The sequence below is a fragment of the Moschus berezovskii genome, chromosome 16 (assembly GCF_049115385.1).
Source record: "Moschus berezovskii isolate FMDL1 chromosome 16, NW_MosBer_1.0, whole genome shotgun sequence".
Taxonomy (NCBI): Eukaryota; Metazoa; Chordata; class Mammalia; order Artiodactyla; family Moschidae; genus Moschus; species Moschus berezovskii.
In genome coordinates, this window is record NC_142475.1 from 82,437,033 (window position 1) to 82,490,124 (window position 53,092).

The window sequence follows — 53,092 nt, forward strand, 5'->3', positions numbered from 1 at the left end:
CATCATATCCCTTTCTGTGACCTGTGACCCCATCACACCTCATCAACCCACTCTCCTGTGGGTGGGCATTTGGGCTGCTCCAGGATTTCTGCTCCTGTGAACGGTGTAATCATACACACCCTCCTGGTACAGACACTGACATTTCACTGCATGATGTGCCAGAAGGAAATGGCTTGGCTGTGATAGGCAGAATATTCAGCTCCAAGAATATAACAGGCTGTGTTCCGCAGTGGCCATTCCGGAGTGTCTCAAACCTGCGAGGTACGAGAGGCCCAGGTGGTGTACGTGGGCTTCCTTGGGGCATTGTCAGACTGAGAGTCTGTTAATCTGAGGTTAGGACTCCGCATCTGAGACTCAAATCTGCCTGGCAACGGTGGAAGTGGGACCTCTGCCTGTATGTAGGCGCCTTGACACCAGTGCGTGTCTTTGGAGGTCTCAGGACTCGCCTTGGCTTGGCAAACCTCTGCAAAGTAGACACGGAACACTCGACTTGAGCAGGAGGGCTCTGCAAAAAGACTCTGGGGATTTGAGGCATGGTAACCATGGTGACCACTGCAGGGAACACTGGGGGACATTCACCAAACAACCACTTGATTTCTGATTAGCTAATCTCATTCTCCTTCCCAGCTGTGCTCTCTCAGATGGACCAGCCCTCCCTCTGGAGCCTCCCCTGGATCAAGACCCCATATCACCTCAGGAAGGCAATGTCTTTCTGTCCATCTTAAAGTCTGTCTGTCTTGTTGCCCAGCTGGGCCACATGCCGCCCAGGGCCCTGTGCTCTGGGGGGAGGGAGCAGGGAGCCCCAGGCTTTCCTCTCAGCCCAGGGAGATCCAGGCAGTGGGCTGGTGGGCATGCTGACCCTGTGCTGCAGCCCAAGGAGGACTCACTCCACCAGGTACGGCTGCTCCCCAGCACGTTCAAGCAGCCCTCTTCTCATCATCCATGATTCTTAACGTATCTGACCACTACTCTTCATCCCTCACTCACTCATTTTTATTTTACTCATTCATTCAGCAAAATCGTGCGTGCTTGCATGCTAAGTTGCTTCAGTCGTGTCCAACTCTTCACAATCCTATGGACTGTAGCCCACCAGGCTCCTCTGTCCCTGGCTGGCTCTCAAAGTCAGTCCCAGCTGGTGGTGAGGAAGATCCAGACCTGCTCTGCGGCCCTCACCGCCCCCCTCCTCCCTTGGCAGTTCATTGTGGCAGCTCCTCTCTGCATGTCTTAGGGACAAATGCATAAACCAACAGGGAGAATGGATGAGCGAAGGGCTCTCTGAACATATGAACTCTGCCACTGACTTCAGAGCTCGGCTGGTGTGAGTTGGGTTGGCTTCATCCTTCAGGCAGGAGGAACAACCACACTTGTCAGTGACAAAGGCCCAGGAAGGCCAGCCCTGGGGCTGGTTCCCCAGAGACACTGGTGACGTATCGAGGCACTGGGACAAGAGCGCACGGAGGTACAGCCTCTGCCTGCCTGAGCTGAGGCCCAGGGCAAGCTGGGGGCTAGGTGCAGTGCACCATGGGAAGGAACAGAGGCCCCGCCCCACCGGGGGCTGGGCGCAGTGCACCATGGGAAGGAACAGAAGCCCCTCCCCACTGGAGATACCTGCCTGGCTGCTCCTCAGGGTGACACACGAGAGGTGTGAAAACGCAGGGAGAAGAGGGCCCTGGTTTTGCATAAAGACACCTTGGGGATTTCCCTGGTGGCTCAATGGTCGAGGACCTGCACTTTCAATGCAGGGGACATGGAATCAATCCCTGGTGGAGGAAATAAGATCCCACACGTCTCGGGGCAATTGAGCCCTCACAGGGCAACTACCGAGCCTGCGCTCTAGCGCCCGCATACCCATGCACCACAGCAAGCCCACGCGCCTGAATGAAGACCCGGCACAGTCCAAAAAAGGCACCTTGGGTGGACCCAGAGGAGCACGGGGCAGACAATTCTCGCCTGTGTCATTGACCGAATATATTAGCTATGGAGGAGCCCCTCACCTAATTCTCAGGACTTCAGCCCCTGTGCCCCTCCCTGTCCCATGCTGCCCCTCTGGGAAGGGTAAGGAAGCCCCTGGCACCCTCCGCAGGGGCAGGGCCTGGACTGTCTCACCTGTCTTACTCCCAGCTCAATCCCTGAGGCCTACAGCGCAAAACCTGGTTCCCAAAAAGTAGTGTAATGAATAAATAAGCACATGAAACTTCAACTTGCCCTCCAAGCTCCTCTGGTGGGCACCCACAGCTTATCATGGGGCGACAGTGATGCAGATTCCTGGGACACTTGACATCAGGATTTCTGGGCACAGGGCCTGGGCTTCCGCGTTGGAACCCTCACCTGAAGGAATCCTACTGGAGTGTCGGAACTGGTGCATGGAGCACCAGGGGAGGCTTCTCGCATCCCTTGCTTCCTTACCTGCCTTGGCGGTGGGGCTGGAGGCGAGGGGGCGGACACTGCTGTCCTCCCACCAGGAGAAGCAGGAAGAGCTGGGGGCTCTGTGCAGCTCAGCTCTATTCACCGATGCTTACCAACACCTGGCGCCAGCTGTCCCGTGGGGCCCCAGGAGGGAGGAGGAGACAGGGGCACCCAGGTGGGGGTGTTGGCAGGCTTGGGGAGAAACAAGATTCAGACGGGATCAGAGGCTCCTCAGGGGGCTGGGAGCACAGGTCAGGAGGGAGGCTGTGCCAGGAAGTACACTTTGCCTGAGAGCCTGAAGTCTGGAAGGGGCTTGGACGGAAGAGGGGAGGGATCAGTTCTGCCAGCAGGGGCAGAAGGGCCCGGGAGCCTGACTTCTAGGCTCAGCCCCTCCTCCACGTACAACTCTCCAGCGAGCTGAGTGTGTCCCCATCTCACAGACACAGAAACTGACTCAGAGTGGAAATGGACCTTGGCCAAAATCACACAGCAAGGAGATATCAGAAGAGACCCCTGGGTCCAGGCATTTCCTGCAGATTCGGTGACATCAGCATCTTACCTCTTCCAGGTCTGCTTCCTGGGTGTCAAGTGGGCATAGGAAGACCTATACTTGGGCCGTTATCAAGCTTGAGTGGGGAGGAGATGGACAGATGCTCTGAGAGACAGACCCAGCAGGCAGGGAGTGGGAGGGTGGCTCAGAGCACCGGCCAACCTGCAGCTCCCCTGGGCCAGTGCCAAAGACCACCCCCCGCCCCACCAAGAGGGCACTGGGAAAATGGACCCCCAGGAGCAGACTGCTCCGGAGCACGGGTGGTGAGGAATTGCCCGTCTGTTCCACGAGGCTGCCAAAATACTGAGCTCACCTCTGACAAAGGTATCCCAAGGCAAAGTAGTCACCAGTCTCAATCACGACTCCAGTGCAACCGTCACATGACTCAACTGCTCGTGGTCTGAAGCCAGCAGAGGTTTAAAAGAACACTATGCCGTGACCACCAGGATTTGTTTGTGCCACGCGCTCCATCATGACATGGAACGAGAGAACCTGCTGTATTAACTACCAATTAAATGAGGGAACACAAGGTGACAATAATAGATGGTGAAGGGTATTTCTTGTCAACTCATCAGACATTCCTAATAAAGAAATATAATTGAAGTATGAATAAATAAATGGTCTAAGCTGAATAAAGACTGATTATCAAATTCAAAAGCAAACATCAACTCAGGGTGCAACAGGGAAGATCTTCCATTAACACAGAGACCCTGGATCACTGCCACTATTCAACTATGCTTTGCAGATCCCAGTTAATGCAATAGAAACCAAAATTAAATAAGCAATGAAAATATTGGGAAAACACAGTCAAATGGTCTTCATTTGCAGATTATCTGATTGTATGTATGTATCATGCCTTGAAAATTTAAGAGATTCTGATAAGAATAGAATTTAGGGAGATACACATTGGAAAGTAAGCCTCTTTCCCTTCCTCTGGTTGCCCAACACCCTTTGCACCAACTTGATAGTCCCTGTGTTGTGATCCCCACTTGTCTGGGTCCAGAAGCCTCATTCTGCAGCCCCCAGCCCCTCAGGAGTCACTGCGTGACCTTGGTTCTGCTGGGGGATGCCTCCAGACAACACCCGCAGACAGCTCCACCGGGGCAAGGGGCAGTGCCCAGCCCGCCCACTCTGCCACCGAGAGAGGCTCCCTGTGTCCCCCTAGCAGAGTCCCTGCTGAGGCCCCTCCAACCCAGGAGGGCTCTGGCTGATACACTAGAGGGTGTGAGCACAGCACAGCCTCAGGAGAATGAGGGGCAAACTTGAATCTGTAATGATTACTCTCTTGAGACCCATCTTACCAGGTGCTGGAAACCTGCCTGTCGTGGCCCACCTTCTTTCCGTGGGCTGTGCCAGGTCGGGGTGGTGGACACATCGTCTACAGTGCCCCTCAGCCCGATCCAGACTCACACACCCTCCAAGGCGCTTGGGCTGCGGGCCTTGCCTCCTGAACTCGCCCAGCTGGCAGGCACGAGCTTGTGTGTGGCCGCCTGCTGCCCCTCACCCGCCCATCTGCTCCAAGCCCCGCCCTTCAGGAGCTTCTCTCTGCAACCCAGACCACCCTCCACTCCTTCCAAGCCCCTCCACCCAGGGGCACCACTGCCTCACCTTCAAGAGTTTCCCCCAGCGCCGAGTCTGGAAGTGTTTTGAGGGGTTTCTCCCTAGACTCCCTCTGTCTTGACATCTCTCTCTGAGAGGCCCGTGGCGTGGTGGGTGGAGGATTTGGGAAACACGGAGGCCAGCCTTCTGAGGGCTCCTGCGGATCCCTCGACCCCTTCCCTCGTCGTCCTGCTGGAGTGGGGGCCTGGTGGGGGCTGAGTACTTCTGGAATAAACACCATGAAGAAAATCGAAAACATCACCTCACTACACAAAAAATGACCTTAAAGGAAAATGGAGGGAATCAAATCCCACTTCCAACACCACAAAAACTACAAATTATTCAGCAGCAAATATATCAGAGAAGACACAAGAGCCACATGAAGAAAATGATGCACTTGTATGGAGGGACTAAATACACGGTAAGATACATGGAGTTTCTGAGTGACAGGACTTCCAACAGTGAAGAACGCTTCCTTCCCCAGCTTCAAACCGAAATGAGTGAAAGTCCAGTCAAAACCCCCTGAGGAGGGTGTGGAACTAGACAAGTGGGTTGTAACACTCATCTGTAAGAATAAACTGTAAGAAGTGGCAAGAGTCTTTTAAAAAGAAGAGAAGGCAGGCTCTTGCCTCACCAATTATTGAAACTAGGGTGGAGTCAAGCAGCTTGAGTCCTCTCAAAGTGGGAGGAGGCCCCCAGGCGGGGAGGGGGTTCCCTGCCATTTGGTGCAGGCCCGAAACACACACATATGTAGAAATGCACCCTGTTATCCATGTGGTGCTTAAGTCACCAGGGAAAGACAGCTTATTCAAAAAATGGCACTGAACAAAACGACACATGTTTGGGGGAAGTCCCTGCCTCCTGTCACACTCTAAACTCCAGGACTGGATATCCGAATGTGGTGGCCACATCTGTAACAATATTGGAAGACAACGCAGAGATTATTTTCCTCAGGAAAGGGTAGAGGACGTGTTCGTAAGACCTGAAACCCAGAAACCATAAAACAGCAATTAGATTCAGCCACACGAAACTTGAGATACATACATACAATGAAGACATCAGAAACAAAGATGCAAGGAAATATTTGGAAAACACACACCATGGGAAAGACTGTTTCCTTGACACACACACGAGTCTGACAAGTCACAGGAAAAGACAAAGTCACAATAGTAGGAGGGGCAGAATCACGGAGGAGACACAGGGGCTGACAAACGCTTAGGACATCCAACTCACTAGTAACTTCTTTTCAATATTTACTTACTTGGCTGCACCCAGTCTTAGCTGTGGCAGGTGGAATCTTTTTAGTTGTGGCGTGCCAGCTCTTAATGTGCAATCTAACTCCCTGACCAGGGGTCAGAACCAGCCACTGGCAGCATGGAGTCTTAGCCACTGGACCACCAGGGAAGCCCCACTAATGACTCCTTAAGTGGTGCTCAGAGTAAGGGTCTTAAAAGTCCTACAGTTGAATAACGCCTCTGTGAGGGATGCGGATGGAGTTGGTGTGACTGTGACTTAACGTGGCCCTTTCTGAGGCACCTATTTCATTGTCCTCTCCAGCTCAGCTGTCCTCGTCTCGGAACCCATGTGACAGAAATAATCACCTGACCCCTAAGGATACGGGGACTAGCACAGTCACAGCAGTGCGTACATGCTCAGTCACTTCAGTCGTGTCCAACTCTTTGCAACCCTTTGGACACTAGCCCACCAGGCTCCTCTGTCCATGGGATTCTCCAGGCAAGAATCCTGGAGTGGGTTGCCACGCCCTCCTTCAGGGGATCTTCCCAACCCAGGGATCAAACCAGCATCTCCTGCACTGAAAGTGGATTTTTTACCCACTGAGCCACCAGAGAACCCCGGTCACTGCAGCACTGCTAGTAAAAACCACTGAGGGGACCCTGCGCCCTCCAACAAGGGGAGGCTCAGTGAGTCCTGGCTTATTGGTCTAGGGGATACGCAGCTGCTAACACTGAAAGAAAAAGGTCCGTCTAGACCTCCTGACCCGGGAAGGTGTCCTTGATGAACTGTCCAGAAGAGGAGTCCATGGCACCCTGGTGAGAGACTCAATTCCTAGATAGGTCGATAAGAAGTCCAGGGTCCCTGAGGAGGAGAAGAGAGTCTGGAGCCCTCGAGGAGAAAGGGCTCTGAGGCTCTCAAGGAGAAAGGGAGAACCTTTTTTTTGGGGGGGGAGGGGGCTTTGTTTAGTCAATATAACAAAGTATCTTGCTCAAGGACATGTTTCTCCTTAACAAGAACCTTCTGACTAACCCTGCAATCTTAAGACTTATATTGTAGGAGTGGGTAAGTGGTAAGTCTGTTAAGACCTTTCTATTGTTCATTCTAATCTTATTAATTTGTTTGTTGTGGGAGTGGGTCTGGAAAAAGTATATAGTGTGTTAGTCGCTCAGTTATGTGACCCCACGGACTGTAGCCTGCCAGGTTCATTGGTCCATGGATTTCTCCAGACAGTAGTACTGGAGTGGGTTGCTATTTCCTTCTCCTAAAGTATATGAGGCCTTGATAAGACGAGTGAGTTTGGGTGATCTCCGTCCCCCTTCTGATGTCTATGTCAGAAGCTTTGTCTGTCCCTTTTTAAGCTTTAATAAAACTCTGCTACACAAAAGCTCTTCAGTGATCAAGCCTGGTCTCTGGTCCTGAAGCTAAATCTTCCTTGGAAATCACAAATCCGACATCATTCACCATAAGCTATCACTGGCTGATCAACACGTGTGTGCGTGCCCCAGGGCCAAGCCGGGACACCAGCTGCGGTCTTCGATCCTTCCCAGAGCTCACAAAGGTGGGGGCTACTGAGAAGCCCTCAGAGGCTGGGGCACAACTCAGGCCCGGTTGCGTGGAAACAGGAGCTGAAGTGTCGAGGCCAGGTTGTCTGGGCCGCAGTGCCCTCCCTCTAAGCCTCCTATCCACTCGGAATCGCACATCTTTATTAAAAGACCTGGGAGAACTTCATGCCTTTTTGTGTTTGAAACACTTCCCTCAAATAACAAATTCAGCGAAGACTAGGTAGGTGGAGGTTGGTTTGAACCCCATGCCCCTTGGGTGGTCAGTCCACATCCTCCCAACACCTCCAGGCGTCCCATTGCTCCAGATCACCTGGCTCCAGCTCCCAGCCTCCCCCAAATCCCCAAGGTTCTCTGGCTGCTTCCCCTGAGCCAGCCACGTCTTCCGGGTCACCCGCCAGCAGCACCGAGTCCCGAGGGTCCCAAAAGCAGCAGATGCGCTCAGTGCGTAGCACACTTCACTGAGGTTTGGGGGAGGGGTACATCGCAGAGCAGCAGAGCAAACTTAAAATGGAGTGGGACACACCCTCCGACAAGCCCCTCGGCCGTCTCCACCAGCGGGAAGTTGACACCGACCAGTATCCACCAACCCTACTCTCCCCCAGTTCACTCCCCCGGGACCTCCAGACCCCTCTCCATCATGCTTGCAGAGAAGCCCAGGGAGGAAGGCCAGGGCCAGCCCTGGGGAGAGATCATTCCTTCATCACTATCATTCATTCCAGGCAGTGCAGGACCCAGAAGTGATCACGGGCTGAGTCAGCCACAGAGGGATGAAGAGGAACTGGCCAAGGACCAAACCCAAGAGAAAGCCTGGAGTGGCTGCGGAGCCTCATGTGGTGAGCCTGGGCCACAAAATGACTCACATGGCCAAGGGGTGCAGAGGCTGGCTGGACTTAGGGGTGCAGGGATAAACAGAGGGCCCACTGCTGGAGCAGAAAAGGCCAGGAGAAGCCACACTCTCGGGTCAACCTCCAGGGGCCCTCCCTGCCTCCTCCCACCCAAAGCACCCAGTCCCTCTGTGCCATCCCGCAGACCCTGGTCAGGGGACTGGCCTTCCAGACCCTACCCATTGGTGACACCTGACTCAGGGTGGGGATGTGAGTGTGCCTGGTTCTGTGGCAGACTCCTGGCACATGAGCCTGAAACGGCCCTGACAGCTCTTGGGGAGCGGACCACCCCCAGCGGGAGAGGGCACATGGACACCTGCACACAGGGCTGGGTCTGTGTGTTCTCATCTGCACACACACCTGGACCTGTGCGGTTTGCCTGTGCTGGGGCACACTGATTCAGGAGCTGCTGTGCCGCAAATGTGTCCATGTGGGAGTGTGTAGGGGGCATGCGCGTGGTGTGGTGGGGAGTGTGTCCTCAGTGGGCATGGGTGTGAGTCTGGTGTGTCCATCTCCCTAGTGTGTGCATACACGGTTGCAAGGCCTCACCCTCAGGCCCACCCTGTGACCTTGCTCAGCCCAACATTCACCGCCTCTTAGGCTGTTCCCAAACCTTTCCAGGCCCACAGTCCCCTGGCAACCCCCAGAGGACCCACGCCACCCTCCCTGAGCCCACTCACCTGCACTTTCTCTGCCAGGAACCCCTCCCTCCCAAAAATCCCCACCCAGGCTCAGACCTGGGTCTCCAGGCTCAGAAGTGATTTTATTTCCCCGTAGATATCCTCACAGCCAGGCTGTTGGGCTGGGCCCGGCTTCCCCTCAGGGACCCAGGGGCCTAGCCTCCTGCCGGATGCCTGGTCCCTGGAGATGTCCTGTGGCTGCAACTTGCAGCTGGTGGGTAGGCAGGGAGGTCTCACAGCTGGGGCAGGCGGGAGAAACAGGCCACGCAGCAGAGGAACGGCTGGCCCCAGTGCCAGCCAGGCCAGGCTGGGGAGGGGGCAGCCACGGGCTCAGGTGTGGAGGGACAAGCTCGGAAGCCCTGCGGTGGGGAGGGGGCCTCAGGGTCCAGCCCAGAGGAGGGCGGGCCCCAGGCTGAGCAGGAGCCCCCCGGCCAGGGCCCAGGGACTGCGCCCTGCCTGTGCCACCCCATTGCACAAATCCTTCTCGCAGCAGTCCACGTCCACTTTCAAGATCCCAGAGTTAATGAAGCCCATCAGATAGTCTGAGAAAAAGTGCCGCTTCACAAAGTCACAGGACGAGGCACACATCTTGTTCACGGAATGATCCTTCCTGCCTGGGGATGAAGACGGGGAGCCTGGGATTGGAGCCCCACCAGCCTCTCGGCCTCATATCCAGGACCCAGCCCAGGGACCCTCCAGGTCAGCTCAGGACCCCAGAACAAGACAACTGAGGCTTCAACCCACCCATGCTGTCCCCCAGCTCCACGGAAAGGGTCAGAGAGAGTCAGGTATCTGCTGACTGTCACACAGCAGGATAGGGTTGTGCCCCCAGACACACGCCATTGTCCGAGGCCAGAGGGACTCTGATGACACCACCGACCCACACCCCCCAGCCTGGAGCCTGACTTACTGCTGTTGGGATCTGTGATCCAGACAGTGGCACACACCGTGTCCGACGGATGGCACTGCTTCGGGGTGCAGTGGCTGGAGTTGGTGGTCAGTGTGCAGTCCTGGCACCACAGGCCATGAGCTGGGCAGGGCACGGGGAGGAGAATGACTAGAGGAACCGGGGTTCAGGCCAGCCAGCCCCCTGCATCCTCCCCACCTGCCTCATCGCAGGTCATAGGAGAGCCGCGTGGCTGTAGGATGCCAGGCACCTTCTGACCAGGAGTGACCAGGCCAAACTGGCACCTGGAGGACAGGCTAGGAAAACCTGTGTGCCTCTGGGCAGGTTGGGGTGAGGGTGCTGTCGCTGGGACTCCGGAAGCCCCTCTGCACCCCCAGGCCCCACACATATGCACAGTGCACACCCACAGAGTCACAGGCATCACACCTGTGGTGCCCTCCTGCGCACTCCTCCCCCTGGCTCACATCCCCCAGAATCCAGTTGGTTCCATCGAGGAAGGTCAGACAGAACTTGATGGGGGGCCAGAGGGGCTCTGAGAAGAGCGTGGAGGGGAATGCCGTCACCAAGCCAAGGCCGCTGGATCAAGACCCAGGAGGAAGAGCACCCCTGCCCTGGGAGCCAGAAGAGACCCACGTGGCTGCAGCTGGGCAGCCCGAGCAGGGGGTCACACGACGAGCAGGGGGTCACACGACGAGGGCTGGGCTGGGGTCTCAGAGGTGTGGGAGGGGGTGTAGGCTTGATGGGCATCACAGGAGAATGGCCGCCCCACACCTGGTTCTCTCAGGAGCTGTGCTGCACAGACTCTCAGGTGACCCGGATTCCCCACCCCCCCGCCAGCGGCCCCCAGACTTACCGGGGGCAGAGCACAGCAGAGCGGCCAGCAGCACCAGGCCGAGGCCCTTCATGGCTGCAGGCAACATGCTCCAGGCGGGCCTCTGGAAGGCGCGGGGGGGCTGCGGGCGGGGGTCGTCTCGGGCACGGGCCTGGCAGGGAGAAGCCTCGATCAGGAGGGAGACCAAGCGCACGGCCCAGCTAGAAAGGCCCTCCCCTTTTCTGGCATCCTAAGGCAACCTGCCCCCCCAGCACCCCCCCCAATCCAGAGCCTGGGGTCGCCGGGGAGCTCCAAAGCCCCGCCACCAGGCCATCCGCGAGAGCATCCACCATCGCTGCACCCTCTCAAGGGAGAAGTAGCCTGCCCTCTCGCTGGGGCGGGGGTGGGGGGGTGGTGGACAGCCCGAAATGCCCCCTTCTGGCGCTCCGCACCTGCGGGATGAGGGGTGGGGAGGTGGGGGTGGTCAGGAGGCGCGTCTTGACCCTGGCGAGCCGTAGGTGCGTCTGGAGAGGAAAGGGCTGGACGAGGTGCGAGGGGACAGTACCTGCCGGCGGGGAGGGGCGCGCGCTACCCCACCCCCACCTCTGGTCCGGGGCCGGAACCGGCGCTGAGCCTGCTCCCCGGTCTGCTCACGCGAGCCTTGGCTCTCACCGCGAGGCAAGGCGTGGAGCGCGGGCCTCGGGTCGGGGGCGCACTCACATCCCTGGGGTGCGGCGACTCCAGGGCTCCGCGCGGCGGGGGCGGCGCGGGGAGCAGTGCCCTTCGGTCTCCCTGCGGACGGGAACCCGGGTGCAGCCGTGTCTTTCGGGGAACACAGCCGCAGACACCGACCCCGCGCGAGGGGCGGGGCGGAGCCGGGGCGGGGGCCGCGCGGGGGGCGGGGGCGGCTGGAGTCGAGCGGATGGGGCGCCTGGGACTCAGGGCTCCGCAGGGCCACCGCCCCGGGCCGTCCTGGACCCCCTGACCGGCAGGCACCCCGCTCCGCCGCCCTCGCGCGCCCTCTTCACCCGCGCGGCCCCCCACCCAGGCGCGGGCTGGTCCCTTCCCCCTCAGCTTGGCTGAGATCCCCTTGGAATTTCTCGGAAGAACGTTTACTGCGAAAGGAAGCGAAATGCACAAAGACACAGGGAGGGAGGGACGGAGCAGCGCAGGTACGAGCCCAGGCTCCTGTTCGAGGCCCTTGGGCCCTCCGTTCCCCGGCCCCATCACGACCCCGATGGTTCAAGATTATTCTCCTCGCCCCCCCACGACGACCCCACGAGCAGCCGCAGACCCAGGGACTGCTGCCTCCAACCACACCCACACTCAGAGGGCAAGTCCCACACCCTGGTCTTGGCATTCAAGGCCCTCTGCTGCCTGCTCTGGTCAGCTTCTCAGCTTTGTCTTTTGCCTTCTGCTCCCATCACGCCTGTCGTGCTGTGCTTTGCACCTGCTGTCCCTCCTGCCTCAGACCGGTCTCTGCTGGGCATTGCTGTCCGCTGGACGAGGAGCAAGTGCTAAAGTCGTTCCTTCAGTCCCACCCTCATCTATCTGACAAATATTTATGCAGACAGCCTGGGACCACACTCAGGTGTGTGACTGCAGGCACACTGCCTGCCCCCTGAGCCTCAGGTCCTTATCTATAAAATGTAACCACGAAAGCGTGTGAGGGCTGCACCAAATCCACAAAGAGAGAGATCACTGGCCACCTGGCCCAGGGCAAATGCCAGAGAGGGCAGGCAAGCAGGGGACAACTGGGCAAATTGACAGGGGCTACTGGGTGGGATGAGCAGTAAAGAGAGAGGCCTGGGGTGTGGACAAGGCCTCTTTGATGGAGCCGGTGATCCTGCAGGAGGAGGGTTTGCAAGCTCCAAGACAGAGAGCGCGGGAGTGTCTGGGGGAAGGCTGGGGGGGTGGCTCAGGCCACAATATGGAAAAGGGTTAGATTTTGTCCCAAAACCTATGCGGCTGGGCAAAGGCTTGAGTCCAGATCCAACCATCCTTGTGAGAATTAACACATGCATTGCAGATTGAACACAAGGCCTTCCCCAAGGGGCTGGGGGCAGGGCAGATATCCTGGGTGCCCTCCCACAAGACCGGCCTCTACACCTTTTGGTCAGTTGGATACTGACTCTGTCCAGGTATGGGGTGACTGTGGGATGGCACTTGGTGGCAGTCCCTGCTGATCACAGCCAACCTGCTCCTGACTTGGGACTCTCTGCCAAAGTTCTGTCAGAGACTTGGTAGATCCCTGCCAGACCTAAGGCAAGGCAACCCACCCCCAACACCTGGGACTGGTAGTGTGGGAGGCAGGCTCTCAGAGCCCCCAGTGACCCTGGGGTATTCTTGCCCTGGCGTATCTCCTTCCTTTTTTTTTTTTGCCATCCCATTTAGCTTGTGGGATCTTAGCTTCCCAACCAGGGATCAAACCTAGGCCCTTGGCAGTCAGAGTGAGAGTCTTAACCACTGTACGTCCAGGGCGTCATCCCCTCCCCACTGAGCATGGCTGGACTCACTTCTAGTGAAGAGGGGGCGAGACCAGTGGGATGTTACTTCTGAGATCAGATTATTGAGACCATCACTTCTGATGTGGGACTGCCTCCCGTCCGCTCTCAGATTGCTCATCCTGCTGGCAGCCCTGTGCAGAGGCACCGAAGGCTGCCAACAACCACCCAAGGGACCACGGAAGTGGACCCCCCACAACCAGTGGAGCCCTGAGATGAGACCACAGCCCAAGCCAACAAGAGCTTCATGAGAGAATGTGAGCCCGAGGTCCAGCACTTGAGTTCCTAACCCTTGGACACTTCAAGAGCATGAACGGTGTTGTTTTAAGCGCCTACATTTGGGGGTAGTTTGTTATGCAGCAAAAGAAAGATAGCAGGTGAGTAGGTTCTGGATTGGGCATGATAGGGGCAGATGCCAGATACCCAAAGAGTAATGCCCAAGGAGTCTGGGGCCCCCCCTAGGGAATGCAGCTCCAGGCCTGTTCCTCGGAGAGCAAAGACCCTGCTCCCCCCATGCTGGGCTTGGTTGCCAAGGAGACAGATATTCCTAACCCGGTTTCCAAGCTACTCTGCCTTCCTCCCAATACACATGGGATGGTGTCACCCTATCAGGATTTTTGCAAACAAGAATAAAAATCAGTCATGATGGGCAGAAGAAAGGGCAGAGTGTCCATGTGTGGCCCTGGCCCCTGCGGTCTGGACAGCCCCTGCATGGAGCTGTCCTTGACCTCCCTCCTCCCCCCACCTGATCTGGCCCAGATGCCTAGATGCTGGTGCTGGGACCTGGCCCTGCCCGGAGACACACTGACAAGTACCCACAGCCTGTGGGGTGACCGTGTGGCAGTTGCCCAAGCCTCATGGTCTACTGATGGTCGGGATGATTGGTGGCCAGCTGCCCCCACAGCAGAGCCACCTCGGGTGGTCAGAACCATGGACAGAGTCAGAGGCGGGCGGGGATCGCCGCTGGCTGCCTTGCCTCTAGAGTCTGGAAGCCAACAGAAGCAGAGTAGTGGCCTCTGGGTCAGGCCCTGGCAGGAGAGGGCCCTGCGCTGTGCTGCAGGGTTTCCTGCCTTGCATTTTGGGCTGACACCATCAGAATCCTTCCCAGCTGTCCAAGGTCGTGGGTCTGACCATGGTCCCACCACCCTGCCTCACGGAGAGGGCCAGCAAAGGGTGGACAGGGACATTTATTCACACAGTGAACACTTTAAGAAAGGCTGCTGAGCTCAAGGAGAAAGTCCTTGATCCTCAGGATCCCCAGAATAGTGGGGAACGGTCAACAAGGTGAGTGCTGGGCTGAATGGTGGCCCCCCAAATGATTCCCAGAATCTGTGAAGGTGATCCTGATTGGAAAATGGGACTTTAAGGATGAGATCAAGTTAAGGATCTCGAGATGCGGTCATCCTAGATTTGAGAGACAGGGGCCAGATCCAGTGTCTGGTGTCCTTATAAGGTAGAGAGGCCACATAATGGAGGCAGAGACCTCAGGGACACAGCCACATCCAGGGATGCCTGGAGCCCCCAGAGACTGGAAGGGGCAGGAAGGGTCCTCCCCTGGAGCCTGTTGGTTGTTTCAAGCCACAGGTTGAAGCAGCAGCAGGAAAGAGTACAGAGTGCAAGTATGGAGCTGGAGAGAGGAATGTGCCCGTCCCCCAGCCCCAGCCGGCGACCCACCTGGAAAAGCTGGAAGGGCCTTCTGTGTCCTGAGGCCATGGGGACACCACAGCCCCCCAGCCCCAACCCAAGCTCCTCAGGCAGTGTGCAGGGCCCTGAACCATGGCTGCACAGCCTGCCTCAATGCCACCCCCTCCCCCAAGCTCAGGACTTGGGCCAGTCCTCCCAACCCTGAGTCTCAAATTCCTCATCCACACGTGGGGAGAGGCACACCCATCCCCAGAGAAGTGAGAGAGCTGGCCCCTCCCTCTCATGCCCTAGACTCTGGGTCCCAAGAGGACAACAGGTACAAGCCATCCAAGGTGGTCATTTCTTACCTGGGGTGATCACAGTCACGTAGACTCTGGGCAGGCTTGGAGAAGAAGCAGAGCTAGGGCTTGGCCTAGGACCACCTGCCACATTCCACCCTGACACCATGGGCTCCCCTAGGCCCTCCTCCCTACTTCCCCAGAGGTCTAACCTCGCCCCTCTCCCACCACGTCCTTCCCCATCAAAACTGCTGGCAAAAACCTTGTACCTAAAGTTCTGCCACACAGCTGCCGGGAGTGCAGGTGGGACTTCCACGGACGGGACGCGGGTCCCACTGCTCCTGCTGTATGCCAGAAGCAACCCCCGAAGTCCCTCCCCACATGACCCTGGGACGGGCAGCTGCTCGGCCTGGGCCACTTCCAGGTTTCTCGCTGAGGCATGGCCCTGCCACCAAGTTTGACGTAAGTGATCCTATGAAAGTTCAGACCCCTCATCCCAAGCTCATCAGCGTCTTCCCTTTCTTCCCTGAGCCTTAGTCCCAAGCTTGCGCGGCAGGTGGGGAGGCGCGGTCCTGTGCAGACTTGAGGTTTTGCAGTGTCAAGCCCCCTCCCAGCGCCCCTTCCCAATCCCCCCTCTTGCACACAGCCCTTGCCTCATCCATGTAACCTCTCCAGGGTTCAGGACACAAAGAGTTTCTTCATTCCTTTCTGCAGCTACAGAGAGTGAGTGAGTGAAAGTCGCTCAGTCGTGTCCGACTCTTTGCGACCCCGTAGACTCTACAGTCCATGGAATTCTCCAGGCCAGTCTCCCGCATTACAGGCAGATTCTTTACCAGCTGAGCTATCAGGAAAGCCCGCAGCTACAGAGAATCCCTGCATAATTACTTTCAGAGTTAATAAGTCACTGCGAGGGAGACGGCTCCCTGCTGCGACGGAATTAAATGCCCTGCAGAAAGCGCCCCTCAAGGGTGCGTTATCCCAAGGGGGCGCCAGCAGCAAGGCCTGCAGCCTCCGGCGGGGTGGGCGGGGCCAGCTCAGCCTCCGCCCAGGTCCGGGTGCCAGCGCGAAGAGAATCAGGGATCAGCAGAGGTGTTAGAGGTCTCAGTTTCTAGCACGTGGAGCTGTCCCCACGGCGCCCTCCGAGAGCTGCACAAGGAAGGAGATGCGAGAAAGTTTGGGTGGGGAATTAAGGCAAAGGGGTGTTTTCAGAGGCTTTTTATGTTCTTAATGAGAGACGCCTGAGTGTGTTTACCTGCAGGAGGAGAGGAACCAGTCCGAAAATTAAACATGGTTTCACCGCACAATCCAGAAATCATGCTTCTGGGCACAGACCCCAAGGAATTGGGAGCAAGGACTGAGAAAAATGTCAGCACACCCGTGGCCACTGCAGCATTATTCACAGTGCCGAAAACACGTTGGCACCCCAGGTGCCCTCGGAAGATGAAGTCTAATCATGATGCGGTCTATACATACACCAGAATAGCATTCAGCTCTACAAGGTAGGGAAATTCTGATGCACACTACCACATGGGTGAAACGTGAGGACATTAGGCAGGGGAGAGGGAAGGGGAGTGAGTGTTTAATGGAAGCAGAGTTTCGCTTTTGCAGAGGGAGGGTGGTGCCAGCTATACAACAGTGTGAATGTCCTTTATGGCACTGAGTTGTACATTTTAAAATGGTCACATGGCAGTTTTTTTAAGTATTTATTTTTATTTATTTATTCACTGATTTGACTGCATCAGGTCTCAGTTGTGGCAGGCTGGATCTTTGATCTTCATTGCGGTGTGCAGGATTGCCAGTTACGGGCATGCAGGATCTTTTTTTTTCTTCAGTTGTGGCACACAGGTTCTTAGTTGCAGCATGCAAACTCTCAGCTGTGGCATGTGACATCTAGTTTTCAGAACAAGAACCAAACCCAGGCCCCCTGCATGGGGAGCACGGAGTCTTAGCCACTAGGCAACCAGTGGCTGAGTCAGTGGAAATGGCTACCAGTGGATGTCCCAACATGGCAAATTTTACATTATGTGAATTTTCAGTTCACTTCAGTTCAGTCACTCAGTCGTGTCCAACTCTTTGAGACCCCATGAAACACAGCACACTAGGCCTCCCTGTCCATCACCAACTCCCGGAGTTCACTCAAACTCATGTCCACAGAGTCGGTGATGCCATCCAGCCATCTCATTCCCTGTCGTCCCCGTCTCCTCCTGCCCCCAATCCCTCCCAGCATCAGAGTCTTTTCCAGTGAGTCAACTCTTCGCATGAGGTGGCCAAAGTATTGGAGCTTCAGCTTTAGCATCAGTCCTTCCAATGAACACCCAGGACTGATCTCCTTTAGAATGGACTGGTTGGATCTCCTTGCAGTCCAAGGGACTCTCAAGAGTCTTCTCCAGCACCACAGTTCAAAAGCATCAATTCTTCGGTGATCAGTTTTCTTCACAGTCCAACTCTCACATCCATACATGACCACTGGAAAAACCATAGCCTTGACTAGACGGACCTTGGTTGGCAAAGTAATGTCTCTGCTTTTTAATATGCTATCTACTTTGGTCATAACTTTCCTTCCAAGGAGTAAGCGCCTTTTAATTTCATGGCTGCAATCAGCATCCGCAGTGAGTTTGGAGCCCAAAAAATAAAGTCTGACACTGTTTCCCCATCTATTTTCCATGAAGTGATGGGACCAGATGCCATGATCTTAGTTTTCTGAATGTTGAGCTTCAAGCCAACTTTTTCACTCTCCTCTTTCACTTTCATCAAGAGGCTTTTTAGTTCCTCTTCACTTTCTGCCATAAGGGTGATGTCATCTGCATATCTGAGGTTAATGTGTATTTTACCAATTAAAAATATGAAGGATGACCCACCTCCCAGAGTAATGGAAATAAAAGCAAAAATAAACAAATTGGACCTAATTAAACTTGAAAGCCTTTGAACAATGAAGGAAACTATAAGCAAGGTGAAAAGACAGCCTTCAGAATGGGAGAAAATAACAGCAAATGAAGCAACTGACAAATAATTAATCTCAAAAATATATAAGCAGCTCATGCAGCTCAATTCCAGAAAATTAAATGACCCAATCAAAAAATGGGCCATAGAACTAAACAGACATTTCTCCAAAGAAGACATACAGATGGCTAACAAACCCATGAAAAGATGCTCAACATCACTCATTATCAGAGAAATGCAAATCAAAACCACATTGAGGTAACATCTCACGCCAGTCAGAATGGCTGCTGTCAAAAAGTCTACAAACAATAAATGCTGGAGAGGGTGAGGAGAAAACGGAACCCTCTTACTCTGTTGGTGGGAATGTAAACTAGTACAGCCACTATGGAGAATAGTGTGGAGATTCCTTAAAAAACTGGAAATAGAACTGCCATACGACCCAGCAATCGCACTCCTGGGCATACACACCGAGGAAACCAGAATTGAAAGAGACACGTGTACTCCAATGTTCATTGCAGCACAGTTTATAATAGCCAGGACATGGAAGCAACCTAGATGTCCATCTGCAGACAAGTGGATAAGAAAGCTGTGGTACATATACATAATGGAATATTACTCAGCTATTAAAAAGAACGAATTTGAGTCAGTTCTAATGAGGTGGATGAAACTGGAGTCTATTATACAGAGTGAAGTAAGCCAGAAAGAAAAACATGAATATAGTATACTAATGCATATATATGGAATTTAGAAAGATGGTAACGATGACCCTATATACGAGACAGCAAAAGAGACACAGATGTAAAGAACAGTCTTTTGGACTCTGTGGGAGACAGTGAGGGTGGGATGATTTGGGAGAATGGCATTGAAACATGTATATTATCATATGTGAAACAGATCACCAGTCCAGGTCCAATGCATGAGACAAGGTGATCAGGGCCAGTGCACTGGGATGACCCTGAGAGATGGGATGGGGAGGGAGGTGGGAGGGGGGTTCAGGATGGGGAACACATGTACACCAGTGGCGGATTCAAGTCAATGTATGGCAGAAACCACTACAATATTGTAAAGTAATTAGCCTCTAATTAAAATAATTAACTTACCAAAAAAAATGAGGGAAAATAAAGGAAGAACGAAGAGACAGAAGAGAGGGGAGCTGGAAGCACAGGAGAGCAGAAGAAATGGGTGGGGAGGCTGGAGTGCCGGGGAGGCCACAGCAGAGGAGGGGGCATCCAGAGGGTGGGTGACACTGGGCAGAGGGTGGGCAGGGTGCCAGTCTGGATGTGGCAGTCTCGTGGCCCTTGCCCTGAGAGGCCTGGCTTCTCATAGCAATGTGAGGTGGGGAATCTGAAGGGGCAGGGGCAGGGGCGCCGACAAGCACTGTGGGTGTGGGGTCCACCACAGGCAGCCCTGAAGCAGGTGCTGCACACTAGGGATCCCTGATGGGGCTAGGCGGGGGGCAGTGGGAGGTGAGACTCTCCGGGGTCAATGTGGATGGGCTGAGAGTGTCCAAGCGTTAGAGAAAATTGACCTGGGGTGTGGACGTGTGGAGGCGGGAGGGGGCAGGATAAACAGATGGAGGGTGGGCGCCTGCAGTCCACCCCAGTGCATCTCCTCACACGGCCCTGGGGTACGGGCAAGTGGGTCCCCTAAGACCGCCGGAGCCTACTCCCTCTGACCAGCCCACCCCTGCCCGCCTGTTTCTTGATAATGGATTTCAGGAGAGAGAGAGGCTTGGCCCCATCAGCAACCCTGGGAGCTGCCTCATTGGCCAGTCACTGTGGGACCATCGGAAGCAGAGAGAGAATCCATAAGAGCCCTCTCGTGGCCCCTGCCCACCTGGGAGAAGGGTCTGGACTCTGATCTAAGAAGGAAGGCAGTCTCTCTGCTCCCAGAGAGCGTGGGAAGGAGCCCAGAGCAGGGAGTGGGGCATGAGGGCCAGCGTATCTGCAGCCACGTTTGCCCTAAAGGCCCCCCTCCCCCATGGCTGTGTGCTGCCAGCAGGGCAGATGCCTTTCCTGCCTCCAGGACGTCAGACCTCAGCCCCTCAATTAGAAACACTGAACATCTTTTCCATGGTCTGGGTCCGATTCACGTTGGTGACCCCAGAGGCCTGGGGTAGGGCCTCATAGCCCAGGACAGGGCCACACAGCTCCCCAAAGAGAGCAAGGCCCATGCGCGCCCCCTCCAGCTCCCCTCTCCCAGGACAGGAGGGCTGTGGATGGCCAGTGTGCCCTGTTCACAACTGGCACCCAGGTCTGACTCACTTGGCCAGAGGGAGGCCAGGCCTGGCTGGGAGGGGACCCAGACCAGCAGCGCCCACGGGGCCATTCTTGGGAGCCAGCCCGGCTGAGCAGCGCAGAGCTGGCAAGGCCAGGCCCACGTCAGGCATGGGTCTTTGGGCTGGAAGCTGGGCCCCAGGCTGCCTAGGAACAGCGCCTGTGCGTGTGGGCAAGGCTGAGGGAGAAAGCACTGACGTCCAAGGGCAGATGCTCTAAAGTGTGCCTCAGGTGCCCACGGGGCCTCCAGCCCTCAGCATTGGCCCTGGGAGTTTGAGGGAGGCATGTCTCCACCCCGGGGGTCTTCAGGGAGGCCCTTGTCCCTGAAGCCTGGGGTCATAGAGTGCCAGGAGGGGTCGACTTTGTGGCCAGAATGCTTGAAGACAGCTGGGTGGGGATGGAGCCAGCATATACTCACTTGGACCCAAGGACTAGGGACCTTGACCACTCCTGTGGGGCCCCAGCCCTGGCCAGGCCTGGCCTTGTGACTGCGTCTGCGTGGGCAGGGTGAGCCCCCATTGCTTCTCCTGGGATGGGACGAGGGAGCAGGGCAGGGCTGGGGGGGAGGAGGGGTGAGAGGCACCCTGGGGTGGGGAGGGGTGAGAAGAGGGCAGAGTCCAGCCCCGGCAGTAATTCCTTGTCAGTAAAGTAGCAATGGTAACGCTACACACCCCTAGAGTTGTTGAGGACCAATAAAATGGTATTTAATTTTAACTTGTGGATTAAATGATGTTATTTATTATTTGTTATTTATTATTGCATCTGGGCCAAGGAGGAGCTGGGCTTGTCTGGGGGCTCAGGCGGCAGGTGGAGACCCCCTGCTCCCTAACACTTTCTGGGAAACCCCCTGGGGCCCTGCCTGGGAGCAGCTCCTGGGAGCCCAGGTCAGAGACCTGCAGGAGGAAGGCAGTGTGCAGGGCCAGCATGCGGGGCGACCGTGGACACAGCCCTGAGGATGCAGAGGGCAGGTCCCGGGCCATGAGCATGGAGGATGGCCCTGGCTGGAGAGAGATTTTGGCCTCCAGATCGGGGCGGGCTGGGGACAACTGACAATCAGAGACCAGAGGCCAGGCAGCTCCCCGCAGAAGCCGAGGCTGTTCAAGCAGCCCAGTGCCCACGGGGAGAAGACAGCACACTGGTTCAGAGGAACGGGGCGGGAGGACGATGCTTGGTGGCTGAGGTTTCAGAGGAATGCCATCTCAGCCAGTCCTGGGGGGCACTGCCAGGCACCATCCTACATGCCAGCAGGCCCTGGCTCTTGACGGCCATGGCCGCTTCAAGAGCACGGAAGTCCACAGTCAGGGAACAGAGGCCTGCGCTCAGGCTCAGGTGGTTTCGCCCAAGAGCCAGCTCTCAGTCTCTGCTCCAGGTGCCCCTGAGGGTGTCCCACCCACGGGGAGACTCAGGCTGGGCAAGTTCAGGGAAGAGCCCCGGTGAACAATGGGGGCGGGCTCGCAGCCCTGACTCCAGGTCTCAGCCTAGCCTTCTGCCCTACCCCACCTTTCGTTGGCCTCCAGGAAGGGGCTTCTCAGCGCCCGCCCTGCAGCCCACAGACGAGGAAGTGGGCAGCCCCTCCCACAGTGCAGCACTGGCAGGAAAAGGCAGGCTCCCAGCAGTCCCGAAAGCCAGATCCAGAGGGCAGGGGGCCAACATGAGGGACAGAGAGAGGAGGTGTTGGTGGCGCAAGACCTCTCTGAGAGCATGACACATGCAGGTGGGACTGTGGGGTAGTTAGACATTAGCCACAGGGAGTGACAGAGGTGAAAAAACAAGAGGCGGTGGATCAAGCTAAGCCCCAACCATCTGAGGACCACCCCTCCGACCTCACCCAGAATGGGCAAAACTATGGTCTGGCGGTGGGCAGCTTACCCTGGTGGAGAGACAGCACAGTGACACCAAAGAACGCCCAAGGCTGCCCGCGCCCAGACTAGACAGGCGTACAACCTCTAGTAAACCCAACTCATTCAGTTCAGTTCAGTTCAGTTCAGTCGCTCAGTCGTGTCCGACTCTCCGCGACCCCATGAATCACAGCACGCCAGGCCTCCCTGTCCATCACCAACTCCCGGAGTACACTCAAACCCACGTCCACAGAGTCAGTGATGCCATCCAGCCATCTCATTCTCGGTTGTCCCCTTCTCCTCCCGCCCCCAACCTTTCCCAGCATCAGAGTCTTTTCCAGTGAGTCAACTCGTCGCATGAGGTGGCCAAAGTATTGCAGTTTCAGCTTTAGCATCAGTCCCTCCAATGAACATCCAGGATTGATCTCCTTTAGAATAGACTGGTTGAATCTCCTTGCAGTATAAGGGACTCTCAAGAGTCTTCTCCAACACCACAGTTCAAAAGCATCGATTCTTTGGCGATCAGCTTTCTTCACAGTCCAACTCATTATACCAACATTAATAAAGTCCACAGGTGGTTTCGTGCTCCACTGGGTGGGCTGTTCTTAGCAAATCAAGGGTAAGGGCATGTGCAATAATGAACTTGTTAGAGAACTTGCAACAGGCACGCAGAGAGCCAGCGGGTCACTCACCCACGATCCCACGGCCTCCTCCCCCATCACTCCCTAACCCTAACGCCCGCCTCCTCAGCCAGCAACTCCATATCAACACCCTGAAGCCAGTGCAGCGGGGGCTGGCTTCACCTCACAGAGACAGACGGCCCTTCCTCTGAGAGTATTGATCAATCCTTTATCTTCCTGTACTGAAGCAGGAAGTGGTAGTTTGCAAATCTGTGCTTGCAGTCACAAGGACTCAGCTGTTTGGTCCGGTCTCCCGCTGACCTCCTCAGTTGAAGCTCTCTGCCTGACACAGGGCATGCCACCCCGGGACAGGGTGGCCTCAGGGAGGTCAGCGGGCCTCGTTCTGGGGAGAGGAGACAGTGGGCGGAGGCCCTGAGGCGGCCCGCGCAGTGCTGGGGTCGGGGGGGAGGCCTAGCAGGAGGACCACAGCTGCGTTTCACTCTGAAATGCTCTTAGCAAGGCCCTGGGCGATGACACAGTTGACGGTGCGGCTCAGCAGTCTGCAGCTGCAGGGTCCATGAGGCCAGGCTCCCACGGCTGTGGCCCGGACCTGGTCTCAGGTCGAGACACGGGGCAGGGCTGGCCAGCCCGCACTGCAGGGCTGAGGCCGCAAGGCCAGGGCGGAGCCGCTCAGGTGGACAGGATGCCCCACCGCCGCCACAGTGACTTCCCTCTCCCACCACTGGAGCCAGGGAGGGAAATGACCATCCCTGGCCCGGTGCCTGGCCTGGGGGCCGGCGTGAGGCCCATTGTTTGAGGCTGGAGCTGGGGGGCCCGGGGCCTTGGGAAGCCCCTGGGAAGGCCCTTTGTCCCACTTCCCACAGGCCCAGAGGCGCGGCGAGGCCCTGGCGAGCAGACGCGGCAGAGGTGGCAGCCCGCAGGATGAAGGCGCTGGCAGCTGTCCTGCTGGCCCTGCTGTGGTGCGGGGAGCAAGGTGCGTGGGGTGAGGGCCGGCCCTGCAGCGAAAGGGATGCCCGATCCAGGCCGCAGACCCTCAGGGTCACCCAGCCCGGGGGCAAGACGTGGCTTGGGGAGGAGGATGGGGAGCACCTGCAGGCCAAGGCCAGAGGGAGGCAGGTGGGCCATGCTGAGTCCCCACAGGTCCCCAAACCTCCAGCCCCGGCCCCAGCCAGACGCCGGGGCACGGGCGACCCTCCCCACCCAACCCCACCCAGTCTCAGCCTCTCAGGCTTGGGGGTGCCCACCATCTGGGGACTGGAGTTGGGGGCTGTGAAGGGCCAGCGCCCAACCCCTAGTGTTGCTGGCAAGGAAGCCACCAGGCAGGAGGCGGGGCGTGGCTCAGAGACCCAGGCAGCGACCTCACCAGCTTGGGAGGGGCAGGGAGGTCAGAGGGACTGGGAAGGGGGTGCCGGAGCGAGTGGAGGGCGCGCGGCACTGGGCCCCGAGCCTGTGTCCTCTGTGCCCGGGGAGTGGAGGCTTACAGGCATCCCTGCGCGGCCAGGGAGAGGGCGGGCGCAGGACGAGGATGATGACCCGGACGCTGGGCACGAAGGCTATGACGACGAGGAGGACGAGGAGGACGACGAGGCCGACGCGCCTGCGGGCAGCAGGGGCTCAGGTACCTGCGCATCCTGCCCCACTCGCGTGGGTGCCTCGAGGCTGACAGTGAGGAACCCACAGGCAGAGGCCTCCGCTGCAAGTGTCCCCACCCTCAGGGCGGGGGGAGGGGGAGGAGGGGCCCCTGACACTCAGCACACCCTCAATTCTCACCCTGGCAGGGACCCCCAACTGCCATCCAGAGGAGGGGGCTAAAGAAGGGGCCAGTCCTGGGAGGGGCAATGGTGCTGGGGCAGAGAGGTTAAATAGGAGTTCACCAAGCAGACAGGGGCACAGCAGAGCCACAGGATGGAGAGACCAGCGACTCAAAGGCCCTGGGTGTGGAGTCCAGTTCAGAAATACACAACGGTCCCGGTGGGGCGGGGCAGCGGGCGGCGGAGCGGGAGAGTCAGGGGGCCAGACCTGAGGTGGGGGCTCCAGCAGGGCAGGGTTTGAGGGGGTCAGCTGAGAGTGGGAGAGGCGGACAGGAATTGGGAAGAGACCTCCGAGGGGAAGAGGCTGGGAGGCGGCAGGCGCGGGTGAGCAGGGTGCTTTGCCGCTTGCGCAGCTGAGCCCACCTGGCCCCCCAGGGCCACAGTGCTACACGTGCCAGTCCCTGCGCAAGGGAGAGAGCTGCAAGCAGCTGCAGAGCTGCGTGCTCCCCAGGACATGCAAAGCCATTGTCTCTTCCTGGAACGCTGGTAAGGGGCCACCTGCGGGTGGCGGGGCGGCATCACCCTCGCCTGGGAGGGGCCCCATCCCTGCCGCTGGTAAGGGGCCACCTGCGGGTGGCGGGGCGGCATCACCCTCGCCTGGGAGGGGGCCCATCCCTGCCGGGCCCCGTCCCGTACGACCCGCTCTCTCCCCCTGCAGAGTCAGGTCCCCAGACCACCTACTCGGGCTGGTGTGCAGACATGTGCCACCCCATCAGCAGGACGGTGGAAGGATCCCTGACGACCATATCCTGCTGCCAGGCCAGCCTGTGCAATGCCCCGCCCTGGCAAGAGCCCCAGGGGAGGGGGGCAGGTGGCCCCCGGGGGAGCCCTGTGACTGTGGCTGCCACCCTCCTGCTCAGCCTCCTGGCCAGCCTTCTGGCGATGGGAGTCTGAGTGGGGCGGTCCCTCCCCACGCCCAGCCTGGCTTGCACCCTGACTGGCCAGCACTCTGTCCACTGTCTCCTGTCCCCTCCCCTGGACCATGGAGAATAAACTGGAAGCGCCTGTGATGACCCTGCGGCATTGGTTCCTCTTGGACATGGCTGCCCTTCCTCAGCTTCCCCTTCCAGCTACCTGGCCTCCTCTCCCTGCCTGTGTATGGCGGATGGCCAGCACGTGGGCCTTAGGTCCAGGCCTCAGCGGCTCACAGGGTGGCTTCACACAGCTCCCCACCCCCAGCAGAGAGAACACTCACTGCATCCTGGCGGGGAGCCCACCCCAGTTTGCTCCCCAACTTCTTGCCAAAAAAACCCCTCCATCCATCCATGTGACGGGCGGCTCTTGTAGGGAGAAGACTTGGGGAGGAAGGTTTCCTTGGCCTACAGAAGGAAAGGCCCCCCACCCAGGGCAGCTTGGGGGTGAATGGAATTAATGAGGGGCTAGAAGAAAAAGAGAAAAGAGAAGGAGGCAGGTGGTATATGGCTCAGATGGGACTTTGCAGCCAACCACCCAGCTTGGGGGGGGGGACGGGGCAGAGGAGGGGGCAGTCAGGGAGAAGTGGAGGGGCAGGGCAGGAGCCCCAGGGCTTCCCCAGCCTCTGCTCCGGCTGGACAGGTGTCGCTGGCTGCTGGGCGCTCGGCCTCCGTGACTGGTGCTGGGACAGAGTCAAGCCCCGGAGTGGGAAGGAGAGGGCTGGGCTTCAGTTTCCCTGTCAGAGCGGTATGGAACAAGGCAGAGGACCCCGGTGCCCACCAGCTCAACATCCCCTGGGCAGGGAAGCCCAGACCTCCATCTTGCCTGCCCAGCATCCCTGCAAGCAGAGTCGCCTCCCACCATCTGTTTCCCCCTTCCCTCACTAAAGGAAACCTCTTAGTAAGGAAACGCCCCATCCTGGCACACAACAGTCCACCTGACGGAGGCGACACGTCTGCCCGGGGTCACGCAGTTGGTGGTGGCAGGTCCGGGATCCAGCCCAGGGCTTCTGGTCAACAGCGGCTGCCTTCCTGGGGGGCCACAGGCCGGTGGACAGCAGAGCCAGGGCACCTGAGCCAGAGGCTGCAAGCAGTTGGATGGCAGCCAAGACCCAGCTGGATCCTCAGGCTGAGTCCAGTCACTGTAAGGTGCCAGTGAACAGTCACAGCCAGGGCTTTGTCACAGGGCTCAGTGCTCATGGCCAGTCCCCAGAAGGAGAAGCCAGAGGCCCCAGAAGGCTGTGTGATCAGCCCTTCCTTCCCATCCGGCCCAGCAGCACCTCTGCGCCTTCCCAGGAGGCTGGCAGGGAACACGTCCATCCGGATCTGGGGCCCTGCTCCCCATGGCTGCCGAAGCAAACAAGCACAAACCACACACAAGTTATCTTATGGTCCGGAGGTCAGAAGGAATGGCAAGTGACACACCCCCTTGGAGGCCATGATAGTCCATTTTGTGTGTCAGCATGCCTGGACTAAGGGATGCCCATGCAGCTGGCAAAACATTATTCCTAATGTTTCTCTGAGGGTGTTTCCAGAAGCACTTGACACGTGAATGGTGGGCCTGAGAAAGAAGATCACTGCCTCAGGTGAGTGGGCGTCACCCAGGCCATCCGAGGCCCAGACGGAACAAAAGGCAGGAAGGACCAGCTCCCTCTTCTGGAGCTGGGATGCCCATCCTCTCCTGCCTGCCAACGTTGGAACTCCTGCTTCTCGGGCCTTTAGGGCCCAGAGGGAATGACACCATGACGGCCCTGCTCTCCTGCTTCCAGAGAGTGGACTGGGAGCTTCTCGGCCTCCAAGACTGTGAACCAATTCCTCTGTGTGTGTCTGTGTCCTGACCTGCTCTGCTAATAAGGACACCAGTCAGCTTGGGTTAGGGCCACTCTCGTGACCTCATGTACCTTAGTTCAGTTCAGTCGCTCAGTCGTGTCCAACTCTGTGTGACCCCATGGACCACAGCACACCAGGCCTCCCTGTCCATAACCAACTCCCAGAGCTTACTCAAACTCACGTCCATTGAGTCGGTGATGCCATCCAACCATCTCATTCTCTGTCGTCCCCTTCTCCTCCTTCAATCTTTCCCAGCATCAGGGTCTTTTCAAATGAGTCAGTTCTTCACATCAGGTGGCCAAAGTATTGGAGTCTCAGCTTCAACATCAGTCCTTCCAATGAATATTCAGGACTGATTTTCTTTAGGATGGACTGGTTGGATCTCCTTGCAGTCCAAGGGACTCTCAAGAATCTTTTCCAACACCACAGTTCAAAAGCATCAATTCTTCCATGCTCAGCTTTCTTTATAGTCCAACTCTCACATCCATACATGACTACTGGAAAAACCATAGCTTTGACTAGACATAACTTTGCTGGCAAAGTAATGTCTCTGCTTTTTTAATATGCTGTCTAGGTTGGTCATAACTTTTCTTCCAAGGAGCAAGCGTCTTTTAATTTCATGGATACAGTCACCATCTGCAGTGATTTTGGAGCCCAAGAAAATAAAGTCTGTCACTGTTACCATTGTTTCCCCATCTATTTGCCATGAAGAAATGGGACCGGACGCCATGATTTTAGTTTTCTGAATGTTGAGTACCTAAATCACCTTTAAAATCCCCGTCTCCAAACACAGGCCCATCCTGAGGTCCTGATGTTAGGACTTCAGCTCATGAATCTGGGGGCACAGTTCGGCCCATCATAAGGGGCTAAGACAGGGCTCTGCTGGGAGCACAGAGTATGGTCAATATCCTGAATTGAATTTAAAGGAAGTGTTTGCCAGGGTGTGGAGTTGGGGAGGAGGGGCAGGGGCCTGGCAGAGAAGGCATGACCCAGGGGGACCTGCAGGCAGACAGGAGCTGGGATGGCTGGAGCTTGGTTCAAAAAGCTAAGACTTGACTCCTGAGCACCAGGCCCCATCTGTGGCCTTCACATGCACAGCTAGTGGCTAGGTAGGGTTGCCCACTCCTGCTGGCTCCCTCAGTACTCTGTCCATCTGCTCTTAATGTTACCTGTGTCCCCCACAAGCCCCGTAGCAACAGCAGCCAAGCTTGAAGTGCCAGGTCCTTCCTACAGATTTTCTTCATAAATGCAAACAGGTCTCTGCCGGCCTGCAAACGCTATCCCCTGGGCCTTCTCCACCCTCTTTCCAGCTGCTGCACGAACCCCACTGGAAACCACCCCCGGGATCCCCTCGGGTCCTGTGTCCCCACCCAGCCCTGGAGTTGGCAGCAAGCTCAGGGAGAATGCTGTATTCCCTTCTTTGCTGGGCTCACCCGAGTTACCAACTGGACAAGGGGCTCAGGGTCCTGTCCCAGCAGGCAGATCCCCCCTGGTCGCCCCACCCCACACCGGTTCCATTCATTTGGCGTTTTTCTCCGGACTTCCTCAGCACAGGAAGCAGGTGGCCATGGTCACATTTCCTGTCCTTGTTCTTGACCATGAGAACTGGATGAGGATGAAGCAGTGACCCCAAAGCAGGACATTCCTGAGAACAGAGATTCCCGGCCATCGGCCTTGGACAGATGGAGCGGCGTCCTCTGGGGACTGCCAGGGTTTGCAGAAGCCGATGGACTCAGGCACTGGTCAGCGGCGGGAGTTGAGCAAAGCCGCTGACTCTGTGGCACCCAGTCCCACCAGGAACTCTCTGGAACAGAGGGGAGTCAGAGCCCTGGCACTGGAAGGCATCAGGCCTGAGAGTGGGGGCGGGGGGGGGTGGAACATGGGGATGCAAAAAGACATTTCAGTGTCAAGAATGCCGACCAGAGCAGAGCAAAGCTGCCCTCACCTGTGGGACCAGGGCGGCTCTGGGTTCCCACAGGTGGAGAACTGGGGCAGGGGCTATACTGGAGTAACGTGGGAAAAGCTGCCCCTCGGAGTACCCCCTTACTCAGCTTCATAATCCTCTCAGAAAGAAAGCTGGGATACTTGGTGGAGGTGGAGGCAGGTGGTATCTCAGCCCCGCAGAGCGGGTGTCCTGGAGAGGAGCAGTCCTGTGAAGTCCCAACCTCAGGACATCCTGGGAGAGAAACCCTTGAAGAAAGCGACAGCTGCTGGGACAACCCCAGGGCCAGGTGGTGATCCACCAGCTGCAGACAGAGCCCTCCTCCGCTGAGGGTATGCACGCATACCGAGGGACATGCGAGAATGTCCGGCTTTCCTTGCCCAGCCCTCTCCCCGTCCAATGCCCAGGGATTTACCTCCTAGTAAGTCTGTAAGTCGGAGAAGGCAATGGCAAGCCACTCCAGTACTCTTGCCTAGAAAATCCCATGGATGGAGGAGCCTGGTGGGCTGCAGTCCATGGGGTCGCTAAGGGTCGGACACAACTGAGCAACTTCACTTTCACTTTTCACTTTCACACATTGGAGAAGGAAATGGCAACCCACTCCAGGGTTCTTGCCTGGAGAATCCCAGGGATGGGGGATCCTGGTGGGCTTCCATCTATGGGGTCGCACAGACTTGGACACGACTGAAGTGACTTAGCAGAAGTCTGTAAGTGCATGAACATCAAGAAAGTTACATAATTGGAAAATGTATGAGTTACCACCCACCCCTCACCATCAGCTGTAAGCCTGAGGGGGCGGATGTTAGCTTTCCTAAGTAAATTTGTGTGACAGGTAGTAGAGGAAACACCCACAGTTCAGTAATTGGTGTCTCTAGGAAGAACCATTGTAAAGTCGCCCAACTCCTCTGGTGCAGCGCGCGCCCGCAGCACTCTCTGGATTTACCTCCAAGCCACGATAGCTCCAATTTCCTGAAGTGCAGTTCCTCGGGCTATTCCCAAATAAACTTGCTTTTGCTGGTAAAAGACCTGGCTACCACTATATTATTGAATACAATATAGCAGCAACAGAGAGGGAGCAGAGTTGAATCTGGTCTTGAGTATGTCGAGGCTGCCGTACTTGAAGTTCCTGCAAGGCTAAAGTCTAAGGGACAGATGCACAACAGGAGCCAGAGCCAGAGACTCGTGAGAGAAGGCAGCGTCCAGGGGCATCGGGGCCCAGTGCCCATTCGCTGAATTGCCATAATGAGAGCCACACCACCTGCTGGGTTACTGAAGGACACATCAGGAAATAGAAAAGCAAAACAGCCCACCCCCAGAAGACTTGATTTTCTGGTGTGGGAAGGAAAGATGAACATAATAAACACAGTAATAAGGAAATTACATAGCCTGTTGGAAAGTAGAAAGTGTTATGAAAAGAAAAAAACCTAGGGAAGGGTGGGTACCAAGAGGTGGAGGAAGAGCAGAATGCTGTGGTATTACAAAATGTGATCACCAACAGTGCTGGCGGCATCCAGGATGTGCTCCTAACCAGTGGACTGCGGCAGAGGTGATGGGAGGTTAGGTACTACGAGACTTCACCCCAGCAGACTGGGGCCAGAGGCTTTCCGCCGGCCCTGAAGGAGCACAGAGAGGGCCATGTGGCAGGGAACTGCGGGTGATACTGCAAGACCTAACATCAGCCTCCCGATAGCCCAGAAGAAGCTGGCCCTCAGCAGGCAAGAAAGGAAGCCTGCCAAGAGCCACACGAATGTGGAAGCAAATCCTCGCAGCACGCTGAGAACCTTGACTGTGGCCTTCGGAGACGGAGCAGAGGACCAGCTAAGCCTCGCCTGGACTCCTGTCCCACCGTGATATAACAAACGGTGGACAGGAAAAGTGATATAACCATAATTGAGGAAACCGTGGTACAACAAAGGAAACCTGAGAGAACAAACAGGTATTGTTTTGAGCTACTAAGCTTGTGATAACCAGAAACCTAACACACCCAGGGTGGTCAGAGGTCAGGGGTCCCCTCTAGGAGGTGAGCTCTCCGCAGGCGGTAAGTGGGAGTGAGCCAAGCAGATAGCTGGGGACAAGTGTTCCAGGCAGAGGAAGAGGCCAGTGCGGCTGAACGCAGGCCACAGCAGGCCTGCAGCTTCTGTGGAACTCAAACAGGTGGCGGGGGTGGGGGCACGAGTTGGGGAGTGCAGAGGGGAGCAAGGAGGGCTGCGCGAGTGACGGGCGCAGGAGAGGAAGGGTGGCCGGGTAAGGCGGCGTGCGCCGCGACCCGAGTGGGTGGGAGGAGCCCGCTCGGGGGCGGAGTCACCCGAGGCTGGGGCCTCGCCGCCTAGAACGGCCTGGGAGCCGGCTCTTCCTGCGGGTCCCTAGGGTGGGCGAGGAGGGATCAGCTGAAACGGGGTGAAACCAGCTGCGGGCGCGGAGCCCCGCAGGCCCGCGACTTCGCTTCCGAGAACGGCGCCGGGAGGGCCGGGGCCAGCGGCGGGCCTTTCCGGCCGGCGCAGAGGCGCGGCTGCTCCACTGAGAAGGCTGACGGAGCTCGTCGGCGGGCAGCTGGGGTGCGGCTGGCCTTGATGAGGACACGTCCCTTCCGCCCCGGGTTGGCGAGGAGCGCACCCGCCCCATTTCCATGCGGGAACTCGCTGGGTCCCTCTAGCGTCGTGTGGACCCCCACCCGGGGCATCGGCCACCGCTCTCACGGCTCCCTGGTTCCGCGGGGACGAGGGCGAGGTGCGCGAGGACCAGCTCCGTGCGAATCGAGGTGAAGGAGACCTCGGCCCTGCACCCGCGGCTGGCGAAGCTGTCAGGGCCCCTCTTCTCGGCTTCGACACCAATGCGGGCCCTCTGACAGGCCCAGAGCCTACAGACTGCTTCAGTGCATGTTTGCCCTTGGTCTCAAACCCACTAGTAATCCCATCTCTCACTGAGACCCTGGCTTCTGAGGGCTAGTGAGGTTACCAGGGAGTCCTGCTGCAGCTAGATACCCAAAGTTTCATGTTACAAGCGGCCTGGCCCAGAGAGTGAAGGAGCTACACTGAAGTGACAGAGCACGTACCTTTAGGTCAGGGCTGTGGTCTGCTGTGGCAAGGTAGATTGCGTTTCCTGCGTGGCTGTAGCAGTTACCAGGCCTACAGATCTGTGAAATGAGAAGACCAAAACAATGACCTCAGATAGGTTTCACTTCTAACAATTATGTTATTGCTTGGTGTGCACAGGGCTTAGAGGAGTGAAAATGTCCAGTCTCTGCCATTAAGCACCTGCTTGAGTTAGGCAGACGTGATGATTATCTAGAATGTTTTGGGAGCAGCAGTATGTGCAGTCTCCAGCCAAGTAACTTGGGATTCTGGGATGAAAAAGACAGGATCCTTGCCCTCAACTCATCAGGAGACTGCACATCCATGACAAGCCACAGGTAGAGTGACAAGAGTTCTTTTGGGAGAACAGTCCTTGGAGCCCAGCCAGCAGATGACAGGCTCAGTGGGTCCAAGGAGCACTCCTCTCCGTTGAGTGGGTCAGCATAGAGCCAAGATGAGTTTACATCTGCCCTGGAGAGCCATGGGCTAGAGGGTTGATGGCACTTTCCTGTTGGTCTTGGTTTTCCCCTGTTTCCTACTAAAACTAGACCTCAGCTCAAACTGCAGCCTGGCTGACTGGAGCTCTGATCCTCCGCCCTAGTTCTACCTGCATCCCCGGCAGAGATGCCCCCATATTTGTATGCTTCCCTCAGCCTAGATGACCTTCTGCCATCCTCAGTTCTGGCTCCCACCTAATGCTAAGAACAGCCTCCTCCCAGAAGCTACCTCCAAGAAAGCCTTCAGAGAGTGACATTGGCCTAAATCTGAGTCAAGTGTATGTGAACATTTCCATTTAGAAGAAAGCAGACTCTCAAACTCTTGTCAAGATGGGAAAACTGTCATTTTATGTGTTGCCTCTGAGCACGGGAGAGTGGATGAAAACTTAGTATCCGCTTTGACTTAAAGGAAATGCGAAGGATTTATCCCTCAAAACATACTTCACTTGGAATGTTACCATCTTGAGCACCACATTTTTGGGGTGAGACAGCCTGGCAGAATATGGACCTCCCAGGAGATCAGGTGACCACACAGGCCATGGGAGGTCTCTCAAGGATGACTTGAGGACTCAGAACAGGATCTGCTTTCTTGGGAAAGTGCTTTCTTCTACCTTGTGAAGATTTCTTTTGCCTGAGGTTAAAGAGCCTGAAGTTTGTCCAGCTTTATTCTAGAAGTCCATTTGTTAGCACTGAGGGAAGAGGCGGGTTAAGGAAGCTCTGAAATAATACAGAAAAGGGACAGGTGAAGCATCTTAACCAATGAAACAGGAGCCATGCTAGTAATGCTTCTACAGGTACTGGGGCCTGATCTGTCCCTGGGACTGACTGACTCCTGGTTGAATTTGTGGTGATATTAGAATGCTTTTAGATGGGATTAGGTACAGAGCCTGTCACATTTTTTACAGAATGTACTCAAAAGCCTAGCTGATGGTTCCCTGGGGCTTCGGCCCTCAGTGGACAGTCAGCGCCAGTTGAAGCCACAGGGAGAATGAGAGCCTGGTACGGAAACAGGGCATGAGGTTAGGGAGGCTTCTCTGAGAAGAACTCTCAGAGCAGAGCTCTGAGTGAGTGAGGGGCCAGCACCAGTTCTCAGGACCTGTTTGTGGGCAGCCAGGTGCTGAGGCAGGAAGGACTGGGAATGTGTGGTGAACCTAAGGGTGCTTGGGAAGGGGCAGGGCAGCAGTGTGAGGGGAACCGTGGAGGATTTGGCAGGGATGTAACGGGGTTCACTGGCTGCTGGGTGGACGATGCCACCCAGCAGAGGACTCAGGAGGGCCAGGGTGAGGGTGGGAGCGAGTTTCGTCTGGATGATGGGCAGTTAGAAGAAGCACAAGCTGGAATCAGGATTGCCAGGAGAAATATCAATAACCTCAGATATGCAGATGCTACCACCCTTATGGCAGAAAGTGAAGAAGAACTAAAGAGCCTCTTGATGAAAGTGAAAGAGGAGAGTAAAAATGTTGGCTTAAAGCTCAGCATTCAGAAAACTAAGATCATGGCATCTGGTCCCATCAGTTCAGTTCAGTTCAGTCGCTCAGTCGTGTCCAACTCTTTGAAACCCCATGAATCACAGCACACCAGGCCTCCCTGTCCATCACCAACTCCCAGAGCTCACTCAAACTCATGTCCATCAATTCGGTGATGCTGTCCAGTCATCTCATCCTCTGTCGTCCCCTTCTCCTGACACCAATCCCTCCCCGCATCAAAGTCTTTTCCAATGAGTCAACTCTTCGCATCAGGTGGCCAAAGCATTGGAGTTTCAGCTTTAGCATCAGTCCTTCCAATGAACACCCAGGACTGATCTCCTTTAGAATGGACTGGTTGGATCTCCTTGCAGTCCAAGGGACTCTCAAGAGTCTTCTCCAACACCACAGTTCAAAACCATCACTTCATGGCAAATAGATGGGGAAACAGTGGAAACAGTGGCAGACTTTATTTTTGAGGGCTCCAAAATCACGGCAGATGGTGCTTGCAGCCATGAAATTAAAAGACGCTTACTCCTTGGAAGGAAAGTTATGACCAACCTAGACAGCATATTGAAAAGCAGAGACATTACTTTGCCAACAAAGGTCTGTCTAGTCAAGGCTATGGTTTTTCCAGTAGTCACATATGGATGTGAGAGTTGGACTATAAAGAAAGCTGAGTGCCAAAGAATTGATGCTTTTGAACTGTGGTGTTGGAAAAGACTCTTGAGAGTCCCTTGCCTTGGACTGCAAGGAGATCCAACCAGTCCTTTCTAAAGGAGATCAGTCCTAAGTGTTTATTGGAAGGACTGATGTTGAAGCTGAAACTCCAATCCTTTGGCCACCTGATGCAAAGAGCTGACTCATTTGAAAAGACCCTGATGCTGGGAAAGATTGAGGGCAGGAGGAAAAGGGGATGACAGAGCATGAGATGGCTGGATGGCATCACCAGCTCAATAGACATGGGTTTACGTGGACTCTGGGAGTTGGTGATGGACAGGGAGGCCTGGCGTGCTGCAGTTCATGGGGTCGCAAAGAGTCGGACATGACTGAGTGACTGAACTGAACTGAACTGATGGGCGGTACCTTCTGTGAGGGTCGCACGTGGCTTTCATGGCCTGTAGCTCTAGAAGCACACAGTCTGTCCCAAATACAAGAAATGGAGAAGGAGCACATAAAGGGCAGGGAAACTCCACAATTGTGGGCCACACAGCAGTTACTGGTCCATGGTGCACATGAATCCTGCTGGATGCAGGTGTGGAGATGCCGCCCCTGGCAGAGGAATAAGAATTCTTTGGTTAGGTACTTCCCTGGTAGTCGAGTGGCTACGATGCCACCCTCCCAGTGCAGGGGGCCCGGTTTCAATCCCTGCTTAGGGAACTAGATCCTGCATGCCACAACTAATACCTGGCAGAACCAAAGAAATACATTAAAAAAAAAAATAATTCCTTGGTGAGCAACTGAGTAAATAATGACATTTATCCAGATGAGGAAAACTGGGAAGAGTGAGATTGGGGTGGGGGTGTTCTGGGAAGCCAGTTCTTTGGTCATGTCCAGCCTGAAACTTATGAAATGTCCGGGTGGCATACACCAGCAAGAAAGGAAGGGGGCCGTGTCCGCATGCCTCTGCCACCCCTTTCCCTGCTCATCTGTCACTTTGTAACTCAGTTCTTCCCAGACATTCACTTAATTTAACAGTTCATGGTCTTGTTTCTCTCCAGCCTCAGAAGGGTTGCTGGCACTCTTCTGTTCCAGAACTTCAGTTCCAAGCTTGGAAGAAGTGAATTTACAAGGGAATTCATAGGCTGGAGGATTTTGCCCCTGGCCATTCTCCTTGACCCTTGCGGGCTTCCAGGGGGCCTTCCTCTACCCTGAAAACAAGGATTGAGAAGCCCACAGGCAAAAAAATAAGACCTGGACCCCAGAGGCAGAAGTGCACATGGAGAAGGACACTGCCAAGGAAGAGAAGGCATCTGGGAAAGAACAGCCAAACCAGAGCCCCACTTTGGCCCAAAAGCACAGGAAGGAAGCCTGCCTCAGTCCTGAGAATAAGCACATGTTTGAGGCCTTTGATGCTTCATTTAAAGATGACTTTGAGGGAGTTCCCATGTTCACTCCCTTCCAGAGGAAGAAGCCCTACAAATGCTGCGAATGTGGGCGCATCTTTAAGCACAAGACGGATCGTGTTCATCACCAGGGAGTCCACACTGGAGAGAAGCCCTTCCAGTGTGCCCAGTGCGGGAAGACATTCAGGCACAGCTCTGACGTGACCAAGCACCAGAGGATTCAACCCGGAGAAAAGCCCTTTAAATGCAGTGAGTGCGGCAAAGCCTTTAACTGCAGTTCCAATCTCCTGAAACATCCGAAAACCCACACTGGAGAGAAGCCGTACGGGTGTAAGGGTAGGAAGACCTTTGTCCACAGCTCATGTCTCATTCGCCATAGGAAACATCACCCACGGAAGAAGCACTGAGTGTGGCGAAGCCACCGCCAGACTCGGAACTTTGTGCCTGCGAGGACATCCTGGCAGGCACGTCCTCTTCCCCTGGAGTCTGAGCGGGCTGGGGGGGTCCTGCCCTCACCAGGAGACCCACCCGAACCAGGTCAGCAAACACCCAAGCCATACAGAGAATCTCCAGGTTGAGACACCATGATAACAAGCATGCAAACTGCTGTCCACAGGGCAGGCTTGGGACCTGAGCACAGCCCAGCACCTCCCACTGCTGCCTCGCCTGTGGCACCCATGCTGGCCTCAGCTCTCCCACGGCTCCTTTGAAGACTGGTCTGCAGATCCTTTGCCCACTGTGTCCCAAGTTCATCTCCGTGCAGCCTGGCGGGAGGCCTGTGTCCCTGGGCTGGACAGCAGTGCTTCTGCAGTGAGCACTGGGAACCCCACTGTTCCCGCACCTTGGCTGGCTGTGCTGGCAGTGATGTGCTTTGTCCTGTGCTTTCCCTCCTCTGCTGGAGCACCATTCCTTGAACTTGGCCCCCAACCCCAGGAACTGAACTCCCTGTGTGTCCTCCCAGCTCAACCACCATCCCAGCTGAGCAGCCTGGCTTACCAGGTGGACCACTCAGGACATTAAATGCTGCCACCATGGGCGCTTCCTGTCCTGGCCATGTTGGCCCCAGGATGTTGATGGCAGCTTGGATCCAGCTTTTGCCTGCATTGCAGCTTTGCAGACACAAGGCAGAAGGCCAGCTCTCCGTTCAGGTGATTTCCACTTCTCCAAAACCAGCTCCCAGGTTCTGTCCCACGTCCTGCACATCCATGTGCGTGCCTGTCCTTGGCTTCCCTCCAGGAGTGGTCTGGCTGGGCCTCCGCGCTCTCCTGGGTGGGGGTGTGGCTTGCCCCAGAATTTCGGCACAGTATAAGAGGGATGAGGGGCCTGTCATCCAGGAAGTAATACGGTTTTTTATCAGTAAAATGTTGACACCTACATTTTCAGCTGTTTGGACCAGAAAACTAATAATGACCCTGGTCTTGGGGCCTCCTCCATCAGAAGACAGGATAGAGTGCTCCCGGTGCAAACGTGTCTCCAGGTTCAGGCTCTTGTTCTTTCTAAAAGCTACAGCATTGCAACAGCTCTACCTGCACCAGGCACCTCCATTCCACAGCTCAGTGGGCCCTCCTCCCGTGCCAGCAGCCCAGCCCCAGGTGTGACCAGGCATACCTGGCACTGTGGTCCTGCTCGCACAGTCCTGGAACTGGAGATGTGATGAGGCAGAATTGTTCAAACAGGTGACGGGGGGCTGGCTTAGGGAAAACACACCTGGGATCCTGGTGGGAAAGGTTGCTGTAAAGGATGGTACTGGGACATTCAGCAAACCTTGGGTCTAGACTATCCACCAGTGGGGGAGGGGGGACATCAACATCCAAGCTCCCTGGTTTGATGGCCTGCAGCCATCTCAGACAATGTCCTTGTCATGAAGGATGTCTGCTGTGGTCTTCAGGGCCACAGAACAAGGCCACATGTCTGCAGTTTGCTCTCAAAGGTGAGCAAAGAAGCAGTAACAACAACGCACAGACACTGAGTTAATGACAACGCAGGCTGGCAGAGCTTCCGTTAAGGGTGGGTAATGACTGTTCTTGGCTTTGCAGCCATCAGACCTCTGTCACAACTCAGCTCAGCCATGACATGCAACAGCAGTCAGAGTACAGAGACAAACAAGCACGGCTCTGCGCCAGTAAAGCTTTATTTTACCCAAGCAGGCGGTGGGCCAGATTTGGCTGATTCTAGATGAAAGACATGTGACATGTCCTGGGGGTGTCTGCATCTGCTTCAGAATGGCTTGTTTTTTATTTATTATGCTTTATAATATCCCCTGATGAGTATATTGTTGTATATAAAATGTTGTGTAACACGTATTAATGCCACAGATGGGAATACATCACATGAACTGTGGAAAAATTGTCACTCTGGGTGTCAGTGTGTCTCTCATGTTATTGCCAATGGGAAGCATGATGGCAAGCCACTCCAGTACTCTTGCCTAGAAAATCCCATGGATGGAGGAGCCCAGTAGGCTGCAGTCCGTGGGGTCGCTAAGCACGACTGAGCGACTTCACTTTCACTTTTCATTTTCACACATTGGAGAAGGAAATGGCAACCCACTCCAGTGTTCTTGCCTGGAGAATCCCAGGGACGGGGGAGCCTGGTGGGCTTCCATCTATGGGGTCACACAGAGACGGACACGACTGAAGTGACTTAGCAGCAGCAGCAGAGTCCCTCGAACTACAAGGAGACCCAACCAGTCCATTCTAAAGGAGATCAGTCCTGGGTGTTCCTCAGAAGGACTGATGCTAAAGCTGAAACTCCAATACTTTGGCCACCTCATGCGATGAATTGACTCACTGGAAAAGACTCTGATGCTGGGAGGGATTGGAGGCAGGAGGAGAAGGGGACGACAGAGAATGAGATGGCTGGATGGCATCACCGATTCTGTGGACATGAGTTTGAGTGAACTCCGGGAGTTGGTGATGGACAGGGAGGCCTGGTGTGCTGTGATTCATGGGGTCGCAAAGAGTCGGACATGACTGAGTGACTGAACTGAACTGAACTGAATGATCTGTTAAATAAAAAGCCAACTTAACCATTTCCTAACGTGCAGGCTGTTTCTAGTTTAGGTCACTATCAACAACGTGGTAAATATCTTTTCCACATTTAGGGCCAACGATGGGTTGCCAGAGATGGACTAATGGAGGGAGATCATGCTGGCAAATACCTTGCTCCAGGTTGTGCCCCAGAAGTGCTCCAGCAGCTCACAGACAGCAGGTGAGTTTTAATCTCGCCAGTTTGTTAGAAGAGAAGAAACACTCTAATCTGATATCTTTGATTTCCAGAGAGGAGGCGGGTGCAAAGAGCGTAGTCTCTCGAGCCAGGATTACCGACTCACCCTCATACCCTGGAGACGTGGGGCCCGGCCGGTCCTCACCTCCTTGTGTCTCCAGTTCCCCAGAGGTGACATCGGGGCACTGACGGTGCTCAGCCTGGTCACTGCCTATGTGTGACCTCAGTGCCACCCTGACCCCCAGTTCAGCCCCTGTCAGCTCTGGTCACGTGTTAGTGTCCTTAGTGGGGGGACACTGGCCCACAGGCATGAGAGGTGGCCATCTCTCCCAGGAAGACAAGAGAGACGTGAGAAGACAATCGCACAGCCTGTCTACACTCAGCCACCGGCTCTTCTGCCGCCTGCTGTTTGGCGCAAACTGATGGGCTCATTTCTCCTTCTTCTGAATTAACCATGACGACACCACAGCACCTCCAAGCCCTGAGCCCCACACCCTGCAGACATCAGTCTGGTTTGATGGTTTTGTTGGCTATTGCTCTTCAAATGAAACTCAAATTCCAGAAAAAGAAAACCTTCTAAGTAACCTAAGTCAAAGAAAAAACCATAATGAAAGTTATAAAATACTTAAACCTGAATGATGATGAAAATGCAGCTTGCTGGAACCCATGCATCTGTGGTCAGTTAATCTACAACAAAGGAGGAAGACTTTACAGTGAAGAAAAGACAGTCTCTTCAGTAAGTGGTGCTGGGAAAACTGGACTGCCCCATGGAAGTCAATGAAATTAGAGCATTCTCTAACACCATGCACAAAGATTAATTCAAAATGGATGAAAGACTTAAATGTAAGGCCAGTAGTATAAACCCCTTAGAGGAAAACAGGCAGAACACTTTTTGACATAAACTTGCAACAGTATCTTTTTGGATCCACCTCCTAGAGTAATAAAAATAAAAACAAAAATAAACAGATGGGACCTAATCAAACAAAAGCTCTTGAACAAGGAAAGGAAACCATAAAATAAAAAGACAAGCTACAGAATAGGAGAAAATATTTGCAAATGATTCAACTGACAAGGAATTAATGTCCAAAATATACCGACAGCTCATGTAGCTCAGTATCAAAAAAACAACCCAATCAAAAAATGGCAGATCTAAATAGACATTTCTCCAAAGAAGACATACAGATGGCCAACCAACATATGAAAAGATGCTCAACATCACTAATTATTAGAGAAATGCAAATTAAACCTACAGCGAGGTATCACCTGACACTGGGTCAGAATGGCCATCATCAGAAAAGACAAATAATAAATGCTGGAGAGGGTGTGAAGAAAAGGGAACCCTCCTGCATTGTTGGTGGGAATGGAAACTGGTGCAGCCACTGTGGAGGACAGTATGGAGTTTCCTTAAAAAACTAAAAATAGAGATACCGTATGATCCAGCAATCGCACTCCTGGGCATACATCCAGAGAAAACCACAATTCACTGAGCAGAGGAGTGGATGAGAAGCTGTGGCCCATTCACACAGCAAACTACTACTCACCCATAGACAGAGCTGAGCGCTGCCACCCGCTACAGCAGGGGTGAGATCCAGAGATGTTATGCTTGGTGTAGGAGCCAGGCACAGAAGGACAAACGCTGTGTGATTTCACTTACATGAGTTCCATTTCACTATGTGTATTCATACAAATGATGAATTGCCCTGGAGCAGGCAAATGCACAGGAAGTGGAGTAGCAGTTTCCAGGTTGGAGGAGGGCGCTGAGGCTTTGACAGGTACAGTTTCTGTTAGTTAGTGGTGACAGGTACACAGCACTGGGAATATTTAATGCCACTGAATTACTTACAGTTGGTTAAAATAATAAATATTATATATTGTTTTACCACAACAAAAAAAGTCTGTTGAATTTGATATACCAATAACAAATGCAACTTTCTAAAGCTGTCATCCATTTTAGCAACAAAAATGGCATTTTCTGGCAAGTTGAAGATGTGCTTACCTGCTGACCCAGAAACATCACTTGCTGACAAGCCGGAGAGGAACTCTGGAACATGGGCCTAAAGAGACACCTATGGCAGTATTTATGCTGAAGCGGGTAAACGTGCATCAGCGTCAGCAGGTCTCAGACACAGCGCCGTGCAAAGACAGGAGAACACGCAGTATGATTTCAGTCATTAGCTTGTGCAAAGCCAAGAAAACAGCATGTCATTTGGAGGTGTGGATGTGAGAGTTGGACTGTGAAGATAGGTGATCGCCGAAGAATTGATGCTTTTGAACTGTGGAGCTGGAGAAGACTCTTGAGAGTCTCTTGGACTACAAGGAGATCCAACCAGTCCATTCTAAAGGAGATCAATCCTGGGTTTTCATTGGAAGGACTGATGCTAAAGCTGAAACTCCAATACTTTGGCCACCTCATGTGACGAGTTGACTCACTGGAAAAGAGTCTGATGCTGGGAGGCATTGGGGGTGGGAGGAGACGGGGACGACAGAGAATGAGATGGCTGGACGGCATCACCGACTCGATGGACATGAGTTTGAGTGAACTCCTGGAGTTGGTGATGGACAGGGAGGCCTGGCGTGCTGTGATTCATGGGGTCGCAAAGAGTCGGACACGACTGAGCAACTGAACTGAACTGAACTGAACTGATGGGGAGAAACAAGAGTAGATCCCCCGCCGGAAGGGCTCGGGGTTTGGTGGCCTCTGCTTCCTGAAGTGGGTGGAAGCTGGGCAGTGTGTGGTCCAGCCCCATTATTTCATCATAGCACGTACACCCTAAGAAACAGTAGTTTGTTTCCTCGCAATCCTGTTGCCAACCAGGGTGGGGTCCCCCACACTCCAGAGCAGCGTGGTCCTGTGACACCTTCCAAAGCTGAAATGGCTGAAAGCAAAGAGGCAGTTGACTCGTTAGAACACACCGGATTCAGGGTGCACAAGACAAATCAAGATGACACCCCCAGAAACGGTTAGCAGCCCTGGCGCCTTAGTGCTGAGCCTGGATCCGAAGGAAGGAGCTTGGCGCGGCCACTCTTAGCTGCCTTGGGAGCAGCTGCTGTAGAACAAAGGCTGAGCAAGCTTTTTATTCATTTTTTTGCCTTTATCTTATCAAAGCTAAAATCCTCTTTGGATTTGTTGCAAACCAGGTACCAAAAAGCAAAGTAGTGTAAAGCGAACTTTCAAAAAGCAGGGGAGACCTCTTTGCCTGGGAACAGAGTTGAGCCATGTCATTGCTTGATGCCCACCCCACAGACCCTGTGATCACCCCATCAGGGCCTGGTTCCGACACGCTTATCTGTCCTCCCCTCTGAGCCCTACCCACTTTGCCTCATTAGAGGGGAGGTCCTCACGAGGGGCGATTTTGCCCTCAGAAGGGGACGCTGGCAATACCTGGGGACACTTTGGCTGTCACAGCCGAGGGGAGGAGTTCTGGCAGTTGGTGGGTGGGAGGCAGGGAAGATGCTCAGAGCCCAGGCTGCTGAGGGTGGGGACCCTCAACTCAGGAAGGGCTTAAGAGTCACAGGGCCAGAGACAGAAAGTAAGCTGTTTGCTGGAGGTATCAGAGGCTGGAGATCTGGAAGGGAGGCAGCTTTCAGCAGAAGCTTGTGCACTTGAATGCACAGAAGCCCATTCAGGTTGAGAAGGCTGGCAGGGCCCAGGCGCCCCGGACCATGGGGCAGAGGTGGGCAGAAAAATGGTGATTGGTTGAAAGTAATTAGATCCCCTCAGGTCTCCCCAGCCTGGTAGGAAACAGAAGCCTGCCTCCATCCCTCTGAAACAATGAGCAGAACAGAATGAAGACGAGGACTGGTGAAAGTCCAGCCCACGGCCACCTCTGTCCGCCATCAGGGAGGACACACTTGAGGGTGGTGTGCATATTCGTCACCAGTCCCCCCTCCCCAGCCATCTCCCCATCTCTGGAAGCAGCCACGCTCCGCCAGAACCCCCAGGTGTCCTCACGCCCACATCCCAACCAGCAGCAGGTGTGGTCAGTTCTGTCCCTCACTCGCCTCCCCCAGCCTCCTCTCCACCTGGCCCATCTCTCCCTTCTCTCCTGCCTCCCCACCACCCTGAGCCCATCTTAAGTGCACTCTTCACTCCCTGCTCAGGATGTTTGGTGGCTCCTGGTGCAAGAAGAATGAAATCCAGGCTCCAGATTGACTTTAAGGCCACTATCCCGCGTGTTTTGGAGGCAGGGACCTGTCCTTTTCCACACTGTACCCCAGTCTGTGACTCGGGACCTGGTCCCAGGTCAGGCAGAGGAGGGCAGGGCTGGGACTCACCTTGAGTCTGGGGCAGGAGTCAGCTGCTCAGGCACCTTTTCTCCAGCTCCAAGTGTGCTTCATCCTCTTTCTCATTTCTCATCCCGGTCTCACCACCCACCAAGGAAGGCCCCTCCCCACACACTTGGTCCTTCACACGTCCCTGGTCATCCGGTTTCTCTGCTGCCGTGGCAGCCACCTGGGGCCAGATGTCTCCTCCTCGCTCATGAGATCCTCAGGCCTGGGGCTGTGGCTCCTCTCTTGCTGTCTTCTGTCCTCTACCTGCCCAGACTCAGAGATAGCTATGGGGAAGCAATTCCGCTTGACATCCATTCCTGGTGGATAGGTTCATGGAATCCTCCTCCAGCTGTTGCTTTTCCCAACAAGAGAGAATGAGTCCACTTATCTTTCTGGTTGTAAGATCTGGGCTGAGAAGGAGACTTAGTGAACATCGGGAAATTCAGGAAGAATTCCACGAATAGGTTGTGGGAAAATCTGTAACACTCCTCAGGACCTAAAGTTTGGGAACACACTTCAGTGGCAGGGTACTGTAGGGGGCATTTGAGACACCCTCTAAAGAGAGGAGGACTGTCTTCAGCAAGTTCCCTAGCAAATGATGGCCGTCCACGCTAGGGAAAGAGATTCCCCCGAGGATGCTTTGGATGGAACTTTTCTTCTTGCGGACGGGAGCACTCCTGTTGGCTGTAAGAACTGTGCTTGTAGAATATGTGTGAGCCATCCCTGCCAGGCGCGCGCTGCTCTGGAAGCGTGTGCAACCGGGGACCGAGAGGTCAGCAGACGAACCTGGGGCGACTGACCACGACAGGCTGCAGGCTCCTGTGATCAAAGGCCACAGATACTGGTAGGGCAGGTCCACCGGCCTCTGGCCGGCGCCGCACGGGTTAAGGAACTCCCCGCCCCCCGCGGCGCCCCGCCCGCCGTCCCGCGCGGCGCCCCGCCCACCGCCCCGCGAGGTCACCGAGGCAGTGGTCCTCCCAGCACCCAGAGCGTCCCGGAAGTGCGCGTGGCCGGGCGGGGCGGGGCGCGGGTGCACTTCCGGCCGGCGCCCGGGCGGCCACCTCCCGCTCGGAAGGTGAGTGGGTACCGGGCCGCTGTGGTGGAGGCTGCCGGGGCGCCCAGCCCCGCTCGCGCTCGCGCGTCGTCCCCGCGGGCCGGGCCCCGCCCCCGCAGCCGCCGCGACCTTGGCCTCGACTGGGGCTGGGGGCGCGGGTGGGGGCCGCAGCGGGCACACTGTCCCCGAACGGTCGCGGGTGCCCGCTTGCGGGGCGCCTCCCCACGCTCCCGGAACCCCAGGGACGGGAGCTGTGGCGACCCCACTCTGCAGACGGGAAAGAGGCTCAGCCGCTTCTGGCCCGAGGTCGGTGGCCAGACGCAGCCTGGGCTGCCTGCTCTCTGCTGCCAGGCGCCCGGAGTTCGGGCCCTCTCCCGCGGGGCACAGGCTCCAAATATTAACTAAGTGATTTAAGATGGGTCTTACCGGGAATGAGAACCTGCACCCCGGTTCAGGACTGCAGCCCCACCCTGTGGCAGTTTACCTAGCTGCCGGTGACCCTTGCCGTCATTAGGGGCTGAGGTCTGGTGGGGGCTGACCCCGAGGAGCCCTGTGGCAGCTGCCTCCCCGCTTCCTTGAAGCAGGTACTGTCTGCACCATTGCTGGATGTAGTTTGGTCCTTCCATTGCCCCTTTTTCACTCCCAAATAAGACCTTCTACTTCATTAAAGTGTGAAAAATAACTCCCGTTGGTCCAAGTTGTTGCAAACCAGATTGAAGGAGGGTATTTTTGACCCGGAGGAGACTGAGAGCACCGGGGTGTGCTGGGGTCAGGTCTGCAGCCTCTGAGGAGGGTTTTCCTCTCTGGAAGAGTCTCCTTGAGAATTAACCTGTAATGTTCATGCTCCAGCAGGCAGGGTTCAGTTTTTGTCTTCCCCAGAGCCAGCGGCCCCTAGCCGTGACAGAGGAGGTTTTTCTGGAAGAACAGCCTGCTTCTCTCCATGGGCAGGGCCTTGGGTTGGGAGAACATTCTGTTCCTGTAGGTGTGCTGGCGCTGTGCGCCTGGTGGAACTAATGGTTCCAACGCTCGGCCCCACTGGTTGCCTCTTGGTATTCCTTACCCAGGGAGGAGGCTCTGCCTGTGGCTGATTGCCACCCCCCCCCCCAGCACATCCCTCTGACCCCCCTCATCCTGCCATGGTTTTCATTTTCCCAGGTCCCCGGTGTGCACTCCTTCAGCAGGCCTTGGGGGAAGATGGCGGCCCTGGGGGACGGTCAGGAGCCCCCTCATGTCCTGTCCCCAGTCAGTTTCACATCACCCGGGACACCTGGAGCCCACCACCATGAAGCCCAACTCCACCTCCACCTCCACGGTCATCAACATGGTACTTGCCTCCCTGCACCATCAATGTGGGCAGACAGCTTGCTGGGGCTCCTGCACCCTGGTACCAGGGTTGGGACTCAGCCAGTGGTGGTTGAACTTTGGGCTGAGCTGTGTGAGCAGTAGCTCTCTAGGGGGCAGTCCCCTGGACTGTGTTTCTTTAGGGGATCAGGGCTGTAAAAAAAAAGCAGCCTTGATGGTCAGGCCTGTGTGACAGAAGCAAGTCACCTTGTCTCGCTCTCCCAGCCTTTGCTCCCATGCCAGGAAAATAGTGTCTAGAGATCTGGGCAAGCTGGTTTGGGTGGGGACCCCTGTGGGGATATAGCCACCAACCTTGCTCCAGCCCCCAGCGGATCTGGGGGTGTCCAGGTGTGGAAATAACCAACAGCTAACCAGCTGGGGAGGACGCCCCAGCCCTGTGGTGTGTGGTGCCCCTGGGCCCTGCTCACACTCAGTCAGCAGAGTCCGGGGTCTCCTTCCATGCCCCACGTTTACAGGAGGCCTGGCCTCACTCCTCTTACAGTGGAGGACACAGATGGTGGTGACAGATGTGTTGGATGGGGGCCCAGATGTGTTTCATCACTCTCAGGGCAAGTCTGAGCCCGTGCCACTGTCCTGAAGAGCTGGCACTGTGCCCGGGGCCCACTCTGTGCCCAGGGCTCTCACTCTTGGTAGGTCCCACATTACAGCAAGCGATGTCACGGCAGCTGAGCTAGGCTGAGCGCCAGCTATGCTGGGTGCCAGCTGTGCACTGGGGGATCTGTGGGGACAGAGAGAGCCGGGGGTGGGCACTGACACACAAGGACAGTAAAGCCTGCAGAGGTCGAGGGGGCAGCCTGAGGTCACAACAGCCAGAGATAATGGGTCAGTCAAGGACTGGAGTAGGAGCTCCTAGCGTGCCCGGTGACGGGCCAGGCTGGGGCGTGTGCAGCGGGTGTGGAGCTGGGTGCTGCCCTCAAGGAGCCCAGACTGCACCCCCCAGGCACACACCTGTGCGGGGCTGGCAGAGCCAGCTGCCTGTGCCCACACAGTGGTTTCAGGGCCCCCCACGCTGCCCCTGGGGGCCTGCACTTCACCTCCAGCTCCTCATGTCACCCTCACACCAGCCTGGCGAGTAGGACCTCCTGTCGCTACATCGCTAATGGGGATCTGGAAGCCCAGACCTGAGCCAGTGGAGACCAGCAGAATCCAGACCCTACAGCCTGACTGAAGCCCTTGCCCTCAACGCCCCTGTGAGCCCAGCGTGCCACAGCTCCTCCCCGGGGAGGCAGACCAGCAGGATACAGGACTCGGGAGGGGCTGTCCTGAGGATAAGAAGGCTGGTCCCCAAGCCCCTGCAGAGCAGGGCTGCCCCTGATCTGATCTCACCCAGCCACGGGCAGCACGGGCCCAGAGGCTGGTCTTGGGTGCTCTAAGCCATGTCCAGGTGCCCTGAGGGTTGCCCAATAGGAGGGAGTGGAGCTTCACCCCTCCCCACTGCGTCCAGGCTGTCTTCCAGGGCAGAGAGAACCCCTCAGACACTCGAGCCTTTCCTCTGCTGCTGAGGCTCTTCAGGGGTCCATAGAGGCCTCTGCATGAAAGACCCAGCATCTCAGGGACCTGCCCAGGGCTCTCCAGCCAGCGAGGCCAGGACTTCTGGAGCCCCAGCCTCCTGACTCCCGGGTCCAAGTCGGTGAGATGGGCCAGAACATTTGGGAGATCCACCCTGACAGGCCTGGGGTCCCTCAGACACAGCCAGGCCTGAGCCCAGCGACCCCCCACACACCCACCCCCCTCCCCTCAAGGACCATTTCTGAACCTGCGGCTGAGCATGGTGCTGGACACCAGGCAGAGCCAGAGGGTATCCTTAGAAGGGGAGCCCTGGTCAGTTCGAGCAGGGCAGGGAGCAGCATGGGCCGAGGGGCCGGGGCCTGGTCCCTGGCAGGGATGCTGGGTGGGGGGTGCAGGCGTGGGGCAGGGCTCGCCCCCTCTTCCCTCGCAGCTCCCAGAGACTAAAGCAGAGCTGCACTGCACTGGGCTGGGTGGCAGGCCTGGCACAGCCTCTCAGGGACTAGTGCCCTGCAAACGGAGGGCTGGACCCCTGGGGCTCGCAGGCTGTAGGAGGGAGGGGCCCTTGGCCAGGAGGCAGTCTTCCCAGAAGTGCCCCTGGCCTGGCGCCTGAGACTGAATTCCAGGTGCCCAGTGGCCACCCCCACCCCCTTGCTTCTCTCCTGCAAGTGGGTCCAGGCCCAACAACGCACTTTCTGGGCTGTTTTATGAGGAAAACTTTGAGCCAAAAAACCTCCCATTGCCTTCCCCCTGGAGCACCAGCCACAGCAGCGAACTGTCCACTTGAGCCTCAGGCCTGGGGGCTGCGGCCAGGGTCAAGCAGGCCTGTCACTGTTGCTAGTTGAGCGCGGCCTGCCTTCAGGCCAAGCTGTAAGCCTTCCATCACAGCCACCCTGGAGGTGCCCAGCATAGGGGGGCACAGCGCTGAGCTCTGTGAGAGACCGTGTCAGGATGCAGCCATATGAGCAGGCTGTCCACCTAGCTGGCCTCAGCCCCAGGCTTTGGGTGGTTGAGTGACAGTGGGTGAGGGCAGCAGCCCAGAGCGGCCGGCGCTCCAGGCCTGGCCCCCACACCTCCCCCACTGCAGTGCAGCCACTTGGTGTCTTGGGGCCCCTCACACACCCGTCTCCTGAACACACCAACCCTTTGTGGCTCTCAGGAGCCTCCAGAGGAGGGGAAGATGAGCCCCAGCCCCCTGTGACCCCCAGGCTTCCCCAGCAGCAGCCCTGAGGTGCCCTCCCAGCCCCCACAGGAGCAGGAGCCATCAGACCTGGACTTCCAGGAGGTGGCAGAGGCCCGGATCTGCAGAGACACCTGCTGGTCAGGTGAGTGAGCAGGGCGCAACAGGGCCCAGCCTGCAACACAGTTACCTGCGGCTGCTGCCCGCCGGGCTCCGGGCTGTGCCCACCACAACAGCCAGGCCCCCAGGCCCTTCCTGCCCCTGGCTCAGAGTGCGCTTCCATCCCCACTGATGCCCATCCTGTTGCCTCCACTGTCTGGGTTGTGAATGCTGCCCAGGCCCCCGTAGCCCTGGCACCACTGGCACCCCAGGCCGGCACTTGAGTTGTCCTGGCTCCCCTTCCCCCAGCGTACTTCCCACCCCACCCCACCTGGCTCCTCTAACCCCCTAAATTGAGCTCTGGCCCCATCCCCTTCTCCCCAAGGCCTAGACCTGGCTTCACCCATCCAAGCGCTTAGCTCCTCATTTCTTTGCCACCCCACCCTACCCCACCTCTCCCCCAGAGAAGACCTTGTCGTGCCCCCAGGGGTCCCTGAAGCAGCTCAGGGGCCGCAGGGGCCTGGAGAGGCACCGCCTGGCAGAGGACGTGGCAGGTGCTGGCTTCCCGAGCCAGCAGCCTCGGGAGCGGGGCCTTTTCTGTTTGGCTCCGAGTCTGAAACTCTTGTCCACCCCACCCCTGAGCAACCCATGCACGTCCCGTCTGCTCCCAGCCTGGTGCAGGCTCCCGGGGTGGGATGGGGTCAAGTGAGGGATGGCCGCTAAGAGCCTTCCACCTCTCCTGCTTCTCCTTTCAGGTTTGGAGTCGGAGCCAGAGCAGGCCCCATCGTCTCCCCACCCACATGGTCCTGAAGACGAGGTGCACCAGGCCGGGGGCGTGCTGAGGAGCCTTCCCTACAGACCCAGGGGTGGGGACCGCTTTGGGCAGGAGCCCAGCCTGGAGCAGCCAGCAGGCCAGCCACCGAGGGCCGGGCCCCATTCCCTGAAGAGAGGCACCTGGCTTGGGTCGCAGGGAGCTTCCGGGACGGAGGGCAGCCCGGGGCTCACGGCCGAGCTGGCGGGCAGCCTGAGCCGGGGCTCGGGCCTCGGGACCCAGCAGGGCGGCCCATGGGGCGGGAAGCCGCACAGGTGCGAGGCCTGTGGCAAGAGCTTCAAGTACAACTCGCTCCTGCTGAAGCACCAGCGCATCCACACGGGCGAGAAGCCCTACGCCTGCCACGAGTGTGGCAAGCGCTTCCGCGGCTGGTCGGGCTTCATCCAACACCACCGCATCCACACGGGCGAAAAGCCCTATGAGTGCGGCCAGTGTGGCCGCGCCTTCAGCCACAGTTCACATTTCACGCAGCACCTGCGCATCCACAACGGAGAGAAGCCATACGAGTGCGGTGAGTGTGGCCAGGCCTTCAGCCAGAGCTCCAATCTGGTGCGGCACCAGCGGCTGCATACGGGCGAGAAGCCATACGCCTGCAGCCAGTGCGGCAAGGCCTTCATCTGGAGCTCGGTGCTCATCGAGCACCAGCGCATCCACACGGGCGAGAAGCCCTATGAGTGCCCCGACTGCGGCAAGGCCTTCCGCGGCCGCTCGCACTTCTTCCGGCACCTGCGGACCCATACTGGCGAGAAGCCCTTCGCCTGTGGCGCCTGCGGCAAGGCCTTTGGCCAGAGTTCCCAGCTCATCCAGCACCAGAGGGTCCACTATCGGGAGTAGCGGGCGCTGACGATGCGGGGCAGCAGCTTGTGGTCCAGACGGCATTCCAGCGGTGGGCTCCTGCCTGTGCGCCCTCCTGGTTGGCACACCCGGCATCACATGCCCTGTCCCGAATAAATTCTTTGTACTTGATGGAGAGGAGGCCCAGGAGCTGACTTCATCACCGTCTTGGGCTCTGTGCAGGGTGTTGTGCAGATTGCATGTGCATGTGGGTCGGTAATAACAAAAATGGACCTAAACCTGGAGACTTCAGTTGGATACAGGGGGTTTTATTTTTACACGAATAGAAGCAGTATAACATGATGGCTCTGAAAATCGACTGGAATTTAAAGCCCAACTCTACACTTGACTGTAAGGTTAGACAAGTTAATCTCCAAATTTGTTTTCTAATTAGGAAAAAAAGATATATTAGTCAGGGCTCTCCAGAGAAGTAGAGGCAGTTGGAGAGACGGGTAGGTTAGGAATCGGCTCGTGAGGTTACAGAGGCTGAGATGCCCCAAGACCTGCGGGGGGCTGCTGGAGACCCAGGAGCATCAATGGTGTAGCTCCAGTCTGGAAGCCAGCAGGCCCGGGACCCAGGAAAATGCAGTGTTTCAGTTCACGTCCAAAGGCAGAATGAGACTGACACCCCAGTTCAACAGTCAGGCAGGAAAAGTTCACTGTGAACTTGGTCTTTTTGTCCTATTCAGTCTCTCAACTCATCGGCTGCGACCCACGCACATGAGGGTGAGCAGCCCAGGCACTTTACTCAGTCTGCTGACTCAGATGACCATCTCGCCCAGAATAATGTTTGACCAAATATCTGGACACCCTGTGGCCCAGTCCAGTTGACACACAAAATTAACCATCATTAGCAAGGATAAGATCGTACTTGATGTTGTAGAGTTGGCCTCATTCCTCCTGCTATGGGTGTTCTCTCTCTCTGGGACGCAGACCAGAGCTCAAAGGACCCCCAGACCTATTTGCTTCTATTTTACCCACTAGAGGGTAAGGGAAACATCCCAGAGAAGGGTTCTGCTGGGATCTTAGGCCACTTGCTGTCCATCCCTGGGCTAGGGACTCTTAACCAGGGAGATGGGCTCGGAGATTGCCATTCAGCCTGATTCAAAGTCACCCATGGCTGTTGGCAGGGTGCTGGGATGAGCAGACAGAACCACAAGTTCCTCTGCCCACATTTTCAATACCGTTATTGTCCACGTGCTTGTCTTTGTCAGTTGCAATGCATCATTCCATATGGGGCTACCTCAGTATCTCATAAGTCTGAACTGGACGAGGGGTTAGGCTGGACCCAGACTCCTGAGAAAGGAGCATCTCCAAGGCTGGTGTCAGAGCTTGCTGAAAAACAGATTCCCAGACCGCACATCAGGGAAGACAGATTCAGTACATCGGGGGCGGGGAGACGGGGGCCAGGGGATCTGGATTTAGCTCCAACACCCCCAGTGATGTTGACAGTGTGCCAGGCTTGGGGGCCTATGAGCTCACCCAGCCCCTCGAAGCAGGTGTTTCTGCATGGGCGACAGTCCCAGCCCTACTCAGACACCATCTGGAAGGGAGCCCAGCACTTCTGGACTGCCTGGCTGAGGCCAGGGTACTGCCCTCCAGCACCAGCCCTCCCAGTCCTGCCCTCTGGGGCTGTCATAGCCTGGCTGTACTCAGCGGAGGAAGAGCCCTCAGGATTTGAAGGTGGTGGCCGCGCTAGGGGCCGTCTCCTCGCCCCTGCAGTTCTTTCCTAAGTGCTGGTTCCTTCAACTGGTCGCAGGGATCGTGGACTTGCCTCAGCAGTGGACAGTAATATTCTCACCTCAGACCAAGCCAGCATGCGCCATTCCTCCCCTGGGCCGCCCCCAACAACCCAGAACTCGCCTCTGCCTCCCACCCCCTCCACCAGAGTTTTCTGGAGTCATGAGTTTGGTGGTGTCCCTTTCTTGCTTTCCAGAGTCTCTCCTACCGCGCTCAGGGCCCTACGCGCCGGGCCTCCTTGCCCTTTCCCTCCCAGGCTGTCTCTGCCTCACCGCCCGCCCTCCCAGGCTGTCTCTGCCTCACCGCCCTCTTCTCCGAGGCCCCACAGCCAGTTGCTACCCAGCACCTCGGACAGCTCCAGGGAAGCGCGCCGGCCCGAGGCTCTCAGGCTCAGCCCAGCGGCTCCCGGGGACTCCTCTCCGGGGACCCCTGCCCCGGGCCGGTCCTCCCAGGGGCCCCCTGAGCTTCCGAGAGCTCCGGGAAGTGCTGGCGGCGCGGGGAGGGGCTCGCTGTGGGCGCGGCGCGCGCTTCCGGCTCCCGCGGGCCGCGGGCCCCTCGGCCCTGCGGCCCGGCTGGCGGTGGACGCCGTGTCACAGCCGGCCCCCGCGGGCCTTCCTCCCACAGTCCGCACGACCCCTGACCGC

General features: G+C 56.5%; 4 protein-coding genes across 10 annotated transcripts; 3 read left to right on the forward strand and 1 right to left on the reverse strand.

Annotated features, from left to right (window-relative positions):
- Nucleotides 1-8,986: 8,986 nt before the first annotated feature.
- On the reverse strand, nt 8,987-11,546 carry LY6H (lymphocyte antigen 6 family member H). The gene is made up of 4 exons (XM_055432343.2): nt 11,201-11,546; nt 10,678-10,807; nt 9,828-9,947; nt 8,987-9,531 (listed from the first exon to the last, which is right to left on the reverse strand). The coding sequence occupies exons 2-4, from the start codon at nt 10,742-10,744 to the stop codon at nt 9,296-9,298; spliced, it is 423 nt and encodes a 140-aa protein (XP_055288318.1). The 5' UTR covers nt 10,745-10,807; nt 11,201-11,546; the 3' UTR covers nt 8,987-9,295.
- Nucleotides 11,547-23,565: 12,019 nt separating this feature from the next.
- On the forward strand, nt 23,566-25,580 carry GPIHBP1 (glycosylphosphatidylinositol anchored high density lipoprotein binding protein 1). Of its 2 annotated transcripts, none has more exons than XM_055432335.2 (4): nt 23,566-23,729; nt 24,258-24,374; nt 24,943-25,053; nt 25,226-25,580. In XM_055432335.2, exons 1-4 carry the CDS (start codon nt 23,678-23,680, stop codon nt 25,459-25,461), a joined length of 516 nt encoding a protein of 171 aa, XP_055288310.2. In that variant the 5' UTR covers nt 23,566-23,677; the 3' UTR covers nt 25,462-25,580. The 2 variants fall into 2 exon arrangements, with proteins under 2 accessions (XP_055288310.2, XP_055288311.2); XM_055432336.2 differs by having other exon boundaries at nt 23,600-23,729; nt 24,921-25,053.
- Nucleotides 25,581-30,741: 5,161 nt separating this feature from the next.
- On the forward strand, nt 30,742-36,755 carry ZFP41 (ZFP41 zinc finger protein). 3 transcript variants are annotated; one of them, XM_088844492.1, is made up of 2 exons: nt 30,742-31,186; nt 36,003-36,755. In XM_088844492.1, the coding sequence occupies exon 2, from the start codon at nt 36,221-36,223 to the stop codon at nt 36,752-36,754; it is 534 nt and encodes a 177-aa protein (XP_088700618.1). In that variant the 5' UTR covers nt 30,742-31,186; nt 36,003-36,220; the 3' UTR covers nt 36,755. The 3 variants fall into 3 exon arrangements, with proteins under 3 accessions (XP_088700618.1, XP_088700616.1, XP_088700619.1); XM_088844490.1 differs by lacking the exon at nt 30,742-31,186 and adding an exon at nt 31,561-33,612; XM_088844493.1 differs by lacking the exon at nt 30,742-31,186 and adding an exon at nt 31,561-33,341.
- A 609-nt stretch (nt 36,756-37,364) lies between these two features.
- Nucleotides 37,365-50,840, forward strand: GLI4 (GLI family zinc finger 4). 4 transcript variants are annotated; one of them, XM_055432293.2, is made up of 5 exons: nt 37,365-37,495; nt 39,448-39,554; nt 46,051-46,219; nt 48,972-49,088; nt 49,798-50,840. In XM_055432293.2, exons 2-5 carry the CDS (start codon nt 39,456-39,458, stop codon nt 50,706-50,708), a joined length of 1,296 nt encoding a protein of 431 aa, XP_055288268.1. In that variant the 5' UTR covers nt 37,365-37,495; nt 39,448-39,455; the 3' UTR covers nt 50,709-50,840. The 4 variants fall into 4 exon arrangements, with proteins under 4 accessions (XP_055288268.1, XP_055288269.1, XP_055288270.1 ...); XM_055432294.2 differs by lacking the exon at nt 48,972-49,088; XM_055432295.2 differs by lacking the exons at nt 37,365-37,495; nt 39,448-39,554 and adding an exon at nt 44,766-44,916.
- The last annotated feature ends 2,252 nt before the right edge of the window (nt 50,841-53,092 follow it).

Coding starts and splice junctions, on each gene's coding strand:
- LY6H (XM_055432343.2), bottom strand. CDS start 10,744: ATGTTGCCTGCAGCCATGAAGGGCCTCGGCCTGGTGCTGCTGGCCGCT. Junction 9,948..10,677: donor TCTGCTGTGCTCTGCCCCCG/GTAAGTCTGGGG, acceptor TGCCCTGCCCAG/CTCATGGCCTGTGGTGCCAG. Junction 9,532..9,827: donor GATCACAGATCCCAACAGCA/GTAAGTCAGGCT, acceptor CTTCATCCCCAG/GCAGGAAGGATCATTCCGTG.
- GPIHBP1 (XM_055432335.2), top strand. CDS start 23,678: ATGAAGGCGCTGGCAGCTGTCCTGCTGGCCCTGCTGTGGTGCGGGGAG. Junction 23,730..24,257: donor GCTGTGGTGCGGGGAGCAAG/GTGCGTGGGGTG, acceptor CTGCGCGGCCAG/GGAGAGGGCGGGCGCAGGAC. Junction 25,054..25,225: donor TGTCTCTTCCTGGAACGCTG/GTAAGGGGCCAC, acceptor CTCCCCCTGCAG/AGTCAGGTCCCCAGACCACC.
- ZFP41 (XM_088844492.1), top strand. CDS start 36,221: ATGGAGAAGGACACTGCCAAGGAAGAGAAGGCATCTGGGAAAGAACAG.
- GLI4 (XM_055432293.2), top strand. CDS start 39,456: ATGGGTTGCCAGAGATGGACTAATGGAGGGAGATCATGCTGGCAAATA. Junction 39,555..46,050: donor CAGCAGCTCACAGACAGCAG/GTGAGTTTTAAT, acceptor TCATTTTCCCAG/GTCCCCGGTGTGCACTCCTT. Junction 49,089..49,797: donor CAGAGACACCTGCTGGTCAG/GTGAGTGAGCAG, acceptor TTCTCCTTTCAG/GTTTGGAGTCGGAGCCAGAG.